The sequence below is a fragment of the Phacochoerus africanus genome, chromosome 1, assembly GCF_016906955.1.
Source record: "Phacochoerus africanus isolate WHEZ1 chromosome 1, ROS_Pafr_v1, whole genome shotgun sequence".
In the NCBI taxonomy this organism is placed as follows: domain Eukaryota; kingdom Metazoa; phylum Chordata; class Mammalia; order Artiodactyla; family Suidae; genus Phacochoerus; species Phacochoerus africanus.
Window position 1 is genome coordinate 189,920,906 of NC_062544.1, and position 67,248 is coordinate 189,988,153.

At 37.8% G+C, this 67,248-nt stretch overlaps 1 protein-coding gene and 1 non-coding gene across 3 annotated transcripts; both read right to left on the reverse strand.

Annotated features, from left to right (window-relative positions):
• Positions 1–29,985: 29,985 nt before the first annotated feature.
• SLC2A2 (solute carrier family 2 member 2) lies at positions 29,986–60,522 on the reverse strand. Of its 2 annotated transcripts, XM_047755239.1 has the most exons (11): positions 60,462–60,522; positions 52,525–52,617; positions 48,889–49,151; positions 43,175–43,299; positions 40,643–40,758; positions 39,587–39,749; positions 38,890–39,077; positions 35,639–35,743; positions 31,537–31,638; positions 30,653–30,856; positions 29,986–30,565 (listed from the first exon to the last, which is right to left on the reverse strand). In XM_047755239.1, the coding sequence occupies exons 1-11, from the start codon at positions 60,474–60,476 to the stop codon at positions 30,365–30,367; spliced, it is 1,575 nt and encodes a 524-aa protein (XP_047611195.1). In that variant the 5' UTR covers positions 60,477–60,522; the 3' UTR covers positions 29,986–30,364. The 2 variants fall into 2 exon arrangements, with proteins under 2 accessions (XP_047611195.1, XP_047611204.1); XM_047755248.1 differs by lacking the exons at positions 48,889–49,151; positions 60,462–60,522 and having other exon boundaries at positions 30,313–30,565; positions 52,525–52,607.
• LOC125114670 (U6 spliceosomal RNA) lies at positions 45,256–45,362 on the reverse strand. The gene has a single exon (XR_007131872.1). It is a non-coding gene; the product is annotated as a U6 spliceosomal RNA (small nuclear RNA).
• Positions 60,523–67,248: the final 6,726 nt, after the last annotated feature.

Below are 67,248 nucleotides of genomic sequence, written 5' to 3' on the forward strand. Positions count from 1 at the left end.
AGTTAAATAATTATTTCTTATAAAAATCCTTGAATATTCTTTCTATGTTTTAAAAACCATCAGCAGAGACATTAAAAAAAATTCAAGATTAGGTAATTTTTCCCAGAGATTTTTGCCAAGAAAGGGGGGAGAGAAATATAATAATAGAGTCAGATGTGAAATCAAGGAAAAGTTATTTTACTTATTTATTTTTAAACTTTCTATTTTGATTGAATTTAAGATTTATTGAAGTGTTTCAAATATAGAATAAAAAGTTCCCATATACCCTAGTTTCCCCTAATGTTTATATCTTACATAACCATTTTACATTTGTCGTAACTAAGAAATTAACATTAGTAAATATTACTAAAGTTGAAATTTTTTTTTTGGTCTTTTTGTCTTCTTAGGGCTGCACGCATGGCATATGGAGTTTCTCAGGCTAGGGGTCTAATCCAAGCCCTAGCTGCTACTTACACCACAGGAAGGTGGTATCTGAGACTCATCTGCTGACCTACACCACAGCTCACAGCAATGCTGGATCCTTAACCCACTGAGCAAGGCCAGGGATCGAGCGTGCAACCTGATGATTCCTAGTTGGATTTGTTTCCACTGCACCATGACGGGAACTCCTACAGTTGAAATTTTATTGAAATTTCATAAATTTTTCCATTGATTTTCTGTTCCAAGATCCAATTCTGGATATTACACCATTCTATTTCATTAATTTCCTCTAATATGTAAGAGTTCCTCAGTGTTTCCTTGTTTTTCATGACTTAACTGAAGATATTTGTAAAATGTCCCTTAACGTGAGTTTATGTGTTGTTTATGTTTTGTGTTTCCTTTGATTCTGTACCCATCTTTTTGGCATCCATTAATCACAAAGCCAAATTAATGGTCAAAGTTCTTTACACTTACCCTGTGATTCAGTATTCACAGGCACATAAAAATCATTTACTGGAATTCCCATCATGGCTTAGTGGATAATGAATCTGCCTAGGAATGATGAGGTTGAGGGTTTGATCCCTGGCCTTGCTCAGTGGGTTAAGAATCCGGCGTTGCTGTGAGCTGTGGTGTAGGTTGCAGATGCAGCTTGGGTCCCACATTGCTGTGGCTCTGGTTTAGGCCAGCGGCAACAGCTCCGATTAGACCCCTAGCCTGGGAAACTCCATGTGCCTCAGGTGTGGCCCTAGAAAAGACCAAAAAAAAAAAAGAAAAAGAAAGTCATTTACAAACCTTCCAACCAATCTTGGTCCAAATCCCCAACCAACTCCTTTTTCTAGCTCTCACATAGCAAGCCAGTATTTCCCCTGCCTAATATCATCCTATAGCTCAGAGTCTATTGGTAGTATTCAAACTAGCCAGTCCTAAACTGTTTCTCCTCTTCTGGCTTGCCTTTTCCATGAAAAACACAATGAAGATTTTAGGCTATGCTTTCCCCTTGCTCCTGTTTCTGCCTTTCGACCAAACTTGGTACTTTCCCATATGGCCTTGCAAGGCCCCTTCTCTTGGGAAATGTAAGTAATAAATTCTGCTTTCATGTCATTAGTCTTTCCATGTAATCTCACCTCCATAAATTAAAATCCCATGAATACATTGTAATACATTTTTTCATTTTTAGGCTGGAGTTAGGAGTTTGAAAGAGTACTATAGTAGTAAAATGCTCTGCTTATCATATTTCAGGGGCAAATGATAGCAACATGACTTACTGGTGATGTTAACCTTGAGTATTTGGTTAAGGTAATGTCTGTCAGGTTTCTCTGCTATAAAGTTTAATGTTTTTCCCTTTCTATATTCTATTCACTGGAAGCAAATCACTACATCCAGCACACCCTCAAGAAGAGAAATTAATGTCCACCTCTCAGTGGGAAAAATATCAGAGCATTCAGGGACATGTTAAAAAAGCAACATTATTATTATAAATATGTTTGGATAGATATTTCAAGGCTATGTGCATATCCTGTCTCTCCTTCAAGTTTTGCCTACCAATTACAGCATTCATCAGTGGATATTGCTTGCAGCAATTATTACTGTGGTATTCTAATGGTGATTTTTCTATTTCTCTCATCCTTTCTTCACTTATCACTTGAAATTCTTCTGTAAAGATTTGCCCTTTCTATGTGCGTATTTATTTTCATCGATATGAACTCATGGATATTTATTTTACTTTTTGGTGTATAATCAACAGTATCATGATTTTGTAGCCATTTTTTCTAGGTTGGCTATTGGGAGCCGATGTCCTTTTGATATGCCCCCATCTACTTAAAAAAAAATACTTCCTTACTTTCTGGGATTATGATTGATATGATACACCAGGCTCATTTTATATTTTTCCCTCCTGGCCCTAGAATCAAATGGTATTCATTTACCAATCAAGATCTTGTGGCTACTAGATATGCTTGTTGTTTTTAGCCTTTCTGGAGAAAGAACTAGAAAATAAATGTATGCATACTAACTCATGTATACACACTGTGTGTGTACATATGTGTGTGTGTGTGTGTGTGTGTGTATTCCTGTGTGTTTCATTTTAGTTTCTATTGCTATTCCTTCAAATTCACTAATTTTTCTTTTGTAATGTCAAATCTGCCACTAATCCTGTTCACTGAAATTTCATTACAGTTATCCTAAGTTTGATTTGGATTTTTTTTATATTTCTAAGTGTCTACTCAACTTTTTGAACATATGGAATTCAGTTGTAAAAACTGTTTGAATGTCTTTCTCTGTTAACATCTTTGTCAGTTTTGAGTCTGTTTCTAGTGATTGATTATTTTCCTTTTTTTTTTTTGGCTGTGCCCATAAGCATATGGAAGTTCCCAGGGTTTGAACTCGTGCCACAGCAGCGACTAGAGCCATTGCAATGACAATACCAGGTCCCTAACCCACTACACCACAAAGGAACTCCTATTTTCATTTTTTATGTATTATGTTATCCTGCTCCTATGATGACTGGTAATCTCTGATTTGATGCCAGAATTACCGTCATCACTTAACCAGGTGATCAAGCTTAGCAACACCAGAAGTAGGACAACCTGATAGTATGTTTCCTGAAGTGATGCAGTAAAAAAATACACAAAGTCACCTATGAAGCATTCTTGACAAAATATTTAATGTGAATCAAATCATGGGAGTAATAATAAGAAAAATCTAGAATATGTGACATTCTGCAAGATAATTGGCCTGAATGCTTGAAAAAAGATGATGTCATGGGAAGTAAAAAAAAAACAAACCCAAAACGGTATAAGAAAATTGTTCTAGATTAAGAGAGGCCTTAGAAACATAATCAAGTACAAAGGGAAAGCATAAATCTTGATTATAGCTTTCCTTCTTTTTTTGAGTTTTTATTTTTATTTTTTTTTTGTCTTTTGTCTTTTCAGGGCTGCACCTTCCACATAGGAGTTTCCCAGGCTAGGGGTCTAATCAGAGCTATTGCTGCCAGCCCATGCCACAGCCACAGCAACTCAGGATCTGAGCTTTGTCTTCGACCTACACCACAGCTCATGGTAACGCCACATCCTTAACCCACTGAGTGAGGGCAGGGATCGAAACTGCAACCCCATGGTTCCTAGTTGGTTTCTTTTCCACTGCTCCATGACAGGAACTCCTTTTTTTTGAGTTTTAAAAAGGTATTTATTGGAGTTCCCATCGTGACGCAGTGGTTAACGAATCTGACTAGGAACCATGAGGTTGCAGGTTCTATCCCTGGCCTTGCTCAGTGGGTTAAGGATCAGGCGTTGCCATGAGCTTGGTGTAGGTCGCAGTCTCGGCTCGGATCCTGAATTGCTGTGGCTGTGGCTGTGGCTGGCAGCTACAGCTCTGATTAGACCCCTTGCCTGGGAACCTCCATATGCCATGGGAGCAGCCCTAGAAAAGGCAAAAAGACAAAATAAATAAATAAATAAAATAAAATAAAAGGTATTTATTAAACATCTAGTATATGAAAATTATTATCTATATACTAAAAGAAAGAGATACCATACCTAACTTCAAAGAGCCTACATTAAGTTGGTTTGAATGTACACACATATGTACTCAGAATGATTTACAGGGCAATTTAACAACAGTTGCATATTGTAGCACCAGCTAACTCAAAGCACTAAGGTGAAGTGAATAGAAGCTTAAGAGGAGTGAAGAAGCATTTGAAGAAGTCTTTCAGAGATGAGTTGGATCAGAAAAGTTTTGAAATACATAGATTAGCAAAAGAAAAGAAAAAAGATTTTCTAGATAGGGAACATAAATGGTGAGGGACTGTGTTAGAGTAGAAGTTTAAAAAGTAGATAAGAGCCATAGCCAAAAGAAAGGAAAGAATAAGTCAGTGTCTTGGAGATGACTTTGTGTAAATAGTGAAATGGAGGGAGTGGAATAGAATAAGGAATTATCTCTGTCCTTGAGAAGCACTCATTGTGATGGGATGAATAACTAAGAAATGAGGTAGATTTTTAAATAGTTTTAAAAAGGCAGAAAGAAAGATTTAAAAATACAACTTCAAGAGGAAGTTTATTTTCAAATGGTTTAGCATATACACACATATAGAAAGAGCTAAAGTCAGTGTAGCAAGACATCAACAACTGGTAAATAAAAACAATGGTTAGGGATGTTTATTTTAGTATTTTTTCAACATTTATGTATGTCGAAAATATGTATGAAATTTTTTATAAGAAAAATTGAAAGAAAAGACAGAATTCAGGATGGTTTAGAGGCTAATCTGAATTATTGTCACCAGGTGGTGCTGGTGCTTTTCAAACAAAGCTAAATAAACGAACTGTCCGTTGACAATTAATTGGATATTTATTTAGGAAAATTTTGTATGAGAGGGGTCTCAGACTATAAATCCAGCTTTTAAAGTTTGTCAATATTCACTCTTGCTTGCATTATTATGCTCTATATAAATCAAAGAGTCTCAGATATAAATTTTCTTTGTCTGCCTATCTTCTGTCCATTTCCTTTTCCAGGCCCTTATTTACTTCTCACAAGACCTTCTGCAGTGATTCAATACACCCAGAGGCCGCTTTGATCAACACTGCTGACACAGTGACCTTCCTGCAGCATTTCTGTCCCTTTCATCAGCTCCCTATTTTCTTCCGCATAATTTTCCTTACTCAGCAAAGTGTTAAAGTTTGATACCAGCCTGCTTTCCCAGTGTATCTCTCATTATTGCCCTGCATTAACTCTACTCATGAGATATCTTGATTACTGTCCTTTTTTAAAAAAGTGGATTTTAGGAGTTCCCATCGGGCTCAGTGGTTAACAAATCCGACTAGGAACCATGAGGTTTCAGGTTTGATTCCTGACCTTGCTCAGTTGGTTAAGGATCTGGCTTTGACGTGAGCTGTGGTGTAGGTCGAAGACGGGGCTCAGATCCTGAGTTGCTGTGGCTGTGGTGTAGGCCTGTGTGTACAGTTCCGATTAGACCCCTAGCCTGGGAACCTCCATATACCGTGGAAGCGGCCCTAGAAATGGCAAAAAGACCAAAAAAAAAAAAAGTGGATTTTATACGCTTTGTTGCCCTTGAGTGTTTGTCTTTATTTCTGTCTCCATATCTAAATGCCCTTCTGTCCAGCACTAGACAGTCTGACCTTACTTTCATCAAAGCACAGGTTAAATGTCATTTTCTTTATGTAGTCTCCCTAAGCACCTCATTCAGAAATCTTTGCACAGTACTTTGTAATTTTCTTATTGACTTGACATTTTGTATTATGTAATAATTATGTGTGAACACTAAATTATAAAAACTTTCAAGAGTTTTTATCTTTATAGTTTACACACTGTGTTTACTACTATGTGGCATTCACTAAAGGTCAGTGGAATTCAATTTCAGGATTAATTCAAAGCTAGTTGTGGTTGTGATGAAAGTGCTGACTAGTCACTACCAATTGCCAATCTTACTCTGGCTTTTCATTTCACAAATACGCAATGAGGGACCACTATAGTAAGAAACCAACCTGGATGAAAGGTGTTCATGGCTTATCAACCCGCACTAACAAAAAAATTAACCAGTTTGAAGTAAAATTCAATTTAATACTATATGTGAAAACTCAAACCTTTGCATGCCATTTGATCCCTCTATTCCACTCCTAGGTAAGAATATGATAAGAATTCTCGAAGATTTGTTGGGAAAATATTTGAAAGACATGCTTTTAAGTAATAAAAACTGGAAGTAGCCTAACTACCCAAAAATATGGGCTTGGTTAAACAAATTCATACAATGAATTACTATGGAGCCATTAATAATATTTAGTGAGCTGAGAATTATCTAAATATTTAGGGAATAACATTTAGTGACATAGAGGTCCCTGAAGTATTAAGTGGAAAAAAAAATGACAGAATAGTGTTGACATCATAATACCTTCTAATGGAAAGAAAAAACATAAACACATAGAAAAAAAGGAAAAAGACTGAACATGATGGCAGAGATATTTCTGGGTTTGGAGATTATTTTCAATTTTCTCTTGCCTTTTTTTTTTTTAAACAATGAGCAGCTACACTGAGAAAACAACAGAATTTATTTTTAGAAAGTAATTGTACCTGAAAAGTTCTATTGTATACATAAGATTCAGTAAAACAGGAAGGAATTTCAGTCTCTAATGCAGGTCCTTGGGCTTCACATAAAACCAGGGGACTGGAGTTCCCATCAGTGCAGCTGAAACGAATCCAACTAGGAACCATGAAGTTGCGAGTTCAATCCCTGGTCTTGCTCAGTGGGTTGAGGATCTGGCATTGCCAATCTGGCATTGCTGTGGCTGTGGTGTAGGCCAGCAACTGTAGCTCTGATTGGACCCCTGTGCTGGGAACCTCCATATGCAGCGGGTGCAACCCTAAAAAGCAAAAAAAAAAAAAAAAAAAAAAAAAAAAAAAAAAAAACGGGGAATGGAAGGGCCAAGTGAGTGCAGTGAGTGGAGGACAGTACTAGAGGCTGAGAAGGTGAGGAAACCAGGCAGAAAAAAAAAGAGAGTTAAGGAGTGCAGTTACCATGTTTAAGACTAGAGAGAGGAGTACAAGTAGGAGAACCAGAGAAACCAAGCAGATACCAAGATTGTAACGTAGTGGGAAGATAACTACACTTGGAAACCTGGGAACAATATTTAGTGTTATTGTTTACTGAGTAGGTGATCTTGAGTAAATCATTTATATTTTCAAGGAAAATACTCTTGAAGGTAGTTTTATTCCCATTTCACAAGTAAGTAAATTAGCATTCAGAAAGTATAAATAAAGGGTCTTTCGTGGCTCAGCAGGTTAAGGATCTGGTGGTGTCACTGCAGCAGCTTGGGCCACTGCTGTGCCTCAGGTTTGATCCCTGGCCAGGGAACTTCCACACATGCTGTGGGAGCAGCCAAAAAAAAAAAAAAAAAAAAAAAAGGATAAACAAGGTCATATATAAGCTAAGGTTTCTCAACATTAGCACTATTGGCATTTTGGACCAATACTTCTTTGATGTGGAGAATTGCCTCATATGAATAGGTACATTGGTGTGGGGTAAGTGATGATGTCAATTTTAATAAAGAAAGGAGAGTTTCCCAGTGAAAGGAAAACAGATGGGAGGCATTTTGTTGTTCAAGAAACTAAGACTGGTACACCTTTTTACATAAAATTTCCCTAAATTCTCAGTATATATCTCACCATAGAGTGCTCTCCTCTGGTATGGAACTCTGGAAAACTTCATATCTATAGTTAGTAGGCATATGCTCCAAATTTATGCAAGTCAATCCAAGCCTCCACTAAACAGAGCATCTTGTGTAATTGACTTTTAAGCCCAACTTCATCAGGAAGGAGTCTCTTATATCCTTCCTGTCTATGCAGAGCTGGGTCCTTAAGATGAGTGGACCTGAGGGGATCCAAATATGCATAAGTGAGTTTCCCTGACTTAGATAAGGACTGAAATAAGAAATAAGAAAAGGGGGTTCTGACCCTCTGGAACTATTTGTGGGTAGAGAGGACTCTATAATAACTCTTCAAATTGTGATGCCATTTTAAATCCCCCCAAATTTGGAGTATGTTTTGTTTAAATTAATCCCATTTGTTTTATTTTTTAAAGGTCAGTATCATTGATTATTATTTCCACAGTTTGCTTCAAATTTATTCCAAAGGTGGGCTATGACTTTAATAAAAATGGGGATAAAAATTTAACTTCAGGAGTTCCTGTCATGGCTCAGTGGAAACGAATCTGACTAGGAACCATGAGGTTGCGGGTTTGATCCCTGGCCTCGCTCAGTGGGTTAAGGATCCAATGTTGCTGTGAGCTGTAGTTTAGGTCACAGTCACGGCTCGGATCTGATGTGGCTGTGGCTGTGGTGTAGGCTGTCAGCTGTAGCTCAGATTAGACCCCTAGCCTGGGAACCTCCATACACCATGAGTGCAGCCCTAAAGAGAAAAAAAAAAAAATTGACTTCATGTTTAAATTTCAGATTTTATTTTTGTAAAAATGTAATATGCAATTTAAACATTCTCATTTTTTAAATTTTTCTTTGATTTTTTGAAATATATTTTATTGAAGTGTAGTTCACTTACAAGGTTTTGTTAATTTCAGGTGTATAGTAAAGTAAATCAGTTATACATACACCTGTTCCTTTTCAGATCCTTTCCCTGTATGGTTTATTACACAGTATTGAGTTGATTTCCCTGTGCTATAAGTAGGTCCTTGATACTTATCTATTTAATATACAGTGGCATGTAAATGTACCCCAATCCCCTAATTTATCCCTCCCCACTCTGTTTCAACATTCTCATATTTTAAAGATTGGACAACAATAAACAAAAACAACAGAAAAGAGAATAGAATTTGTATTTAACTTTATCACCCTGATAGACCCAGTATTCATATTTTGGTTTACAGCCTTTAGACTTAAGTCAGCAGTTCTGAACCCAGCCTATACATTAGATTCACCTAAGGGACTTTTAAAAATGTAACTATAGCCAGTCTCATCCTAGAACAACTGAGCTAGAATCCTAGGGGGGTATGGGGAGGAGGGGAAACCAGCAAAGGTAATTTTTTTTTTAAGCTTCAACAGGTGATTCTAATGTACTGACAGGGTTGAAAACCACTGTCTTAAATGAGTGACATAGCAGTGCTATTGTCTCAGCTGAAACAGCTAGGCCAAAAGTTGCTGATGGTTACAGTGAAGTGGCACTTTGATTGTAGTTGACACTGGCAGTAGAGTGGTAGAGAGGCCGCCTTGTGTACAGCAGTCCTTAGAGGAGCATTACAGCACCATCCAAGCCACACCACCCTGTCTGTGGTAACAGTTATCTAATTTGGGCAGCAGTAGCTGTAGATGTTTTGCAAACAGCAGGCTGCTAACCACATAAACAGGTATTTACTGTATTCTTATTTTAAATTACAAAAAATGCTAGAATGCTAGACATTCTTATTTTAAATTACAAAAAATGCTAGAATGCTAGACATTCACCAGAATGTCATCTTTGAAAATACAAACTCAGATGGTCTTCTGAGATTTGTGAAAGACTCCCAGGTAAAACTAAGCGGTGAGAAAGTATAGAGGGTATAGACTCATTTGGCTTGACCCCAGTGTGGCAGTTCATCATGGGTTCTGGGGAAGTATTTGTGTAAAGGGACAAGAAGGTCATGAGACCAGGTTGAAAGAAGCATCAGTCACTCGAGAAAATTTGTCCATCAACCATTCCTTGTAGAAAGAGAGGTGGATGGAGGGGAGGCAGGTAGGTTTCTCTGTTGAGGCCTCATGAGCTGCTTTTTCCACAGTGGGCCTGGCCTCAACTTTGTACAGTCCAGAGATGGGAGCTTTCTACTCTCCCCGATAGAAGATCAGCTCTCAGGATAGCTGCACACAATAAAGCTGAAGTATTATTCCAAGGAGAAGAGTACGTACCAGTGACCAGAATAATTTGTATTTATTACTCAAAATACTCTCTCCTACCTAGGAAGGGAAATTGTATTTTTAAAAATTAGTGAACATTTATTAAAATGTGGATGCCTCAGATGTTTTACACTTTTAGCATTCTATTTACAGATGAAGAAACCAAGGCATGGAGAACATGCCCAAACTCCCCAAACTGGTCATTTTGATGAGAGTACAACTTAAACTCTGGTCTTTCTGGCACAAGAGTTGTGCTAGCCTTTTCCCAGGAGACTGAACAAGCATTTAGAAGGCTGCTCGGGAGACTGAGAAAAGGGAGAGGGATGATCCTTACAGAAATGTCACGAAGGCTGTAATACTTGCAGTACACCTGTCTCATAATGGGGTGGGGCTCTCTGGTAACCAGAATGGTTTAGGTTGCCAAATAGCGTGTCTCTTTTGTGCAGAGTGATATTTATAATGCTCATAATATCTTTCTTTTTTTCCTTAACTAGCCAGAGCCTCGCAAAGAAGTAAGAGGATTTTAAGCTTATAATTAAGAACTCAATGAACTTTTTTGTTGTTATGTCAGGCAGAGAAAGTAAGAAGTTGGTATCTTGGCATAACATTTTTTCATAAATTGCCAAGTCTGATGTTGTTGTAGGGAAAAAATAGGAAGACCTAAAGAAAATATTTAGAAAAACTGTTTTTGCCTGGATTTTTTGTAATAATTTCCCCCATAAATTATGTAGTTCTAGGCTAAGACCATAGCTATCTTACTCCTTTCAACTTTTTTCATTTCTACGACTAGTACTTTTTCTTTTTGGTGGCACGTTTTTTTAAAAATTTTTTAATTTTTTTAAGAACTGCACCCAATGGCATATGGAGGTTCCCAGGCTAGGGGTCTAATTGGAGTTATAGCTGCCTGCCTACACCACATCCACAGCAACACCAGATCCCAGCTGCATCTGTGACACCTCACAGCAAAGCCGGATCCTTAACCCACTGAGTGAGGCCAGGGATTGAACCTGCAACCTTATGGTTCCTAGTTGGATTCGTTTCCGCTGTGCCATGACAGGTACTCCTGGTGGCACTTGTTATTACAAAGAATTTGTTGTTGCTTGCTTGTTTGTTTGGTTGGTTTTAATCACTTCCTGGGAATTAGAGCATTTGTTACAATCAGTGGAGAAAGGTAAAACCATGAGAGGATTTATGCAGCATAGTAGTCTCTGAACAGCTTGGTCAAGTTTGGGTGATGATAATCTATTGTGCTTTTGTTTCTACTTGAAAAAATATTTCTCAAGCATCACCCCTTCCTCTTACACATGCCTATATTCAATATTTCAACTAAAGTACTGGGGACAAAAGATAATTGAGTACATGGGTAGAAGTTGAAACCATTCCTTTCTAATTATTTTATACAAGTTATTTGTACTTAGCAACCCCTCCCCCAAAAAAGCCTTTTTATTTTTCCTTTTCCTAAGGTAATATATATTTATTGTGTAAATTTAGAAAATAGAGATAAATGAAACAGGAAAAAAAACCTTCACCTGTAAAAAATATTAGTTTCTGGTTCTACAGTAAAGAAAAAAAATTCTTGCTCTATAGGGCTATAACATGTCCTTTTAGTAAATATACACATGTATATGTGCATATACCATTTTATTTGTTTCTCTTTTCCTTTTCCACATGCACAAAAAATAAGTTTAATTTTTTTGAAACATTTAATGTATTGATAACGTATTTCCATTGCTATTAACTATTATTTTTCAGCATCATTTAAAAATAGATGTCCAATATTCCCCTGGGTGGACAGATCATAATTTATTTAACTCATCTCCTATTGTTAAATATTTATATTCTTTCATTAGTAAGCAACATACAATAAACATAAAAGGATGTATTTTTTAAAGATATTTAATTTCTAGTGTGTGTATCTGTTTTTTTCTAGGTTTCATTCCAGCACCTCATTCTGTATTAAGACCACAATTTAAATTGTAGAATAGTAGAATGTTACTATTGGTTCATTATGCCCTTCATTCGTTAAGCTAATGAGTACTCATTGACTGCCTACTTTGTGCTAGGTCCTGTGCAAGGTACTCAGAATACAAAGATGAAGAAGGTAGAGGTGGTCCTTAATCTGAGGAAATAGTTTTATGTGGGAGAAACACAATAAATAATTATAAATCATTGGGTGGGTGTCATTGTAGAAGAGGTACATGCATCCAAGCAGGCACATAAGAGTCAACTATTCCAGACTCTGAGGAAGGATGGTAAAGGGGAAATGTTCATATTGCATGAGAATTCCTTGTGCTGTATATTCTCATGGTGGGAAAAGACTTCAGATATTATTTAGTTTAAACCTCTTTCATTGCTAGAATTTTCTGTGTCAAGTGGTAATGTAATACACTGGGCTTTGCAGTGTGGTCAGTGGATTTAGGCTCCCTGGATTTGAGTCCTGGCTATACTCATTTACTATTCTGCATGTATGATTTCAGGCAAGTTGCTTAAAATTCGTGTTTTATCTCTAAAATGGGATTATAATAGTATCCACTTAAAGATGCTGTTATGATAGAAGATTTAATAATCCCATCCAAAGCACTTAAAAGAGGGTCTGCCACATAGTACACAGTACCCGACTTATGATGGTTTGACTTAACGATTTTTCAACTTTCTGCTAGTGCAAAAGTGATAGATGTTTACCTGGACTTTGAATTTTGATCTTTTTGCAGGCCAGCATATATGAAATGATATTCTTTCATAATGCTGGGAAGAGGCAGTGAGTCGCAGCTTCCAGTCAATGAAATCATGAGGGTAAATAACCAATATCTTACTGTGTCCTGTGTTAGACCATGTTTAAGGTAGGCTGGGCTAAGCTATGATGTTCAGTCGGTTAGATGTAAAAAATGCATTTTCAACTTAAGACATTTTCAGCATATTGTGGTTTTATTGGGACATAATCCCATCATAAGTCAAGGAGCATCTATACATGCAATTAATGTATACTCAATTCACACAGTGGTCGTGTTAATAGGGAACTCACTGCCCACCAAAACATTTGATTATTAGAAAGTTGTTCTTCATGATAGGTTGAAATTGGGCCCCTGTAGCTTTTGCCTAGAAGATATTCCCACCTGAAAAATGGAAGAAATTTTAGGAAGGCAGCTTTTGGTTCAATTTAATGAAGTAGATTCCAACATTTAGAGTTGTCTAACAGAAATAGACAGGCTAAGGAGGGGTGATTTTCACAAGTTTAAATAAGTATACAGCCTCTTGGTTGTAGAGCATTCCCTGGATAAAATCCAAAATGGCAGGTTTCAGAGCTTATCTGTACTACAAGTGGACTATGAAACGCATTTGGAAAGCACGTGAACACACAGACATTAAACTTTGATTTTGTACTATAGCGACACTGTGATTGGCAAACCCAATTTGAAATGACAGATTTGCTTAAGACCATGAGCATATTACCTTTTGTGTGTGTGTGTGTCTTTTTTTGTCTTTTCTAGGGCTGCATCCATGGCGTATGGAAGTTCCCAGGCTAAGGGTCTAATTGGAGCTACAGCTGCCTACCTACACCACAGCCACAGCAGTACCAGATCCCAGCTGTGTCCGTGACAGCTCACAGCAGCACCAGATCCTTAACCCACTGAGCAAGGCTAGGGATCAAGCCCACAACCTCATGGTTCCTAGTCAGATTCGTTAACCACTGAGCCATGATGGGAACTCCTTTGAGCATATTATCTTGCATTGAATTCCACAGAGGAATTAATATCTCACAACACTCAGACTAAACTTGGTTCTACAACAGAGAATTGGGGACCAATCTCCTTTGCTACTCTTAAATCAATCAATACTTGTGATGAAATTTATATTATGACATTGGCAGTCAAAGCCAATCTTCTACCAGAGACCCCTGCAAAGAAGAGACATTAGAAACAAGACAAAAGGAACCATGCTATATTTTATTAAGCTGATTTCCAAGGCTTAAGTGAAATAAATACTCTTTCTATTGAGAGAGAGTCTCACCATGGGTTTCCTAGTGTGAAAATTTTATGACAGATTTTTGACTAATGGAAACAACTATGCTTTGGAACAGAGTTTAAATGCGAGTTGATGTGTGTTTATCAGTTTTGAATTGATTTACAATTCATGAAGCCCTTAGATGTTAGAAAAGAATGATTATTTCATGAAGCACCTTGGTGAAGATCCACAGGCATAGTCAGTAGAGGCCAACAGTAAATCAAGGCTGTGAATTGAGACTTGTGGGAGCCCACTGCTATTGCTGCACTGGCTATTCTATAACAGGGAGGGGCTAACCCTCCCTTCCTGTGCGGCATTTCCATATCCTTCAATGTATAACCTGAGTTATATAACTGAGTAGTTTATTCTTTGAGGATATGACTCAAGTTGGATTATTTCTAGGGGTCAAACTACTATAATTCTTGGCAACTATGTGGAGATTTAGATTTGAAGATTAGAAATAGTGTTACATAGAATAGTATTATAATATACTGTGGATTTTTTTCCTTTTAAAAAAGTGGGTCCACCACCTTTATTTTTTAAAATTTTAAAAATTTTTAAATTTTTTTAATTTATAATGATTTTTATTTTTTCCATTATGGCTGGTTTACAGTGTTCTGTCAATTTTCTACTGTATAGCAAGGTGACCCAATTACACATATATGTATACATTCTTTTTTCTCACATTATCATGCTCCATCATAAGTGACTACACATAGTTCCCATGGCTATACAGCAGGATCTCATTGCTTATCCATTCCAAAGGCAATAGTTTGCATCTATTAACTCCAAATTCCCAATTCATCCCACTCCCTCCCCCTCCCCAGGGTCCTCCACTTTTAGGTGAGTTTTCCAACTTAGACAGATAAATTTTTCTCATTTGAACTCAGAACTGACTTCCTTGTCTTTCTCTTGAAATCATTTCTTTCACAGTGAAGTTTGGCATCATCTCTTCAAGCTAGCCAGGCTAAAATCTGAGTCTCAAAACTGTATTGTTTCACAGTTTGACCTTAGAAGATCCTTAGTCCAATCGCTCATTTGATGCTCAAAGTCTTTACTATTATCTAATTTGTGATTCCCCAAGTATTTGAGTACCCACTCGGTACCAGACACTGAATAATCATTTCTGCCAGATATGAACATCTCTGAAAAGAATGAAGATGTAGTCATAACAAGGCACATCCTGCCCTAGTGGAAGAGACAACTAAGAACATCTTAACATGATGCAGTGAGTGCTTTGCAGAGGATGCTGGGGAAGAGAGGAAGGGTGCCTAGCCCAGAGGAGGCTCCAGAAAGGGGAGTTGGTCTTGCTTTCTAGACTAGGAAACACTAGAACTTTATATTGAAAGATGAGTAGGAGTGGTCCAGATGACTGGCAAATAAATGTGTGTTCCAGGCAAGGAAACTACAAGGGCAAAAGCACAGAGAGACCATGTGCATCTCTCTAAACCTTGGTTTCCTCACCTGTAGTAATATTTACTTTGTAGGAGTGTTGTGAGGAATAAGTGAGAAATGTTTATCTTTATAATAGACGTAGTAAGTGCTCACCAAATTGTTTTTATGCTTATCATCATCATTACTATTACAACTGCTATGATTATCAGTATAGAGATATGCAAAATAACCATATAGCAACCAGATGACCTCCCCATTCAATTCCCCTCTCGGGACAATAATTCTTGTCTGATAAATATACCCACATATCTACAGTGGGAATGTTCCAATCTGAAACAATCTCAGAGCCCAAAGCCACTAGATACTTCAGTCATAACAACTCCTCTTGCTTGCTAACATTCCGTGTTCACTAAGATCCATGTTGCTTTGATCTTTGGGCCAACATGAGTCTCTCCATTGCTCCACAGCTCTGTTTTCTCATTGTAAAATAACTCGCCACTATGGTATTATGACCAGTCTCTTACTAGTTTTGTAATAACACTCAAAAAGCACTGACTATGTGCCAGGCACTAATCTTACTACTCAAATATTAACTGAATTCTCATAACAACCCTAGGAGGTAGCTACTATTATCATAATTTTTAAAATATGGCAATTGAGGCATAGGGAGGTTAAGTAATTTGCAGCTAGTAAAGGGTAAAGCCTAGATTCAAACACTGGCTTCAGAGTCCTTGTTCTTTAACTCTACATGCACTGTGTCCCTGAACCCACAAGGCTGAGGTCAGACCCTGACTGTGGTAAATGCAGCAAGATAAACCACTTCACTAGGTTTGTCAGGGTGCCTTTGAAAGCTGGTCTTCCAAAGTGTCTGGATATCAGACTTGGATTTGGTGTTCAGGCCTCATAGTCCTTCTTCAACTGATTAGGGTGATTGGTTATCTCTTGCTTTCAGGATTTCAAATGCACTGGGCTTCACTGAGATTTCAGCTTTCCTTGCATTGGATCCAAAGTTTGCCCTAATCTGAATCAAAAAGGCCCTCATTTCTAAAAACATAAGACAAAACCCAAAAAACCTATAAGGCCTATAGCAGAACAGTTCTTCAGCCATATTCTGAACAGTAAATTATATTTCTTAGGTTTAGAGGGGGTTATTCCATTCTCATGGAGAAACTTATAGTTTGAGTTTTTCTCTGATGGAAACAGAGGTGGCCAGCAGCTCATCATTACAGTGTCCCCAGGAACTTTATACACAGAAACTCTATTCCAAGGGATACACATTACCTACTCCTATGTAACTTTGACCCCTCTCCTTTGAGATAGCCTGGCCTTACTAAATCTGTGAACTGTGAGTAAACCAGGAGGACTCCCTTTTGCACATCTAACCTAACAAGTCCTTTCTCAAAGCCCACACTCCATATTTGACCTTTGGGGTCTTAACTACACTGATGACAAAAAGAAGCAAGTTGAGATGAATTGCTACCTGCCAGAGCAGTACTGGCTCTATCTCCCCACCTCCAGGCTTTTTTAGGGTGGAGGCCCCTCTCAAGGGAGGGCTCGGATCTGTCCTCACCAGCTTCCTGAAGAGAACAAAGTGGAGGAAGCTAAGAACTGAGAGAAACTCTAAAGAAAGAGATAACTCCAAAGAAGCAAGGGTTTTTACATTCTTCTGACCCACTGAAAGCTGTAACTCCTAACAACATCCTTAAGAGCATCTCCTCCAATGCTCCATGAGGGGAAGATGGGATTGTATTGAGTAGGGGTGAAGCCAGGAGAAGGCAGAGGCAGGTGGTACCTGAGCTTTCCTAGAAGTTGGTTTGTTCTGCAAATGCCTTGTAAAGAGTGAATAAAGTCATGGCCTCATCTGACCTGCTCTTGAAATTCACAGATAAGACAGGATATAGCATATCAAGAGGTTGAAGAGCAGGGACTCTGAAGTCAAACTAGTTTGAACTGTGCCCTAGCATTTACTGTTTGAGTAGCCTTGTACAATTTACTTAACTTCCCCATCACTCAGTTTCCTCATTTTTAAAGTAGTCATCATCATAATTGTAAAGTTTAGAATAGTAAAAATATTGGGGAGATGTATGTATGATGGTGGCACAGGTTACACACCTAGACAAATCTAGTTACAGCTGGAGACTTCAATTCTTCCTTCTCAGTAATCAGAGAACAAGTAAAGGAAGAAATCATCAGTAAGGAAATGGGAAACCTGAACAACGCTATCAACCAAATTAGCCTGATTGACATTCATAGGACACTCTACCCCACAATACAGAGTACACAACTAGACAACTGCCAAAGTTATTAGAGGTTTCCTTTGTATTTAACTTCTAATTTGATGAAAAAAGAAATTTTATATAATTGAAGAACCAAGAGAACAATGATTCTTTTTTCATAGTATGTATAACTCATCTTATGTTTTCTCACTTCTGATAGTTCTACCATATTTACATGATTAGGTGCCTTTTGCTTTTGGAAAATGTGGTATGAGGAACATGTATACTGTTCATTCCTCTTCTGCCACTGCCCCAGGAATGTGGGTAGGCAATGGAGGATGGCAGAGATGGGAAAGGGAGATGAGTACTAAGTTGCCAAACGTATTTCTATGTGTTCTTATTTGGCAGTCATAATGATGTGGTAGATGAGGATGGGTCTCTGGCTATGTTGTCAAGCTATTTGTTGTTATGACCTCTCTTATTCTAGCAAAGTGACATTAGGAAATGTGCTAGTTAATTGTGTAGGACATCCAAGATTGATATAAAATACACTTTTTATCACCAATTAAGAATAATGGAACATAGTAGATCCTATACACAGGGAAACAAACAAACAAACAAAAACAGTGAGAAGAGCATGAGATGGAGCAAGCAAATGGAGAAATCTTTACTTGGATAGATGAATTGGTGTCCTGGGTTTTGCTTGTCCATGCCCTCCTGCTGGGATAGATGTGCTTTTTGCAAGGCAGCATTGGAAATGAGTAAATAAGAAGGTGGTTATTCATTTTTATCATCACAGCACCCCACATATCAGTTCAAGAAAATGCTAATAAAGAAAATTCTGTGAGTTTTTGGAATCAGAAGACAAATTACTTTTAGAATTTAAAGAATTAGTGTAGGGAAAGCACCATCCACTTAATCCGATGAAACAGAAAAGCCCTGATGGAGATCATCTTGGCACATTAGGAAAACAAGCTCAGGGCTCCCGCTGACAGGACACTTTCCCCAAGTACCATTAATTATGATGCATTATTAGCTAACTGCCTGCAGTGGACACCCTTTGCATGTTAACTAAAGTGCAACAGCCATTTAGTTAGTGGGGCTTGCTCAGTCTTTAAAATTGTCTTAATCATTAGTGAATTAGTTAAACTATAACGTTAGGAGATAAAAATAATCACCAGTGTCACTTGGGAACAAGTCTAAACTGGAACTGGTTGTCAGAGGCTCTGGGTACAAGACATTCCTGACTGTGCAGATTGATGGGGGACAATCAGTACAACTCCAGATAGAGATGACCTCATCTATGCCTCCTCGGGGTTACGCAGTATCTTGAGATTGTTGTTGCGGGGTTGATTTCTGCTTCAGAGGGTGGTAGGTTTGTGAGACAGGGAAAGGGGGTACCATGACCTTTCTATTCAGTTCTCAATCATTCAGAAATTGGTGGTGCAGTTAGCAGATTTTTAAAACTCATGTTCCTTTCAGTGTACTCTTTTTGGGCCATTTCACTGATTGTTAATGGCTCCACCTGGGAAAGATTGGAAATGATGCTGAAACTCAGTCAAGTCTCCTTGGCAGTTCTGGAAAGAGGTTTTGAGTGTTAGCTCAGAAACTGTGAAGAGAAGCTCAAACTGTGCTTTAGGATTATCTCTGAATCTTGATGATTGGCATATTCCTCTTCTGCTGCAAGTCACCCAGAGTTAACAGAATAAACAAGGCTTAATTGATTTGCTTTTGATTCATGTTTTGTTGACTAACCATAGGTAGGAAAAAACAGAAGAAATTCTCTTTTTGAGTGATCTGAGAAAATAAGCTCATTGCCTTTTATCCAAATTTTAAAAAATGTTAAATTTACTTTTTATAAATTTTATGTACAGTAAAATTCACTCTTTTTGGTATACAGTTCTATATGTTTAGACAAATATAAATATATTAGTCCAGTAAAACCACCACTATGATCATTATTTATATTACTCCCTTTAGCCCGAAGAAATGCTAAGAAAATATCTTTAGAGTTTCTTCTAGAGTAGGTCTACTGGCAACAAAAATCTCCTGGTTTTTCTTCATCTGAAAATGATTTTTCTTTCCCTTCATCTCTGAAGGATATTTTTCCTAGATATACTAACTTAGGCTTTCACAAGCAGTGTATAATGGCCCTGGTTTCTTAGCACTTTTACCAGCCGCAGTAGTACCATTTTTAATAGCTTTGCCAAATATACAGGGAAAAAAATATCATCTCATTCTTTAGGCATTGAGAATATTTGTGCTTTTTTCTGTATATGTTGCCAATTTTTACTCATTTATTTTTTTTTTTAAAAAAACACAAATATTTAATTCCTAGGTAGGAAAAGTGATCATTTTTTCCTCTACTTTTTTTTAACTTTTATTTAGAAAGATCTTTTTACACCTTAAGTTAGATAAGTATTCATCCACATTTTATTTTGGCTCTTCTAGTTGCTGTTTTCTAAATATAGCACTTTCCTCCATTTGCAACTGTTTTGGTGTGAAGTAGACATCTAACTTTATTTTTTCTAATTGGTAAGTATATGTTCAGTAACAGTTATCAAGTTACATATACTTTCCCCTTGTTTGAAATACCTATTTTAAAAGTATTAATCAGTTTTATATAGTTGTGGCTGTTTCTGAGTTTTTAATTCTATTTTGCCAATCTATCTATTTGTACCATGCTACAATTTTAAAGTGATGTTTTTAGTATTGCTAGATTTAGCTAATGAAAAATACAGGCTACTCAGTTAAAATTGAATTTAAATAAGCAATGAATAGTTTTTAGTGTATGTACATTTCAAATATTGCATGAGATCCCAAAATTTATATTTTTCTTTGAAAAAAAATATTTTTCCTTTCTTTTTTTTTTTTTGGCAGTGCCTGTGGCATGCAAATGTTCCCAGGCCAGGGATAGAACACACAACACAACAGTGACAACACTGGATCCTTAACCTGTTGTACCACCAGGGAACTCCCAAAATTCGCATTTAACTGAGTGTCCTATATTTTATCTGGCAACTCTAAATTTCAATATCTGTCCATACATACTGCCCCCAATCTTCTTCGTTATCCAAAATGTCCTATTCTTTTTTTTTAAAAAAAGAATAGAGTCCTTTAAGAAACTGATGGATAGGGGCTTTGGGAAAGTTTGTGAGTGTGATTAGTGACTACACTAGCAAAAGAAACAAAAGTGGGCTACATTTCATTCTTCAAAATAGGATAATATTAAAACATATTAATTCCTCCAAGGCAGATTGGTTCTATTCCCACTCTCACCCCTCCCTCAGTGTGTCTTTTCTTTTTCTCTCCTGGAGGCAAAAGTTCTTTACCATTTCTTGTGGACTGAATGTTTGTGTCCCCCCAAATTTGTATATTGAAACCCTAACCCCTAAAGTGGCTATACTTGGAGAGGGGGCCTGGAGGAGGCAATAAAGATTAAGCGAGGTTATAAGGGTAAAGCCCCTAATTTGATAGAGCTGCCGCCCTTATAAGAAAAGGGAGAAACACTAGAACCCTCTCTGCATGTGAAGACACAGCCAGGAGGTGACCATCATGCTCTCATTAGGAAATCAGCTGGCACCTTGATCTTGGACTTCTTAGCCTCTAGAACTATGAGAAATAAATTTCTATTGTTTGAGTCACGCAGTCTATGGTATTTTGTCATGCCAGTGTGAGCAGACAAAAACATCATTCGAGGACTAAATTATTTGTGACTTTTGTGGCATATTTCAGCTAAAAATTTTTTAACAATTATTATTTGCGTCTTGCAAAAATCCTATAATTTGGGCAGGATTTTCATTTTACTTGAGAGCAAATGATTGAAACATTAGAAGATTAAGTGACCTGCCCAAGATGACTTGGCTAATGACTCTATAATCAGGGTTCAATATTAGGGTGCAATTGGTTTAGAGGAGTTGGCTCAGGAATCAGTGATAGCTAGGATTCCTGCTCAGGGTAGGAGCTCACCTAGTACTTTCTCTTCTTAAAAGGGCTAGTCTATCTGAAAAAAAAGTCTTCATATCATTTTTCATTTTTTAAATTTTATCTCACCTTTCTGCCTCCTCCTTTCTAACATGACTGTGATTTTTATATCAAAATTTCCCATGCTCATTTATCCTGTCACTAATCTTAAAATTCCTTTTCTATTTCTCCTTTCCCTTGGTCTATAGACACAGTCACACATTCCCCCATTGAAATAAAGCCCTGTATTGTTCCTCAATTTCTCCCTTTCTTCTCACCATCTATTTCTGAAAGAAGGTTAATTCCCCCCACTTTTTAAAAGACTATTATAAACATAATATACATGTACAATGAAGAGAACTTGGACCACACACATTATCTGAAATCCCATCACCTACTGATAATCACTAATCACTAACCACTGTACATTCTTCTCTTTTCTTCTCTCTCCCTCCCCTCTCTTCCTCTTTCCTTTCTACCCCTCTTTACTCTCTCAATCTTTCTCATCTATCCAAAATATATTGTGTATATATTATCTCATCTACTTTGATGATACATAGCATTTTTTAGTTGCTTTGATATTTTAAATTAAAACTTTTATTATTATTTAATAATTTTAAAATTTTTATAAAACAATCCTTGTCTATAATTTAAAGTTCAAATAATAGTATAAAACTTATATTAAATATATTTTAAAAACACAAAAATTTCTTGCCCCATCCCTCTTTAACCATGAGTCTCATTATAGGTGAATACTTGAAAAGGCTTTAACTATTTCTTAAAGCTTTAAATTCCATGTACTAATTCATATGCTGTATTGTTCAGGGTCCCAGCAGAAACAGATGGCCCACTGAAGAGGAGTGGTTAAAGAAGTTTAAAGAAGAAACAACTTACAGAGGAGTGGGTCAAGTTAGGGAAACAGCAGAGGTGATAGAGCACCTGAGATTAGTAGTAGTGAAATCAACAGTAGTAGGATGCCATTACCAACTCCAAGATTAAAAGAGGCAAGATTTGGGGGAGCAATGACCAGAACTCAGTAAGAACTGTAGCTGTAGCTGTACAGGGGCCGTGGCCTTAAGTGGAAGAATGTAGTCATTGTCCAAGGGATGGGAGGGTGGAGGCTAAAGGAAACAAAAGCCCTTGGTCTGCCTTTTCTTAGCCTCCAATTTTCCACCAGGGCATCCCACTAAGAAAACTAGAAGCCAAAGACAAGGAGCCTAGATGATACAGTCTGATTTCTTCATCCTTCCGGGCCACAGAGGTGGAAAGGGTATATAAATAGATCTTCAGGAGCACAGTGAAAATTACCAGCACGTAGGCTTCTATAGGTATTTTTTGCTTTATAGATTTTTGGTTGTTTTGTGTCAACAACGTACTGTGATAAACAATAATTAAGCTCTGTTTCTCATACTTCCTCACCTTTCTTTTCCACATATCTCAGAATATAGTACTATTATAAAATTATCTGAAAATAAGAATTGTAGCAATTTAACAATCCAGTGTTTTGCATAATTACGTAAATAATTATTCACCATTGAGCCAAATAGGGTACCAGGACGTTTCCTTTCTATGCTACTCCCTCCCTACCTCACTCTCTCCCCAGAAATTCTTAATTGCCTCCTACTTGCATTTGTTTACTTTTCTATGTGTTGGCACTATTTTTCTCTAAATGTGCCAAATTATTCTTCATACAGCCATACACATCAGAGAATCTTTCTGTTCTGTTCTCTGGAACCTTCTTTTCCTTGCTTCAACCCAAATTGGTTGCTTCCTAGGCTCCAGTGCTTGCTGTCACCTATGACTTCTGTCTTGAGACTTATCTTTCATTCTCCCCTTTTGCTGAGTTCCATGTCTTCCTCTCTCTTGGTTCTCTCTCTCTTTTGGCAGAGTATGCATTCTACTTGTTTCATGAGAAAAGGTATGGAAAAGGTAAAATTTTGAGTCTTGCATGCCCAGAAATATGCCTAATCCTACTTTTACACTCAATCGATAGTATGTCTGGGGACAGAATTCTAGGCTGAAAAATCATTTTCCTTCAGAATTTTATAGGTATTGTTCCATGGCCTTTTAGCTTCCACAGTTGCTCTTCAGGTATTGCATGCTCTTATGAATCACGTTGCTTGTATGTGTCCTGTCTTTACTTTCTAGATACTTACAGATGTACTTTTATTTGCTGGTGTTCTGAAATTTTTTTTTTTTTTTTGTCTTTTTGCCATTTCTTGGGCTGCTCCCGTGGCATATGGAGTTTCCCAGGCTAGGGGTCTAATCAGAGCTGTAGCTGCCAGCCTAAGCTAGAGCCATAGCAACGCGGGATCCGAGCCGCGTCTGCAACCTACACCACAGCTCAGGGCAACGCTGGATCGTTAACCCACTGAGCAAGGGCAGTGATCAAACCTGCAACCTCATCGTTCCTAGTCGGATTCGTTAACCACTGCACCACAACGGGAACTCCTGGTGTTCTGAAATTTCATCATGAAATTTTGGGCTTTTTTTTTTTTTTTTTGGTTTTGTGTTTGGCACACAATAAACTTTCAACTTAAGTCTTATTCTTCAGTGCAGCAAAATTCCAATATGATTTATCTTTGATAATTTTCTTCCTTTTACTTGGATTTTTTTCCTTTTTTGAATTCCCATTGTTTGGATGCTGGATCTTCTGGGCTCATCCACTAAGTTCATTTCTTCTTCTCCTCTTGTTCCCCCTCTCCCAGCATTTTATTTATAAATAAATTACAACTGTTTTCAGAATTGGACAAATTATCTTATTCATGGAAGAAAATGTCTGCTGTCATTCTCAATATGCCTGCAGTTGGGCTTTAGGTCAGTTCTTTTCCCAACATTTCTTTCATAGTCATCCTTCTCCTACTTAACAAAAGACAGATACAGTCTTCCTTAGATCCTGACTCTCACCATGACGCATTGCCCCAGAGTGTTAAACCTTTAGCAGTGCCAAACAAAGGGATACTTGGAAATAATTTTACCTGTGACTCCTACCTTAATTAAGGTGGCATAAAAAATAGTATATTTAGCCTGAATTAGGATTTTTTGAATTCCGACATTATAGAACAGGATAATGACCACTTGTGTTTAGAAGATCTTACCCAGTTATTTTCAAAGTGCCTTTGTTCCTGAGGGAAAGGCCAGTAAAAGTAAAGAAAATAAAGTATCTGTAAGAAATGCAGGAGACAGACTTATGGCAAGTATCCATGCTTCATTTATATTTACCTGTGGAAGCACTGGAGTTCAGACATGCGATAGCTGTATGGGAATGAGTATTAAGGTACTCATTGGAAGTGAAAAATTATGTCAGATAGGAAGTAAGTCTGATTTAGAAAATTACTTTGACAATGAAGACTGAGTTTGCCCATTAGGTTATGACAGACATTTTCCATGAATTGAACAAGCAAACAAGCTATATCTGAGCCCTCATCTGAGGTTTGATGTAAGTAGAGCATGTGATAAAATAGCATAATCTTATTATATGTGAAAACACATAAAATTTAATATTTCAATTCTCCCAACCCCTTCTGAGTATATCAGGTTAAGCAAGTCACCTCCAAGTGAAAGATTCAACAGTATAATTAATAGTCTTTTAAGCCTTGGTAAAGCCTTTTTTTGTACACTGCCCAGAAACTAGGGAGAGAATAGTTTTAACAACTGGGTAACAAATCCTTTCATGATACAGTTTCTTTGATTTCAACAAAATTAAAGGGCCCAATTGAGTTATTAACTGATAGTTTATTAAAAATTATTTTGATGATTAATTTTTATGTGCTTTTTGGCTATAACTGAGAAATAGTTGTGGAATTAAATGACATTGGTCCTTTCAATCCTATCTAATTATTTATGAAAACAAGATTTTCAATACATCTATAGGAACAAAAAGTAATGATAGAATTAATGTGAACATTGTTTCACATTAGCAATAAGAAATATATACCCATTAGTATTTAAATTATTTGAAAAAAAAACAAACCCATACTTCTCATTGAGATAAAATACTCTAAAATAACTCTCTTTAAAATGAATAATTTTGGGATTTCCCTGCTGGTTTTGCAGTTAGGACCTGGCACTTACTGCTGTGGCCTGAGTCATTGATCTGGGAACTGAGCTCTCACATCAAGCTGCTGCATGCTGCAGCCAATAATAATAATAATAATAATTTTATTAAAATTTCTAATATAAATGATTTTCATCAATTATGTTCTAATTATCATAAATGCTAACTCAATCTAGAAAAGAGAAAAAGGGTAAACATTCTGACCTTTGTAGATACAGGACATTTTTAAAAATTAAAATTACATTTTTGTTGCAGAAACTTAGAATTGTAAAAATATTTAAAGCAAATCTATTACTTTATGATAATTTTTGGAGGAAATGGAACAGAAATATGAGAATAGAAAATAATGTAGTAAAATTTCAAACTGGTAAATATATAAATATATTTATATATATTTTTAAAATGGTTATCATGAGTAAAATATTGCTATGGTAATTAAATGACATTGGATAAGTAAAGCAAACAGCTTTTAAATGTTGATATATACTGTATTTTGAAAAATTATATCCTTTGCTGCTATTTAAACATACAATAAAAAATTTCAGATGTCGACTTAAAATTTATAAAACCACTATCTTCATAGTTTTTCTTATTCTCTCCTTTGTACTGTAACTTTATTTTCACATTTTATCCCCTTTATAAGAATGCAGGTGATTGAGGATAAGGACCATGTTTTCTAAGCTTTGTAACTTTCATAAAACTTTAACAAAGTGTCTTGTTCATAATAGGAGTTCAATTAAATTATTTCTATTTTCATCATAAGGGAGTCATTCATTCCTCTTTAACTTCTTACCTAACTTACAGTTTAGTTTTTTTCTACTACTTATAATAAAAACAACTGCTTGATGGAAATAAAATTTGGGTTTAAAATGTAACTCAGGAAATGAATATATACAGTAAACCAATATCAATTTTCTTAAATGTGGAGTTCCCGTCATGGCTCAGTGGTTAATGAATCTGACTGGGAACCATGAGGTTGCAGATGCGATCCCTGGCCTTGCTCAGTGGGTTAAGGATCTGGTGTTGCCGTGAGCTGTGGTGTAAGTCACATACTCGGCTCGGATCTGGCGTTGCTGTGGCTGTGGCATAGGCCAGCAGCTACAGCTCCGATTCGAACCCTATAACCTCTGTATGCCTCGGGTATGGCCCTAGAAAAGACAAAAAAAATTTTTTTTCTTTCTTAAATGTGGTTATTTTCTTTATAAAATAAAACAACACTAATGTTTGTAAATATATTTATTGACATAAAACTGTAGTGAATATATACTCTCAACTAAAACCAGTTTCTTTTCATGATGATTCTTTCCAATGTGCACCAAATTAGAAAGCAGTAAAAACACCAGCAGATGGCTCAGAGTGGTTGGCAATAAACCTTTTCTCCTCAGGTCACTAATATAAAATTATAATGAAAAATTATATATTTTTACACTTTACTCAGCACCTTTGCTTAGAACACTGTAAGCACAAGATATTGCTTAACATTGTTTTATTTGCTGCATATACAGCATGAGCTAGCAAGAAGAAGTAGGTTATGCATGTACACTGGTGTATACACTTTTGCGATTTTTGAGGATTATCAAGAAGGTTTGGTCTTGTCTTGTGTTTATAATCCTGTTAAATTCAATTTAAATACAATATATAGCATTTTATTTTGTACTTAGTATTATCCAAAGAAGTAATATTACATACAGACCTCTTAAAAATAACTTAGGCAAAAACAAATTTAAAAAATACGTTAAAAACTCTTAGAATCCACTTAGAAATACCAAGTATGGGTTTAGTCTCCCCTAATTCTTATCATTCCCTTATTGTTGTGAGAGTGTTACTTAAAATAAGAAAATATTATCTTTGGAGTTCCCGTTGTGGCACAGTGGAAGTGAATCCGACTAGGAACCATGAGGTTGTGGCCTTGCTCAGTGGGTTGTGGATCCGGCATTGCTGTGAGCTGTGGTGTAGGTTGAAGATGTGGCTGGGATCTGGTGTTGCTGTGGCTGTGGTGTAGGTCGGCAGCTGTAGCTCTGATTAGACCCCTAGCCTGGGAACCTCCATATGCTGCAGGTGTGGCTGTAAAAAGCAAAAAAAGAAGATAATATTATCTTGAATTTATAAAACCTTTTTTTTATTCAGAAGAAAAATTTGACACTATCTTGTATATGATAATCCTGTATGCTATCAATATCTTCATGAATACTAATTCTAGGTAAATACTTATTAAGGGGCCCCTTTGTACCAGCACTTTACATTTAATCTTCACAACAACTCTCTGAGGTAGGTAGGTATGTTATTGAGCCCCTTTTATAAGAGAGGCCTCCAAACTGAGGTTCATGGAAGGCAAAAACACTGATGGGGACACTTATACCCTGGTCTTCCTGAGCTCCTCAATAGACTGTGAGTTCCTTGAGAAGGGGCGTTGTCTCATGGGTCTTAGCACACATTACAGAGCTGATCCTGTAGAGAAAAGTGAGGGGGAGGAAGTGAGAGAAGATTCTTGCTTTGGTGTCATGACAGTGAAGAACCCCAGGTATTGCAGGTAAGTGATCAGACCAGGAACTGTAATCATGCTTTGAGAAAGCTAAGAGAAAATCACATTTGTGAGGATGCTGGGGTATGAAAATACTTCCACAAAAACGATATCGTCCTATGAAAGTTAAGTATTCAAACTCACATCTAATTTCCTTGGGATTAAATATAATTAATTAGTGCTGATATTATTATGTGTTATGATGTGTATTGTTGAAAATCTAGGAGTTTTTTTGTTAAGCTAGTTCCTTTGTTTTAGTATAAGGCTTTAACAGCCTCTTATTTTATTTTAATGTTTCTTTTCAATCCCCTTGTAGCTCTGCAAGGAAAAAAATTATAGAAGGCAAACAATGTATGCTACTTACATTTTTCTGAGGGTGAAAAATTCAGGTTCTGAATTTCTGGTATTTGTGAGTCAGGATAATTAATTAGAATTAAAAAGGGGCCTTTGAGGTTCTTTATTTAAACCTTTACTACTTTATTCTAAATTAGATTAGGAATAGTGATTTGAATAAATCTCATCATCGCCTATAAAAACATTAAATTTCTTTATCAGTATAACTTTGGGCTCCTCAAGGCGTCAGTCAGCATCCCGAGACACGGGAACCGCAATATGAGCCATTTTCCTGTTCTTGCCCTGTTCAGAGTCCCTGCATGTTCTTTTAAACAGAAATTACAGTTTATCAAAAAGTTATAGTGAACTAGTTAAGCCCACTTTGACATGTCCTGTAGTTCTAAGTGAAAACAGTATATCCAAAATTGGCACAGAGGAAACAAAAATCAACCAAAATGAAAATAAATAATTTCCTGTTGTTTGGAATATCAAATTACATAAAGGTAAACAACTTTGGTCAAAAAAATGAAAGAAAAAAGGGGGGGGGGGCAGAAAAAGCAAACTAAAAACCTCCAAGTGTTTTTTTTCCCCTCACTCTTAAAAAGTACTTTTTAAAAAGTGCCTTTCTTTTATGTACATTAAACCAAACATAAAAAGGATTGATTCAGTGCTCCATTTTGTGAGGAAAACAGCCTGGAGATACTTTAGCTCCCCCGCTAAGACTTTGGTATCCATCAGAACCGTATTTCCATAGTTGCAAAATTGCCTGTAAGTGAAAGTCTGTTTAATCATCTTTGTATTTCCAATTTGTCCACATAGGTAAAAGCACTTATAACAGTGCCTGGCACATAGGTAGTGTGCAGTAAGTGTTAGCAATCACAATAGAACAGCTTCAATAGCATCCGTCTACTGCTAAAGCAAAAAGGGCACATCAAAGAGGATGACCGTCTTGTGTTACTCAGTCTTTCCAGGAAAATTAAATAGGAATTTTGATCAAGTCTGAAATTGAACATTCATGAATTTTCAGGATCTCCCCCATCCTAAGATCCTCCAACCCTAGTTTTCCAACTTATTTTAAAACATAGTAATTCAGAAAGTATTTTTTAGCAAACAGAGCAATCTTTTACTTCCAATTTCCCAAGTTAGACTGGTCTATCTTATTTGGGGTCTGAGAAGATATACAAAATGTTTGACTTATCCCTGTTGAGTGTATTTTATAACACAACTCAGAAAACCAGGCTGTGCTGAATTAAAAAACAAAGCAAAATATATAGCTCAAAGGATTGACCCAGCAAGGAATTAACATGGGTTTATCATAGATGTTAATATTAATTGATAACCCACACTAAATGACCAAGTAAAACCTTTTCATGTTAGTTAATCTTATAAAACCATTTGGTCATCAAAATAACAAAAATGTTTTTTAACTCCAAGTACTGAAAGATTTGGCAAGCCTACCCAAAATAAAAGTTTTTCTTTATAAACATGCTAATATGCTTAATAAACCATTCCACATGAAAATACAGAAAAAAAATAAGATTTTAAGCATAACATAAATTCTAATCCACGAGAATAACTGAGAGAGAAAAATGGAAAATTATCAATTTTAACATGGTCCTTACTGTCATATCTTCTTTAGGAGTCAGACCTCCACTAGAGGTCTGTGGGGAAGAAAATTTCAGCTTAATCATATTTAAATATGTAAATATCGGTTGTGTTTTTGGGTTTCTAATCATGTGCTTAATAGCAATAGCATGATATACTGAAACTGCTTCAGTTTTAGGAAACCTTTGTTGTAAAGGACAGAGCTAAGAACATTAGAATGTATTTGCCATTTAGTGTAGCAAAATAAGCTAGACTTTTGGTTTACTTAATTACAGAGTCTTAACACCCAACATAGATTCCCTAAGTTAAAAAAAATACTTTGTAATGTTCAATGACATTTCTGGTCAGAGCCCATAAATCTCTTTAAAAAATAAAACAGTACTTCAAAATGTAGATATAAAATTCTCAAAAAATTGTTATTTAAAAAACACTGCTTCCTTCCAGTTTCTGTTCAAAAAGCAGGTTGTCTTTACACAGTCTCTGTAGCTCCAAGGAATTCCATTTCTACAGCAGCCTTTGGTGATTGGGCTGAGCCACTCTTCTTTTGGAATTCTGCTGCGATTTCCTCAAAGGACTTCCCTTTGGTTTCTGGAACTTTGAAAAATGTAAACAGAGTAAAGACCAGGACCACTCCAGCAAAGAGAAAAAACACATAAGGTCCGCAGAAGTCCTGCATAGAGAATAAACAGAGTTCTAGTTAGCAGCTGTTCGACCCTATCTTATGTTCAGTAAATTTGCACAACATTAGGCTTCTTACCGCAATGTACTGGAAGCACAGAGCTATAATGAAATTGCAGGTCCAGTTGCTGAATGCAGCCATTGCTAAAGCAGCAGGGCGTGGTCCTTGACTGAAAAACTCGGCCACCATGAACCAGGGGATTGGGCCTGGCCCAATTTCAAAGAAACTGACGAAGAGGAATATGGCTGTCATACTCACATAACTCATCCAAGGCAATTTATTCTGAGGAAAAAAACATAAAAGTTTCACTGGGATCATTGGTTGCTTCTTCCTTTAGCTAAGTAGATTCTATGACATTCAGAAGGTACATAGTTCTCTTCCTGATGTGTTTATGTTCAATTAAGTGAAAGTTATTCTAGTCATAGACAAGTTTATTCTAGTCTGAGTTATCCTTAAATCTTTTGAGCTTTAGGAAATCCTCTGGATTAGGATTTTCTATGACTCTTAGTCATTATTTTCCAGTGAAAGAGGCAAAGCAAGGATCCAGTGCCCTTTGCTTCTACTCATACCAAGGTTGCTAGATAGGATGCATGACCCCTGTGAAGTAGAGGGTGCTCGTGCTGGGCTGGAAAGGTCCAGGTACTTGCCCAAGGTCACACAGTAAGCCAAGTAGCACAGCCAGCATTAGAAGCTGGTTGGGGCTAATCCTAGAGCCTGTCCTCTACCATTATGCACACTTCCTCACTGGGTGACAAGCATGATTTACTCGATGCTGTTCAGTCTTCGGACCTCCCAAATGAATTCTCTTTTTCTTTACATTTCTCCTCTGTATTTATGTCTTTACTCCAGCTTTATTACGTGAGACAGTCTTCAATGTTTTTGACATACAAAGCACATTAACCTGGAGCACAGAAGTGCTATCATATGGTAAACAAAAATCTCAGTGCAGGCACTGAACTCACCAGTAGCACAAGTCCCACTGACATGAAGATGGCACAAACAAACATCCCACTCATTCCAATTAGAAACAGAGAGCGTCGCCCTGCCTTCTCTACAAGGAAAACCTAGGAAAGTTCAAAAACATATTGGTTTTGGTTTGTTTAGTTTTAGCCAGGGAGATCCTTTTAATTTACACAGCTGGAAAGAGGAAGTTCTGTTGTTTCATTTTACACATGTGGAACTGAGGAGGGGAGTGACTCTTGCCCAAGGTGACAGAGCTGGTCTCAAGAAACAGAGGTGATTAATAAATAGTGGCTTCCTTCTCGTCACAATGACTCGAACAGGCCATTCTAGACAAAGAACCATAGCATTACCACCACCTAATTATGATCACTTTGGGTACAGTATTAAGAGGCCAGACATCTTGGATCTCCCCCAATACATTTCCTGTGCACTTAAAATATGAAGGTTCTACATTAAAAAATGACATTAATTTCTTTTCTGATGACTACCCTAAGTTATAATTACAAGCGTTCGAGCACTGCAGACCCCTGAAGCAGTACAACTGTTAATGTGTCAACAATTCTCATCCAAATTTCCTTCTGCAAATAAAGTCAAATTGTGACCACTCAGGGGACAACACAGAATTCGGTCAAAATAATCAAGTCTGCATTTTTCTAGTGAGCCCAAATACCTAGTAGTGGTAATAAACTATCCACTTGAAAAGACAAGGCTTTAAAGCAAAAGGTTAAAAGTGCTTTCTTATCCTAATTCAGGAGACTTTATTGATTCCTTTGCATCTATGGACTTTTGCAGTAATGGTTAAGATTTACAATTAGCCAGGACCAGAGTTTATTGAATAGACTCTTCCTTGATCCTTGGAATACTGCCAAGCTGGTGACTCACACACACAAAAGCTACATGTCATAATTTCTTACTTCAGTGAGTAAATTGGGTAGGCTCATAAATCTATCAGTAAATCAATAGTAATCCAATACCCTTAGTATAGTGAGCTCTGGCTCTGAAACTATCTGAGAGGGAATTCCTATTGTGGCTCAGCAGGTTAAGAATCCAGTTAGTATCCATGAGGATGTGCAATCCCTGGCCTTGCTCAGTGGGTTAAAGGATCTAGCATTGCCAGGAGCTGTTTGAGCTGTGGCGTAGGTTGCAGATGCAGCTCAGATCCCGCATTGTTGTGGTTGTGGCTGTGACTCTGATTTGACCCCTAGCTTGGGAACTTCATATGCCGTGGTTATAGCTTAAAAAAAAAAAAAAAAGACCCCCCCCAAAAATATGTGAGAAACGTTTCTTCTCACCTATAGTAAAAGCCTGTTTCATCTCAGAGGCATTTCATATCAGAGTTTCAAATCTCTTCAGGATGATAAACAAAGAGTCTACATTTAATTATTGAGAAAGTGGGAAAAACAAATCTTTCTCAAGTTCATAAAATTTCTATGTTGTACCTCTTTAATTACGACTTTTAGGTTTTTTTTGTTTGTTTTTGTTTTTGTTTTTTTGCTTTTTAGGACCACACCTTCGGCATATGACGGTTGCCAGGCTAGAGGGCAAATCAGAGCTGTAGCCGCTGGCCTACACCAGAGCCACAGCAACGCCAGATCCGAGCCTCATCTGTGATCTACACCACAGCTCATGGCAATGCCAGATCCTTAACCCACTGAACAAGGCCAGGGATCGAACCCGTGACCTCGTGGATCCTAGTCGGGTTCGTTAACCACTGAGCCACGAAGGGAACTCCCAATTATGACTTTTAAAGATGACTTGATTACAGCATGTCAAGCTGCCAAGAAAACTGGAGCATTTTTTCAGGAAAAACGGCTTTTACTGTGTCTGTTTCTTCATATCTGAACAATTGCTATGAAAAGGATTATAAATCTAAGACTATAGACCTTGAAAATTGATTCAGACTCCTTTCTTGGGGCAGATGAAGACTCAGGAAGGAGTGTGACACAGGGTAAGACTTGGTCAGAAACTGGAGATGTCTGCCTGAACTTAACTTTGGTCTTTGCCCTGGGCACTGTGCATCACTCAGATCCCGGATGACAACTTAGAGGGACTTTCTCCTCTAGACTCATGCTGCCCTGTAGTGTCCTTCATATTTCTTTCTCTTTTGTTTTCTCTCTCAAGATTACAGGAAAAGAAAATATGGAATGTGGAACATAATACAGAGTTGAGTTAGGAAAGTCTCTCTCTCCAAGTATCATTCGGGAAAACATAAAAAAAGATTGATTATAGTCCTTCTAAGTTGTTGAAACCTTAATATATTATCAGTGCATATTCCTATTTGTACATGTGTACATCTTTATTTGAAAGGATACATGGAATTTGGTAACATTGGGTTTTGTTTTGTTTTTTTTTTGGCAAGAGAAACTGGGAGGCTATCCTTTTTGTATCTATTTGAACTTTAAAACAATTTTTCAAAAATAAATATAATTAAATTTTTATGTTATCTGTAGTCCTGGAGAGTTAATTAGACAGCTGATTAGAGCTGATTTTTTTTTGTCACTCATTTGTACACAAATTTTCACAGAATAAAAGGATGAGTTCTAAAGAGGTATATTCAAAATACTCAAGACACTTTTCAGAACAATTCCTTCCATTCCATGGGGTTGGTAGGAGGAAACACAAAGAAATTCTGCAGTAGTTTCCTCTTTAGGTATTCTTAGAGTTTAGGTTACCCTGACCTTGATAACCTGATCTTGGTAACTTTACATGGCAAATCCTGTTACAAATAAAATGTTTTAATCATAATCTCTATATGAGAAAAATATGTTGCAGTGGGATTTGCAAAAATATTATCACAGGAGACAAGAATGTGATTAGTCCCTTGAACTCCATCCCAGCACCAGGGCTTCGTTGATTTAGAATGCCTTTTGGTTTGAACAGGCATTCTCTCTAAATGCATATCTACAGAAACACTGGTGTTCCCTTGTTATCTGTTCCTCCTCTTTCCAAGGTCCAGTTCTGTTTAATGTGCACTGGACAAACCTGCCTTTTGATCAAGGTAGCCAGGCTGTAATTTATTGACCACTCTCAGTAATAGTTAAAAGTCCATGTGCAGAGAATGAAAAACAAGTGACTAAAGTATATTGAGTATATGGCACTGTGGCCAAAATTTAAAAGCACAGGCTCTTTGAACATCCTGCATTCAAAGATAAAAGTAAACCCAATGATCCTCATTTTAAGTGAGTTACTTTAGTTGGGAAGTTTTGGTGTTTTTTTTGTTTTTTTTTTTTGGTTGGTTGATTTACTTTAATTCTTAGATGGCTAGGTTAAGAATTGCTAATGTCAAGATACCTAATCATTCCTTAGACAAGATATTTGGTCTTAGTACATGTGCTGCCAAAATAAGCACTTAGGTATTTGGTCTTAAGAAGAGTACATGACCTCCTCCCATGTCAGAAAAAAAAAAAATTCAAAAATATATAGTAACATTTGACATTTGAAAAAAGTTACATTTCAAAAATGACAATAACATTTCAAGTTATACCACTTTTACTCAATCCTCTCCTAATATTACACAGTCATATGCATCACCAGAAGCCTTGTCCTGTGAGCTACCTGGAAGCTCTGCCAAATGGCCTAACATCATAGGAATTTACTGAATCAGTTTCATTTTGCTAGAGGTTTAGATATCTAATTGAGAGGACCATGTTTATTTTTAAAATGTTTTTTTTTTTTTTTCTAAGACATCAGGATAAAAAAAGAATCTCAGCCATGGAAGGAGAGGAATCTAGGTGCAAGATCCAATATTGATAGAGACGCCCAGCTGTTTGCTAATCCCAAGGGGCTTAAGTACAGAGCAAAGGAGAAGGAACCTAGGTATTTACAAAAAAATATTGAGTGTCTGTGTCCCTAAGTGAGTTATTAATTCGCAATGAGTAACAAATGGCCTCCTCAGCATTTGTGACCTACCGACTCAGTTATGTCAAATCTCAATATACTGGTTGGTTATTCAACACTCTTCCTGTGACCCACTTTGTTCTATATAAATACCCAGTACTTGTGCACAATAAATCATTGGTTGCTTTTATATCACAAGGTTTTTTAACTCCCATTTCTGGACGGAGGAGCAAGCAGGATATTAATCTAGGGTATTTTACTTACAGAGAGAGCAGTGAAAATCGTGTTGATAGCGCCAACTCCAATGGTTGCGTAAACAGGTTGGCTGATTCCAGCTGTCTGAAAAATGCTGGTTGAGTAGTAAAAGATCTGCAAAATAATAATAGTTTATCCTTAATCAAGAAGCCTAGAACTGATGGCTTTAAGGCAAGAAATATTTTAAGTTGTTTATTGTTAGTTGTTTCAGTGGAACCAGGATCTTTAGAACTCTCAAAAGGTTTTTTCTCCATCATCTTCTTCCAGGGAAGGATAAACCACAATCTTCCTTTAGTGTGTAAAGCTTCCAATCACTTAAAAGTTCTCCTTATATTTATCTGAAAACTCTACATCTGTACTTTTATTTATTTATTTATTTATTTTCCTTTCTTTGGGCTGCACCCACAGCATATGGAAGTTCCCAGGCTAGGGGTCCAGTCAGAGCTACAGCTGCCAGCCTATGGCACAGCCATAGCAATGCCAGATCAGAGTCACATCTGCAACTTACACCATAGCTCATGGCAATGCTGGATCCTTAACCCAATGAGTGCTGGATCCTTAACCCACTGAATGAGGGGATCGAACCTGCATCCTCATGGATACTAGTCAGATTTGTTTCTGCTGAGCCACGACGGGAACTCTCTATTTTTTTTTCAATTTTAAAGCTTTTCGTTAAAGTATAAAATACATGCAAAAAGGTACACATAGCATTTAAATGTATAATTTTCACAAACTAAAAATACTTGTATAACTAGCACTGTGATAAATCATTTCCTACCCTCCAGAAGCCCCCTTAATGTCACCTTTTTTCCAAAGGAAACTCTTTCAACTTTTTTTTTGTTGTTGTTGTTGTTGTTGTTGTTGTTGTTGCTATTTCTTGGGCCGCTCCTGCGGCATATGGCTAGGGGTCGAATCGGAGCTGTAGCCACCGGCCTACGCCAGAGCCACAGCAACTCAGGATCCGAGTCGTGTCTGCAACCTACACCACAGCTCATTGGCAACGCCGGATCGTTTACCCACTGAGCAAGGGCAGGGACCGAACCTGCAACCTCATGGTTCCTAGTCGGATTCGTTAACCACTGCGCCACGATGGGAACTCCACAACTTTTAACATTGTAGATAAATTTTGACTAGTAGTATTGTACTCAATATAAATGGAACCGTATAGTGTGTAATTTTGTGTCTGGCATCAACATTACCTTTGTGAGAATCATCCATATTGCTGTATTTGTAGACTGTTCATTACCATTGCTATATATTATTGTATTAATATAAAACAATTTAGTTACCTATCCTAAGTTGAGATGGGTATTTAGATAGTTATCATTTAGATGATTATGAATAATGCTGCTTTGAACATTCTAGTACAAGCCTTTTGGTAAAATATGTACACATTTGCACCTAGGGATAGAATTGCTGATCAGAGTGTATGCGTGTTCTCAGCTTTGGTAGATACTGCCAAACGTTTTCCAAAGAAATGATATCAGTTTGCACACTTACTAGTGTGTATAAGAGTTCTGGTTGTCATTGCATTTAATCCAAAATTTTCTACTAATCTCAGCGGAGATGGAGGAATCTGATTCACAACCTTCTTGATAGCCTTTATTATTTATTTATGTCCTTATGTTTATAATAGCTTCTTAGGTAATTTTTTTGTTCCAGCATCCTCTGTCATTCCTTTGCTGTGCAATGAGTCCTGTTGCTGGTGCCTTTTCCGACAGACAGGGTCAGTGCAGGAGGACTGTTCAGACCGTGTTTGGTGAGGAGTGGCTTACTCACTGCACACTATCCCATTATTTTTAGGCTGCCCAACAGCCTCTCATTTAACATTTCCTGGATGCCTCTAAGTCAGGCACTGGGATGGAAGCTAAAGCAGAGAGGTTCAGAGGGATTAAGTGCTGTGCTGTTGGATATACAAGCAGAGCTGAGAGAGAGGATATAGATTTGGTCTCTGAGCCCCAAAGATATAAGGAGTTAAGAGATAAAAATGAACATCAAGGACCCCTTAAAGGAGTACAGAGAAAGACCACAGCAGAGCAGCACTGAGCTTGTAGAGTGAGGCTCAGGTCTCCTTTTGCTCAACTCATGAGCATTACTTCCCTTGCTTTCCCTAAGTCTCTGCCCATCTGTCAACTCTCAAAGTGTCCTTGTGAATATGGATTGGCTCACTATAGACACCTAAACTGCATTATTAATAGCAGATATAGGGGGCAAGTGATTTTCTTTATCCAGTTTATTAAGTAGAAACAACTACTGAAAACAAACACAATTTTTTTTCTTCTAGTAGCTTATTGTCAGTAAAACAGTTTCAGCCTGCATAATACTAGGATTTCAATTCAAAACCTAAAAAACTAAAAACAAAACAAAACAAAAACAAACAAAGAACCTAAGAAACTAGCTAGTTTAATACTTGGTATGTTTTTCAATCATGTCTTTTCTATTACCCTCACCCACTATATCATATCAATTCATTCTATTGTTTATTTTGTGTGCTATCTCCACAAATAGAATGAGTTTCTTGGATGGCAGGAAACTTCTTGGCACTTGGCTATCTGGTATACTTTATTTAAACAGGTAGAGGGAACCATGGGCCCTTTTTGCCTAGGCTGTCCAAAATTCCAAATTTGATGTTCAACTCTAGAAACCTCTTGTAATTTAGTCTTTTAGGTATATTTATTCTTTTCTCCCTTTGTATTTATTATGACTTGTCTTTTAACCTTCATCTTAATAGACATATAGTACCATTGATTACGGACATTTTAAAAAATTGTAAGCTAATTTTAGAAAGCAGATAAGGCAAAACAAAGAAAATTAATGCTCAGTATTTTTATTGTAATAGGACACGTAATGTAAACATTTAAAAATGCCTTTTAGCTATTTAAATTTAAACTCCTTTCTTCTCTATCTTAATTCGCTTTGCTCTTAAGAGTTAAGGGGTGGAGTTCCCGTCGTGGCTCAGTGGTTAACGAATCTGACTAGGAACCATGAGGTTATGGGTTTGATCCCTGACCTTGCTCAGTGGGTTAAGGATCCGGCGTTTCCGTGAGCTGTGGTGTAGGTTGCAGACGCGGCTCAGATCCCGCGTTGCTGTGGCTCTGGCGTAGGCTGGTGGCTATAGCTCCGATTCGATCCCTACCCTGGGAACCTCCATATGCTGCAGGAGCAGCCCAAGAAATGGCAAAGACAAAAAAAAAAAAAAAAAGAAGAAGAAGAAGAAGAAAAGAAAAAGAAAAAAGTTACGGCGTGTTCTTAAAACTTACCCCATTGATTCCAGAAAATTGCTGAGCCATATGCAGCATCAGTGCTACTAGAATAGGCTGTCGGTAGCTGGAATTGGTGAAGAGCTGAATTATGGAGACTTTCTTTTCACTTGATGCTTCTTCCCTTTCTTTTCGCATCTCGGTGATGTCTTTGGTGACATCATCACTTCCTCTGAGTTTTTTCAAGCCTGTCCCCCAAAATGATCAGGTTGACACAACTCAGGTCAAAACAAAAATAAATTTATTTTTATTATGTTAATGAAAGAGCTACAGTTCTGCATAGACCTTTCTATCACTTAATAGCATGGGCATTGGAAGTTCTTTCTTGTTAAATTAAATCCTGCTTTTTCATTTTTAAAAAAGCAGAACATTTGACTTCATCTCATGATGAAGAAAACTCTGATCCTCATTATCATGGAAGCATAATGTGGCAAAGACTTCTTTTAGAAGTCTCTGTTTGAGTTTAACAGTTTGCATGTGGATTTTCTATTTGTGCTTATGTGAGTGTTTATGGTTGCAAAATGGCATGCATTGGACATATTAAGTGATCCTCTTACATATTCTTCTTACACGTAATCACTGACTTCATTTGGAAAGCCCTGGTACCAATTTTATGAGTATCCACTCATATACACTGTTTCTCATTATTGATAGTTCCGAAACAAGAGGAAGAAAGTAAAACCACCCATAGACTTACTTTTCCTTGCTTTGGCTTCCTCATCCAGCTTGATGTAAAGGTATCTTGGACTTTCTGGACAGAAGAAGAGCATCAGAGATTGGAGAACAGCTGGCACAGCAGATAGACCAAGCAGGATGTGCCATAGCTCATGATTGCCCAGGAGAAAGTCGAGGCCTATGATCTAAAAAGGCAGGGAGGGAACATATCAACTGCACAAGACTCTGGATCTGCCTTCTGAAACAATTTGTTGAGAAAGCACATTGGCTGTTTAATAGTAAGCCCTGAAAACTTTAATTCAAGGATGCACAAGATGGAAAACTATTAAGAGAATGTCTCACCTTAACTGATCTAGAGATTCTTTGTTTTACAAAGAATTCACTTAGGTTTGTTTTCATTAACTTCTATGGGTCATTTCGGATGGGAATCAAAACTTTTAAGCACACATTTGCTAACTAACACAACAGGAAAAATCATGCATAACTTTGGATGTTTAAAATTTTTCTTCCCAGATTACCCAGAACTTAAGTAGACTAGAGTTACATAAATAGAACAATTACTCTGATGAGAACCAGTTATGTAATCAGTCTTCCAAGTAATTATCCTCTAGATAGTCATGGATTTGAGGTTCTGAGGACCCCCTCTGAGAACACAGGACAGAAGGAAAGCATAGAGTCAGCTGAACGAGAGCTGCTATTATAATCATTTCCATATTAAATTTGAGCAGGTTAAGATGCTCACAACAAAGGAAACCCAGGCAGCCAAATATCTGAAAATTTTTATGCCTTGAAGTCTACATGGAATAATCCAATTCTAGAATAACTTCAGCAGTTCAAGACTTGGCATACCAGGTCACCTCCGGTGCCAACTCCAGCACAACTCTAAAGGGGAAAGTGAGGAGTGGAGTGGCAGTGTTTTAGCTTTGAACTAAAAAAGCCTATGTCTCTATACTACCTCCACGACCGCTTGTGGAACTGTTTTTGCCCTCTGTTTTGTTCTGCAATGAGAGTGGACAGTCAGGGAGGGAGAAGTTGAGCAAAGTAGAGGATGGGTGAAGTAAGAGATGAGAGTTTTTACCTGACTAACAAGAATGCCTGTGACAATGGCCAGCTGATGAAGAGCACCAATAGCACCCCTGAACTTGGTTGGAGCAATCTCACCAATGTACATTGGAACCAAGCCTGAAATTAGCCCTGCACGAAACATGAACATAAATGTTAAAGTGTAGCCAGGACTATCTCAATAACAATAATCTTGTTCAAGTACAGTGACTATTCTGCTGAAAGTCCCTTCCTGAGGTCATTGGAAGAGCCCTTGTCACCAACCATAGACACAGAATGCTTCTTGGTGAGACTCCAAATGAAGTTGTAGTCAGATATGCAAATAAAAAGAAATGATTAGTCATGCATTTGGCAATTATTCATAGCATTGTCTTATTTAATTAAAAAATCCATGTCGATATTGAGTTTATATCTTAATGCCTTAAGTTATCATTGGAAGACTGAAGAATGCTTTAACAATATTCTTAAAAGTGCAAAAATATTCTTCCTCTAAATTCATAGGATTAAAGGAAATTAAAACATATCTATGTCTACCTCTTTCCTTGATAAAGATGAGAAATTACTTACCCAAGAGCACAGTGCAATAGAGTGTTAGCAGAACTATAAGCCCTGTCTGAGTTTCCACAATGTAGAGGTGCTCAAGATCACTACAGGGACACGTAGTGAGATGGTAAAGGGCTGAGGGGCTCTGGGGCTCTTCTTTCAATTACTCCAGCCTGAGTAGCTCAGCTTCTTCTTTACTGTCTCCAAATAGAATGGCTTCAGAAAAGATTTTATTTGAATAAAGATTTCTGGTGCGTAAAGAAATGCAAAAATTTGAAAAGCACTAGACTATTCTGCCTTCTATAGTTTTTCCTAAATTCAGATGTAATTCATCATTATGGAAATGGTGGGGTATCTAGTTATTCATTTGCCGAGTGCATAAAAAGGTCAGAGACTATTAATTAGTCAGGCTGAGTGCAATGTTGGGCATTTTCTTAAGAATTTAAGAATAAGATTTTTTAGAGCCTTCCTTTTGGAAGGACTGACTGCCTATTAAATGGAAATGGATGGCCTTTATGTAAAGGATACTTTGGGGAATTGTTTCAGTATTTTTCTAAATGCTTCCAAGTGTTCTCAGTGTCTCACATAAAAATTTTCATGGTTGATACAGCATCTGGATTTCTGCTGACTTTTACATGTAACTCTAATGTGTGGTCTGTTGATTTTAAAGAAGAAGAAAAAAACATTTGTTTGGCTCTATTCTAGACTGTACTGTTTTTGTGTAATTCCTAACATTATACCTCAAGAACAGAAAATGCAGATAAGCTCCCAGGTTTGAAGTCACACAAACCTGAAGTCAAATTATATTCCTATAATTTTTAGCAGTTTTAATGCTCATAATAGGATTAGATATAATTTTAAAAGGTAGTTGGAGAAGACAAGTTACTTGACTATACTAGTAATAGGTTGTTTTGCATATGTTTATAGCATTTGTATGTTTATAATAATTCTATATTATATTTCTATTTTAATATATTTATATGTTATATATAATTATATACATATATAATTAATATGTTTATAGCATTTATTTTCAACTTTACCAAAAATATTTTGTATTTTTTTTCTTACTGTATTTAAAAAAAATGGAGACACATGGAATTATAGTCTTTTTTCTTTGAAGGTAAAAGTGTTATAAATACTATATAGACCATCTTGTGCCCTCAACCCCTTCTCTTTTACCCCAATGGATATTAGTGGCAGCTGTAATTTGGGACAGTGGGTGTCACTGGCATTGAAAAACAAAAGATTTGGCCATTTCAGAGAATGTATGATTCTCCCTTTCTTTAGGTCTCTGCTGATAAGTTTCTTCAGGAAGTTTGAAAAGCTGTTCCAAGAAATAGTGATTCAGCTATTTAGATGTGACGTTCTTGGGAGGAATATCTTTCCTCTATTCTGAACTCTGCTACCAGCTGCTTTTGCCTTATTCTCTCTCCCTTTGGCCACTGCCTCTTTAGCACTTCAACCAGTCACATGAGGAAGCAGATGGGGCTAGGGAAAGTGGTCTGAGAGATGGGCTGGGATGTCAAGGTCTTCCTAGATAGGAAAGACCGAGACATCAGTGGCCAGGTTGGCCATGAGGATAGAGGTAGGGGTTCTGAGAGTAGCAGTCTTCCACTGTCTACTGAACAACAGGAGTTATAGTAACAGCTAGTATTTCAGCATGTTACTGTAGTAAAATCCTATGCCAAACACATTACCCATGTTCTCACGAGCACTTCAAGAGGTAGATATTGTTATCCTTCTCATACAATTAATAAGGAAATTGAGAGTTAAATAATTTGTCAGAGATCATACAACTAGATATGATGGCATTTCTATGGATAAAAACATAACTTTGAAACTCCCACTTAATGGTCCCAAATCTCCCTGACTTAGTACTGCACCTTTATGCTATTGCCTTTTCCTTTTGTGATGTCATCTAAGACTCAAAAAATTCACTTTAGAATAATTTTCAAATGTGTGCATGTGTGAGTGTATGTACATGTGTGTGTGCACAACTTACCACAGTAGAGTCCTGATATGCCTCTTCCTGAAATTATTAGAATATGAGATGGTCCCAATTTCGAAAACCACATCAAGAGAGCTCCAGCTAATGAGAGAATGTTTGCTACCAACATGGCTTTTATTCTGAAAATTTGAAAAGCAAAGATTATAAGTTCAACATCAAAACGTGAAAAAATTATTTGGTTTAGAGCATGCTGAGATTTTTACCTAAAAGTGATTATTTTAATTTTGCTGATAGAGCTACTTGGGGTCTCTTAAACCATTATTGCTGTTTTGATTTGTCTGTGGGTTAAAGCATTAACAATAAGCAATGTTTATAATGAGAGAATTTGGGTTGCACGTACCTAATCTCCACATTTTGTTAAGAGATGATTCAATTGTGATAGTGATTGGTTTGCTTTAAGATAACACTTCTGACACTTTACAAATAGTTAACAATTAAAGTTTTCTATAAGATGATTGTTTTAAAGCATAATTGCCTGATGATAGCTAAACTTAATTCTGTTATTTATAGCCCATGACACCTTTTTTTTTTTTTAATTTTAATGGTATGGGCTTTTAGTTGATTCAGATCATGAAAGGAAATTTCAAAGTTAAGTTGAATTTACTATGAATTATTTGGAAGTAAATTAAAACATACTTTTACTATAAGTCTTATCACAGAGAACTATAATTATCCTTATTTTATCATTGTATGCCAGGATATTTCCAGAATCTATGAAATAATGTCAACCAATGTAAAATATGTAATCAAGCTGACAAGAGCAACAAAAACATCATTTTCAAAATTAATCATATGGAAACTGACATTTGCAGGTATCTGATACTCTTCCTCCTGTTAAATGGGAAAGTGAGGTACACAAAAGCCTTCTTCAAAGTTCAGTTGATGATAATAAGGACAATAAAAGAATCTGATTGAACAGATGGGAAAATTTTATCCCACAAAGAAATGTAAGTATCTTGTTATGTTCTTTATTTTATTTTATTTTATTTTCCCACTGTACAGCAAGGGGATCAATTTATCCTTACATGTATACATTACACTTACATTTTTTCCCCACCCTTTGTTCTGTTGCAACATGAGTATCTAGACAAAGTTCTCAGTGCTACTCAGCAGGATCTCCTTGTAAATCTATTCTAAGTTGTGTCTGATAAGCCCAAACTCCTGATCCCTCCCATTCCCTCCCTCTCCCATCAGGCAGCCACAGGTCTTTTCTCCAAGTCCATGATTTTCTTTTCTGAGGAGATGTTCATTTGTGCTGGATATTAGATTCCAGTTATAAGTGATATCATATGGTATTTGTCTTTGTCTTTCTGGCTCTTTTCACTCAGTATGAGATTCTCTAGTTCCATCCATGTTACTGCAAATGGCATTATGTCATTCTTTTTTATGCTGAGTAGTATTCCATCGTGTATATATACCACATCTTCCGAATCCAATCATCTGTTGATGAACATTTGGGTTGTTTCCATGTCCTGGCTATTGTGAATAGTGCTGCAATGAACATGCGGGTGCACGTGTCTCTTTTAAGTAGAGTTTTGTCCGGATAGATGCCCAAGAGTGGGATTGCAGGGTCATATGGAAGTTCTATGTATAGATGTCTAAGGTATCTCCAAACTGTTCTCCATAGTGGCTGTACCAGTTTACATTCCCACCAACAGTGCAGGAGGGTTCCCTTTTCTCCACAGCCCCTCCAGCACTTGTTATTTGTGGATTTATTAATGATGGCCATTCTGACTGGTGTGAGGTGGTATCTTACGGTAGTTTTGATTTGCATTTCTCTTATAATCAACGATGCTGAGCATTTTTTCATGTGTTTGCTGGCCATCTGTATATCTTCCTTGTAGAAATGTCTATTCAGGTCTTTTGCCCATTTTTCCATTGGGTGACTGGCTTTTTTGCTGTTGGGTTGTATAAGTTGTTTATATATTCTAGAGATTAAGCCCTTGTCGGTTGCATCATCTGAAACTATTTTCTCCCATTCTGAAAGTTGTCTTTTTGTTTTCTTTTTGGTTTCCTTTGCTGTGCAAAAGCTTTTCAGTTTGATTAAGTCCCATGGGTTTATTTTTGCTCTAATTAAAAATATGGAATGCCTCACGAATTTGCGTGTCATCCTTGCGCAGGGGCCGTGCTAATCTTCTCTGTATTGTTCCAATTTTAGTATATGTGCTGCCGAAGCGAGCACTGTTATGTTCTATTTTAATGTTTCAAACTTTAATAGGTGAACTTTTTCTAAGCAAGTATCTTAGACACCAAACAGATTTTTTTTTTCTAGAAAATAAAACCTTATAATCTCATACTGCAGTGTTTGCCCAATAAACCATGTGATAGGCTGGATAATACCCTACACAAATCCATATCTTAATCCACAGACTCTAGGAATATGTTACTTTATATGGCAAAGGAATTTTGCAGATATGGTTAAATTAAGGATTTTGAGAGAAGAGATTATTCAGTTGGGCTCAACAATGTAATTGCAACTATCCTTAGACTAGGAAGGCAGAAGAGGAGGTAATGTGATGAAAGAAGTGAAGCTTGATTGATGTGATCTGAAGATGGAGGAGAGGGCCAAGGAATAGAGATGACAGCAGAGGCTGGGAAGGGCAAGGGGACAGACTCTCCTCTCAGAGCCTCCAGAAGGAAGGAGCCCTGCTGATGCCTTGACTTCAGTCAAATGAAACTGAACCTGTAAGAAAACGAATGTGTCTTGCTACTAAGTGCATGGTAATGCATTAGAGTAGTAGCAAGAAACTAGTATATGGGCGTTATCAACTACTCAAAGGCAGGTAAAATAAAGTGATTTAGGGCTGGCCAGCTTCAGAGCTGCAGAGTAGAAAAAGAGACAGGGGTGTTTCTCTGTGAAGTGCTTTTTCTCTACAGACAGGATGGCAGGCTGTCCTTGGGAAATTTCTACTAGCTAACTAATAGTGTATTCCATTGAGGGAAAAAGATAAAAAAAGTTGTAGAAGAGATAGCCTGGGAGTGTTTTTGATACCAGATTGCTCTAAAGTCCCTCTTCCTTACCACTGGTGGATGCTGGAGCACTTTATACAACTTAAAGGATTTTAACTTCAGCTCAGATGTGAGAAACAGCCAAGAATAAATAATCTAAAAATACATGAAATGGTTGAATCAGGAAGAAAGAAATGTCTTTCTAAGTATATTCCTTTAAATCTTGCTCTAAATACTTTTTAGCCTATGCTTCATCATCATCATCATCATCATCGATATTTGCTGCCTGCTCCCTATGTGCCAGGCAGTGTGCTAAACCTTTTATATTTGTTTTCATTTAATCTTCATAATAATCCATGAGGGAGGTACTTTTCCCCCACAATGCAGATGTCTTAGAGAACCAAGGTAACTTGCTTATTTTCACATAGCTATTAAGTGACAGAGCTGGGATGATCTGTGTGAAACCAAACATAAAATGCCTCATTTTGGTGAGTTCCACTTCTGATACAAAAGAAAGAACACATTCAAAGGCAAGCCATGTACACATTCCTTCACTCACCGTAGTGTGGGCTGCACAGACCATGGTCTCCCCTGCTTTACCCTGGTACTTAAATTTTAGGTAAAAATTGACCTAGAAAACCCAAATGTATAAAATAGTGGTCACAGATTTCTATTCACTATTATGAAATTACAAGGAAAGACTTTTTTAAAAAGCAGCAGTGGAAAAGTACATTTTTATTTATTTACTTTAAACTGGTAAAGCGATGACCCTAACAGTAAGGACGATCATGTCATTTCTCAGTGAATCTCCCTAGAAAAAATAGTTTTATGGGAGAGACTAATCTATTTTTTTTCTTAATTTTGAAGTTAAAGTTATTAATTTTAGGTCTGTTTTTCAAGGATCATTTTTGCACCGCAACCTGGTAGAAGCCTCACTTTTAGTTCACCATAAATTATTTCATAAGTGGTCATTTGATATTATTTTGGGATATGACCACTATTAATGCTAAATCCTAAGACTTGAGAGGACCTGCATCCTGGTTCCATCACTAGGACACTAAGTAAATATTTTAGAATAAGTCAGTGGGTTGTTAGAATCTCATTTCTAAATAAGGGACAAGGGCTTAAATTTTTTCTTCAGGGATGAGAAGAATAAAACATCAATAGCTGTGAAAAGAATTGGTATGAACATATTTTAACATTTAATTTAATTTTGCATATTTTAAAATTATTTCTATTTCTATTAATTATGTCTATTTATTTGACATAATTAATTTAGAAATTTTTCCAGTTACCACTTAAACCAACTTGGTGCAAATTAAAATGATCTTTGAATTTTTTAAATAATTAAAACCAGTTTATGACTACTATAATTTATGGACACTGATTTAAAGTTCAGTTAAACACCAGTGAGTTGATGAAAATTTGAAGAACTAACTGATCTTTTTTTTTTTTTTTTTTTAGGGCCACTCGTGTGGCATATGGAAGTTCCCAGGCTAGGGGTCAAATTGGAGCTACAACTGCTGGTCTATACCATAGCCACAGCAATACCAGATCTGAACGCATCTTTGACCTACACCACAGCTCATGGCATTGCCGGATCCTTAACCCACTGAGCGAGGCCAGGAATTGAACCTGCGTGCTCATGGATTATAGTCAGTTTCATTACCACTGAGCCAAAACAGGAACTCCAAGAACTGATCATTTTCCTTTATAGTAGAGGAATGTCCCCTTCAAATAAGAACAAGAATAAAACCTGGGTTACCATGCTACTCTTACTTAAAGAGAAATTCTTACAATCTTATACAAAAGCTCTGGTACAAGAGAGAGAAGTTACCAGAATTTAACAACCAGAGATATAATATTATAATTTAAAGTAGGAATTTTAAAAACTAAATGAGTTGTAATCCAGAATTACTAAGATAATTGCCTATATCATTTAGATCTTTAAATGTTTTTGCATTTTCTCAATTTCCATAGTTGCATTTTTTAATAATCAGAAAAAAGTGATTAATAAATAAAAGATGAACTCCACAAGCAGAAAATAAATCTAAAGAAATAGACTTGATTTTCTGTTTTACTTCCTCTCTTTTGGGGTTGGGGGAATCCCAGGAGCTTTAGTATGTCACCTGATTAAACTAAATGAACTTTGAAAGTAAAGGGGTTCCACAGATGTTTTTAATCCAAAACACCTAATAGACACCAGGGTGGAGAAATGGAAACACCACTGGCTTCATCTCTGCTTGGGGCTTTGAGAGAGCAGTAGCCACAGCTAGAAACTCCATGCCAAGTATATTGTGTAATTGGAAGTTGGGGATATTGACTCGACTGATCCAAATGCCAAATTTAAATCTGAAAATGAACAACTGGATGTCTGAGAAATGGAGTGATTTGGTGAAGACAACAATAGACTCCCAGGTTGAAAATTCTACTCTTGACTCTTCTGTTGAGGTCTTGAGTTAATGATTTGTGCACTGTTTCTTAATATATTTTATAAGCTACAAAGAGAATCAAAGTCATTATCTAGAAATACACACCAAACTCACTTTTGTTGTAAATGCCTCCACAGCTAAGCATACTGCTCCAACAGCTATCTCCATTATTTGGTCCAACACCAACCAAACTCATGGGTCATGAATTGAAAAAAATAACTCTAAAACTATTTCATAAAAGGAAAGATTAATTCCTTCAAAACAAATTGTTAGAAATTCAAAACACTGACATTTCTGTGTTTGTGCTTATTTATTAAATTTTCATACCTTCCAAGCCGATCTCCAAGCATCCCACCAAAGAATGATGCAATCATTCCACCAATTGCAAAGATGGACACAGACAGAGACCAGAGCATGATGATGAGGCTAGCAGATGCCGTAGTCTCTTCCTCAGCCCAAGAGGTTGGTGTTGGATCCCCTGGGTATGGTCCTGTGGGCAGCTCCTCTGTACTGTTGATAGCATAGCTGTTGATAGCTTTTCGGTCATCCAGCGGAACACCCAAAACGTGTCTATAATGGGTTATTATTACCTAAGGAGATAAAATAAAGAAAAATAGCTCCAATATTTCAAATATTCTGTATATTTTCTGCTTGTTTTTCCTTTAAAATGTTTGTTAGGTATTTAAACAGGATTATCTCAATTATTTGTGTTATGTACACACTAACATATATAGATTATTTACTGCTGACCATATCCTATAAAACAGAGGTCACAAATTCCAGTGCCAAAAAGAACTAGGCAGGACAAACAAGTAAAGGAGGCAAGATGAACCTTGATGCCTAGAGGACTGAAACACTCTCTGTACTTATTGAGCATATCACACCGAGTGGACAGATTTATCTGTCCCATCTGAAGGAGGGAGCTGCAGTGTGAGACTCATGTTATGACCTTTAATTTTTAAAGGGGAAATAGAAATCTGGGTTTTATGTTAAATTCTTCAAGTTTTAAAGGTTGGCGACTATTCAAATTGAAAATGTCCTGCAGGCTGAAAAGATACATGTTCTCTCCACCATTACCCTGCATAACAGGATTTAAATTGACTTGCATAAATGTTTTAATAGAAACACAAACATGAATGTAAGAAAAAAAATTGGGAAAGACAAGGGCAAAAATAAAGTTACTACACAAAATTCAAATACCAAGTGCTGTATCCCTGCTTTAAGTGAGCTATAAATTTATTAATAAGTTTCCTGGCAGCCAGTGAAAAGAGAGGAAAACAATCATGTATATTAGTGAATTCTGAAGATCAAAAACCGCTCTCTAGTCCCTGAAAAGGTATTGAGACCTGAAAGAATTTTCTCATAGGGTCCTCATAGAATTCACTATGTAATAGAATGAATAGTGTTTAAAACTAAATTTCACAGTCATATTTTATAATCTGTTCCAGTAGAGGCAAAGGTCATGCAAAAGTATAATCGAGTAAAGGCACATCCTTCAGGCTCTTTTCCTTCCGTGTCATTCTTCTGGATGATTTGGTCACTATTCAGCCACATTGAGCTGAGAGGACCTCTAACAAGGACCTGAAATGCAGCTGCCCTATGTTGCCAGTCACGGGCAATGTCCTATGTGGGCAAGTCAGCTGAGTGAGGGAGAGAACCGACATCCTCTTACAATAAAAGCGGTCTGATCAAGACATTTGCCTCATTGGAAGGCCATTCTATAAAGACAATGTACAGAGAAGAAAGGCTGAAAGGAACTATCCCAAATGTTCTCAGCAGTTTGCTCTATCTACATGGTGAAATAATTATGGATTTTTTTCTAAAACTCTGCAATAGGCATGCATAGTCATCATAACATTAAAAAGTGTCATTTAAAAATATCCTAAAATAGGGAGTTCCTGTTGTGGCTCAACAGTAATGAACCTGACTAGTATCCATGAGGATGTGGTTTTGATCCCTGGCCTTGCTCAGTGGGTTAAGGATCCAGTGTTGCCATGAGCTGTGATGTAGGTCAAAGAGGTGGCCCAGATCTGGTGTGGCTGTGGCTGTGGTTGTGGCCAGCGGCTACAACTCCGACTTGACCCCTAGCCTGGGAGCTTCCATATGCTGCAGGTATGGCCCTAAACAGCCAAAAATTAAATCAAAAACAAAACAAAAAACTAAAATAATTCCAAATGTCAATCTGCTAATAAAAACTAATAGGCCCAAATGACTCTTCTTAAACAGTGTTTAAGCAGCTCTTTAAATACAGAAGCAAGGGGCTATAGAGAAGGCACTAAGCCAGTGGAGGATCTCTGTTTTCAGGTCTGACTCTAGGATTTGGACTGGAGGAGGGGAAACCTTAGGTTAATTTCCCCTATAAGGCTGAAGAGGATAGTTTAAAGAAGGATTTGAAACTATCTCCCACAAGAAGAAAAGAGGTTCCACCAATTCCAAATTGTGATGCTATTGAGCCAAATTTCAGGAATCTTGCTAAATTGGCACCTATTTTCATCACCCCCAGAAAAAAGATATGACCCCTAGGGTTATTACCTAAATCTCTCAGCCTTGACAAGTCTCACTGTATTCATGATGTTATGCGTTGCCTAAACAGAGCACATCTTTTGGCCCAAGGGCAACCCTTTTCAGCTGAACTGCTGCAAGTACACATTGCACACCTTCACACCCTAAAGTATCTTGCATTTTCCTTGGAGTTTAATGTTGGAAGAGAAGCAGATAAAATATGATGGATTCATAGAAGGCATCCACCAAATGCTTGTACCATCACCTTATGCCACTTTTTCCCCCAGTTTTTCTCTCTGTCTCTCTCTCTTTTTCATTCACTAACCACTTTATTGTTTACATCAATCATTGTGCTTGGAACTGATGATAGGAAGAGGAACAAAACATCAATCCCACCCTAAATGACCTGACAGTCTGAGGTAGAGCAGAAGGAATGAAGTCCTGGTTTCCCCACTTACAGGCTGTGGGATCTGAGAAAAATGACATCCTTTTCCTATCTATTTACTGGAGATCAGAGTAGAGATGCACAAAGTAAATAGGGAAAGTGGTAGAAATTGTTTGATATTTTAAAAATACCCATCCATTTGGAGAAAAGCCAAACTTTGTTGGACTTCTTGACTATTATTTAAGAGTTTTCTATTATTTTACTTTAGATCAACAACAGAATACAGGAGTAGGGGGAAGGACTAGAATTTTTTTTAGGGTTAGCATTCCTAAAGGGTTTTTTTTTGTTTGTTTGTTTGTTTGCCTTTTTTTTTCCTTGTGATGACAACTCTTAAGATTTACTCTCTTAACCTTCATATACAACATATGTTAATTATATTTGTCATGTTGTGTATTATATCCCCGGTACTTATTTCTCTTACGGCTGGAATTTTGTACCTTTTGACTACCTTCATCCAATTCTGTCTCCAGCCCACCCCCACTCCTCCTCCCACTCCCCACCAGGACTCCTAAATGTTTTGATCTGGCCAAGTAATGGACATAAGATGGTTTTTGACCGAGTAAAACTGGGGAGAGCATATATTAAAGTGCCTGACACACAGTGAGTTAGTGCTCAGTTCATGCTTAAACACTGAAAAAACCCTATCCTTATTTGTTTCCTCTTATTCCCTGGCATTTCCATCCATGTATGGCTGGGAGCTCTGAATGTATGCTGCAATAAGCTGTTAAGCTTTAAAAAAATCCTCAGGCACATGGTATTCTGGCTGGAGTTTTCTATGAGCTCAGCGAACAACAGGATTAGAGATCAAGAATTATTTACTACCCCTTCTTTTTCTGTGAGGGTTATTAAGTGAGGAGTCAAGGCCAAGTTATCAACTTTGGAACCATGCACGTGGTACCCGAGAGAAGACCGGGATTACTCACGTGGGCACACTTTATCTCTCTGGATGAGGAGCAGATAGCTTTCTCTCATTGATAGAAATTGCCAAAACGAGAACTTGTACATGTTTCACTTGCCTGTTGAGGTGCATTGATCACACCAATGTCGTATCCAAACTGGAAGGAACCCAGCACAGCAGTGAGGACAGCAAAAACCAAAGTTCCAGTGATCTGTGAGGAATGAAGCACAGGGCTGGGAAAAACGAAGTAATTTCAGCTACCCATTGTCCCATCAGTCTGCGGTATGGACTTCTGACAGCTCCACCTATCAAGAGGCAAGAACCTCCAAGAGACTGGTTCTTGCCCCTTGATACTCATTCACCATGTGCCCTATGCTCCAGGCAGGGCTCAGTCATACAGGAGTGGGGGCTCCTTGCATTTTCCGTACATTGCTAAAGTGGCAAAAAGCCTGGGACAGCTTCATCCAGGGAAGGAACCAGACATTCTTTTATATATGTGTGTGTGTGTGTGTGTGTGTGTGTGCATGCGTGTATGTATAATGTGTGTATATATGTATGTTTTGTATATATAATATACATTTTTCCCCTATAAGCTTAAAAATCAGGAATGTGAACTAGAATTGCTGCTGACTAAAAGGCACTGCTAAAATAAAAATAGTTTTAAAATAGAATTTTGAAAAGTCAAATTAGATACCAGTAATAAAGAGACAGGGAGTTCTCCTGGACATTGTTATGATATGAGAACACCTCAAAACTCATATAAGAGACATAACAAGTCACATCAACATCCAGGTAAGGGTACTTTTCAGGATCTGCATCTTGTTGAACATAGATTTGTGGATTAAGAGATATTATTTTCTTTCCAACTTCATGTAGCTACAAAAAGCAGAGTAGAAAGTGGCAGAACATCCATCCCCTTCAGCTCAAAATTAACATGTCTAACCATCTTAGATAAATCATATCATGCATACAGTCACATATAAGGATATTTGATGCACTATTGTGTGTGTGTGTGCGTAATAGTAAGAATTGTAGAAAGAACCTAAGTGTCATTCAGTGGGAAATAGCCAAATTGATTCAAATACATCATGATGCAAACAACACTCTCCGCAGCATTTAAAAAGAATAAGGTAATCATTACATGCTGGCTTATTAAGTGACAAAGGAAACCGTGTAAATTCATTTTTTTAAAAAAGACATAAACCTAAGTATTCTTTGCTTTGTGCATGTTGTATGTAATTCCTAGAATATTTTCTTGAAGAACAAGTAAAAAAAGGACGACCTTTGAGGAGGAATGTGAGATTGGAGAGGCAAGGTAAAAGAGTATTTTTTTCTTTTATTTACATTATTATACATTTTATAAGGAAAATATTTCATGTATATATCTATGTCATTTAAAATTTTAAATGACATGAGATATAGTAGGAACTTCGTTGAGTAAATGAATGAGACCTAAAAACACAGAGTTTAGTTTCTACTCTGATACTTAGTAGGTAGATGACCCAAGCCACTTCCCCCATAGGATCTTCAGTTTTCTCTAATTTGGTGGATGACCGTAAATCCCCTACTCCAGCATGAAGAATAGGTAATTACCCAGGCCCCTTCATTCCCCAATTAAACTGGAGATCAGAAATTTCAGTGTCATCATCAATAAAGTATTATCCCAGTACCACCCTGAGAGCCTCTGAAGTCACTATCTAGTGGTCCTAAAACCAGACCTTACTCGGAAAGCTTATTACATGTGTAGCTTCCTGGAGCTCACTCCGGATCTGCTACCAGATTGGAATCTCTGGGGTGAAGATTGGGAATTTGTAGGTTTGCTCCCTCTTTCCACTAATTCAGAATTAATTGCAAGCGGCACCTGTATAGACTTCCCTCCCAGCAACTTCCTTCCTTGAAAGAAAGAAGTTCAAGCTGATCCAAAATATGTACTAATATGTGCTAATTCCATATCTATACATATATAGAAAGAGGCATATGTATATCATACAATTATGAATCATATGTATGTCATGTAATTATATAATTCACATTTGTATTTGTCAGGTACAAATCACATATACATATATTGTTATTTATTAATAATCAATAGTAAAATAATTATAAATAAGTACATAAGTATACATAAAAATTGCACGTGTGTGGGTGCTTGCACACGTACATAAACATACACAGTACGGTATATGGTTTATAGGATTACCAGAGATTTTGAATTATCCTCTAAAATGGAACTAGACATCTAAAACCCAGTGGCTGAGGCAGCCAAGACTATGATGGGGTTCCACTCACTTGGTTGGTGATTTCTCCTTAAAATCTTTTCCCCTTCAAGCTGTTTCCAAGGACAAGGAATTTCATCCTATTTATAGGTAGCATCATTAGCAGTGAGGGGAGCAGGAGGTGCCTTAAGAGGGCTTTAATTCACTTCCTGGATAATCTCTATCACTACAATCTGGACCATCTGATGTTAGGTGCAATGCAAACACAGCTTCGGTGCCTAATACTTAATATTGCCTATTGCATGCCATTGGTTGCTGTGTGTGTATTATCTCATTTACCCATAATAGTTTTCTCTTGCTGCTATTACAAAAAAACCAACAAAGCAGTGGCCTAAATAACACAAATTTATTATTTTACAGTTCTTGTAGGTCAGTTCTTGGAGGTCAAGTCTCATCAAACTAAAATTAAGGTGTTGCCAAGCTGTGTTCCTTTCTCGAAGCTGTAGGGGAAATTTCAAGTTGATGTGAAATTCAGTTCCCTACGGTTGTAGGACCAAGATCTGTGCTGGCTGTAAAGCAAGAGTCATCCCAGCTGTGGAAGCCACAACATTCCTTGGTTAGAGGTGCCCTTCCTCCATCTTCAGAGACAGAAATAGGCTGGTCAAGTCCTCATGTTGCAGCTCTGTGACCCTGACTGCAGCCAAGACAGTTCTTCCCTTTTAAGAATTTGTGGGATTAAATTTGGCATATCTGAATAATTTAGGAATCTCCTATCTCAAGTTCCATAATGTTAATGACATTTGTAGAGCCCTTTTTTTTTCCTACCTAGGGTAATAGATTCACAGATTCTGGGGATGAGATTGTGGACATCCTTTGAGGACCATTATTCTGCCAATCATACTCCTCATGACAGTACTATTAGTATCCCTATTTTATAGCTAACTACACTAGGTTAACGTCTTACAGCCAGTAACTTATAGAATAATGATCTGGATCAGAACCTTTGCTTTTAATTACTTGGTAATTTTGCATTTCTCATTGGTGTCAGAAACAGACATTTGAAAGCCAAACACCGAGTTCCTATCATGGCGCAGTGAAACGAAACCAACTGGGAACCATGAGGTTGTGGATTCCATCCCTGGCCTGGCTTAGTGGGTTAAGGATCTGGCATTGCCATGAGCTGTGGTGTAGGTCAAAGACATAGCTCGGATCTGGTGTGGCTGTGGCTGTGGCAGAGACTGGCAGCCATAGCTCCAACTGGCCCCCTAGCCTGGGAACCTCCATATGCCACTGGTGAGGCCCTAAAAAGCAAAAAAAAAAAAAAGGGGAGGGGGGGAGTTCCTGTCATGGCTCAGCGGTTAACGAATCCAACTAGGAACCATGAGGTTGTGGGTTCAATCCCTGGCCTTGCTCAGTGGGTTAAGGATCCAGTGTTGCTATAAGCTGTGGTGTAGGTCACAGATGTGGCTGGGATCCTGCGTTGCTGTGGCTCTGGTGTGGGCCGGCAGCTTCAGCTCCGATTAGACCCCTAGCCTGGGAACCTCCATATACCGCAGGAGCAGCCCCTGAAAAGGCAAAAAGACAAAAAAAAAAAAAAAAGGCCTAACACATTTGCATACTTACGCTCCTAATCTTTCTAAATTGAAAAAAAATCCATAGGTGCACATATCCATAGAATTTGCCAATTGTGATGCTGAAGTCAAATCACCACTCACCAATTCTAAATGCATTTCCCATTTTCCCACCACTCATCACACAAATTTGCTCCTTCCTTACACACCCATAGAAAACTTTTGTGAGGTCTCTGAACAAAAACTTAAAAGGGCAAAAAAAGTCTACTCAGCTGCTCATCTGTAGCTCAGCTGAAGAAGAATCTCAAGTCCTACCCAACGCCAAGCCCAAGGCCAAGGTATACTCACCCAGTTTCATCCCTGCATCTCCTTTTCTTCCTGTGGTACAGTCTCCAAGCACTGGTTGTCTTAGTGACCACCCCTCCCACTCCACCCCAAGGCTTCTGCTCTCTGCTGGCTCTTTCTTCCTGTCCTTACCAGACAAGCATATAGTTCCTTTCTTTTATTTTGAATCCAGTGGTGACCATGGCAATGGTGAGCAGGGGTGCTATAGAAATGGACATTGGGGGTGAAGGTGGTGGCTGCAGCAGATTTGGTTCCCTATAATCTTCCTCAGCTTTCCTCTGCCACTCCAAATGGCAGTCTTAGTCACAAGTATTAGCTGCTCCTACATTTCTTTGACAAAAATCTAAGTTAATTTTCAAAAATAGAAGATCTGTGTCCCTTACCTTTCGATTAAATTATTCTAAGTCATAGCTGTGTAAATACTGGAGCTGCCCCTAAGATCACTTTCTCATGTTATAGGGATAACAAAAAAAAAAGTCACTATGCACTCTGTGGCCTAGAGTTCCCCACTTTAACTCCTTGAGGTAGAAATTACACACAATTGGTTAGATAAGGAACAATTCCATTTATTTTAAGCAGGTCACTTGAATTCCCAACTATCAAAGTCTCTGAAAATTTGGATTGCACTTCTTTTTTTGTTTTTGTTTTGTACCTCATATTTTCAGGTTCGATCTTCCTCTTTGAGCTCCCTTTTAAACTGGATAGTTGCTTCCCATCTTTTCTTTTTCCATTGTGAAACAAAAAGAGCTAACATTTGTAGTCAACCTCCTATATAGTTCTACTTGGTCAGAGAAAGTTTTGTGTATGAGAGGGAAAATTTCTGAAAACTACTAAGTGTGAATTAGTCCATTAACCCTCATACATTCAATCTAATGTTTAAGGAGTTGACCCAAGGGTAGGTACAAAGTAGCTGGTGAAAGCAATGAGAACTTAGAGAGGACCATACTCTGTCCAGGCTCTGGGTTCTAAATTGTTTACCTGTTCTCTCAACAGCCTTGTAGGTAGGAATTATTACGCCATCTTACACAGGGGAAAACTGGTTCAGAAAGGATAAGGAACTTGTCCACAGGCCAAATACCCACCAAGTGGCAGAAGATATTCAAGCCTCTCCATGGGCAACAAGGTATTAAGCTTGCACTTTTAGAAAGAATTTCTTCATTGGGGGCTTAATAATTTTAAGTAAAAAGTACTACACTCTATATCCAATGAAAAATATGCCACTAGATAAATGCAGAGGAGAAGAATGGGGCAAGTGGCTGAACCTTAACCTAAAACAAAATGTGGTGTTTATTTTTTGGCTTAGAAATCAGATGGGGTCTATTAGGAAAAACAAATAGAGTTGGCAGTCAGAAAACCTGGAAGAGTCCCAGGTAGGCCCTTATCCTCAAGTCTCAGTTTCTTTGCTCCAAAATTGGGTATCATAATAATATTTAATGCATAGAATTATTATAAAGACTGAATAAGACACATACTGTGGTCTTTTTATAAATAGTGAAAGGGCTATAAAACAACAGGTCTTTAACCACATCATTATCATCTCATCACTCTTGCCGAACAACCATCTGTCAATTTTTCAGACTTCACCAATAATCTTTACAACAGTACTACAAAGTACGTGAAATCACCCCCATTTTGCAGGTGATAAAACCAGGGCTCAGAGATTAAGTGGTATGCTCAACACACACAGCTGATGAATGACAGATACTCTTGTATTGGAACCCAGAGCTCATCTTAAATTCCAACTGCTAAACTAAAAAGCAGATTTTCAGCAGCTCTTGATTAACTAGGTAAGGAGGAGAACCTTGTACTCTTTCCTCTACAAAATGCTGTGAACACCAACCCAAAGGTGATCTTGCACCCAATGTTGGAAAAGTCCAGGAGCCTCTCAAACCACAGAATTTTCAAGCTGAAAGGGACCTTGAGAGCAGTGGATTCTAGTCTAATCTCTTCCTTTTTCTGTTGAAGAATCTGAGTCCAAGTCCTTTGTCTGAGTTAAACAGTGCATTACTGGGTATACCCAGAGTGAACCCAGGTCTTCTGACCCTCAGTCTCATGCTTTCCTACATCTTTCATAGTCTGGGTAGATTTACATAGCTGAGACATTGTGCCTTACATCAGTTCTTATTCTTTCTGGGTTCCCTTATTAGGCAATTCCTCAATTCTCTCTTTTTTTTTTTTTTTTTTTTTTATGTTTTCAGGTCTGTACCCGAGGCATATGGAAGTTCCCAGGCTAAGGTGTCCAATCTGAGCTGTAGCTGCTGGCCTACGCCACAGCCACAGCTATGTGTAATCCGAGCTGCGTCTTCAACCTACACCACAGCTCACGGCAACGGTGGATCCTTAACCCACTGAGCAAGGCCAAGGATCGAACCCGAGCCCTCATGGATACTAGTCGGGTTCATTAACCACTAAGCCATGATGGGAACTCCGAACTCCTCAATTCTTAAGAAAAGTGCTACAACACAATTTCTAAAGGCCCCTAAGGGAATTTAATGACAGTTCTAAATGAAGCTTGAGCATCTGCTATGTACCAGGCACTGTGGTAAGCATATTACCATCCTTTTTGCAGTACTTACTGAACTTCAGTTGTTTGAACACTACTTTCATGATTTTTTGCCAAATGATTTTAACCATCTGTACAGTTATTAATTCAGTATTTGTCTTTATATTGTTTTAAAAATCTTAACAACTTTAGCTTTGTCCTGGGCTATAATAGGAAATCACAAGTCCTAGTTATTCATTAAATACACATTATATAAATATATAACTATTGACATGAAAATGTTTGTCATCTGAGTTTCTCTAATTTTATCCCATTTAATTACTCCCATACCATAAAGAATTATTATAACCCCTGTATATCCCACACATATCCTTATATCCCAATATGTTCTTATTTTTTTTGCAATAGAGAAAACCCAAGACCTGTTAAGTATCTTAACCCCAGTATCACAGCAGGTAAGTAGCATCACCACACACACTCCAAATCCAAGTCCACTGACTGCAAAGTCTGTGCTCCTAGCCTTGTCACCTATAGACATGACGGAAGGCTCAGCAAAATCACACCAGCTCCAAACTTAGAGGTCCTACCCTAACAGGGCCACCCTCTCACCTATTTGTACAGTTGCTTGCCGAGGTGGATGCATTTGGTTGTGGGACTTATAAGGGAGCAACAGAACTATATGCCCTTTTTATTTTGAAGTTTTTATTTTGAAAAGTATTACATCTACAGAGAAGTCGAAGAGTAGTGCAGTAAACACTCCATAACCTTCCCCTGTGTTCACCAACATTTAACATTTACCTTATTTGTTTAACTCTCACTCTGTATGTGTGAGTAGCAGATATTTATGTCACTCCACCCCTAAATTCTTCAGCAAGCACTAAGAACAAAGACATTCTCCTACATGATTACAATACCATTGTCATGCCCAAGAACATAATAGTTATAAAAAATTATTTAATATACCATTTTCAAAATTTCTCATTGTTCTCATATTATCCCTTAGAACTTTCCTTCTAATATTTAAGATCATTGTTGCATTTGGTTGTCAGTTCTTCTTAGTCTCCCTTAATCTAGAACAGTCCTTTTACCTTGTGTTTTTCATATATTGGTATTTTTGAAGATTTCAGGTAAGTTTCATGATTAGTTAGATATAGGTTAATGTGCCTTTTTTTGTACATTCCTTCAATAATATGGTTATGCAGTACCACTTGAGAAAACATTCACAGACTAGTCAGAAAACAGAGCAAATATCCTTAAAATCCTAATTATTGAATAAGAAATATGACTTTTAGAAGACAAGTTAACTATCAATTGGCCAAGAAAAGTAGCTCCACTCAACGCCCCCCAAATCCTCAATATGCTCACTGAGTTGAACCAATTTCCTTACTTATGTTCTCAAATGGACATGCTACTACTGTACCTTATCTTCTGTCATTTTATGGGTTAGAGTCCTCCTCTTAATTCCAGGTCCTGTACTGACTGTGGCAGACGCAGTAGCCAGCCTCTGTCTGTTCTTCTCTAGCTTTCCGAGACTAGTTATACATTAGAGTAGGAGGGGCAAGGCATGAGGAGAAGGCATGAGGCAGGTCTAATCTTAGGCAGAGGGTGAATATTGATGAGAATCTAATCAATAAATGCTTTGCCTCTGTGACCTGTGGCTTCAATGCCTTTGTTCCACCAGGAAAGACAACAGGAGCAGGTCCCTTAGACATGAGAGACAAACCAGAGCCTGTCAGGTTTTAAGGCATGTGCTAAGTGTGACAGTAACCAGGGCAGGTGAAAAAAAGAAATCTTTGGGGTCTTTTGTAGAAAATGAGATATGCTGGGCTGCCATGCTATGTTGTGGGGACAAGACAGACAGGTGCATGGAAGGCACATGTACTGCTGTGCAGAGAACCAGGACTGTGGTGCTCCTGCCTCAGAGATGGGCTGTGGGGCCAGTGGTCATTAGAGGCCTGAACGGCTATCTGAATGAGTTTGGAGAGTCATGAACATGGGTTTGAATCTCACAGTTTTGCTGGTGGTGTGACCTTAAGGAAGTGGCTCACTGTGACTTTTCTGTGCCTTAGTTTTTTCACCTGATAAAATGAAAATAACAGAATATACAATTTGTTTTTTTGGTTGGGTTGAATGTGGTAATATATGAAAGTGTTTAGCACAGTGAATAATAAGTGCTCAGCACATGTTGATTATTATTGTTTTTGCTGTTATTTTTATTGCTTCAGTATGTGTCAAGAAGCCTGTATTAGAGGCAGTAGAGGTCTCAAATCTGCTCATAGGTCTTAAGCTTGTGCCCTTCTGTGTATCCTCTATGATATCCAGACCCTGTGGGAACCCAGGTGATAGCAAAATTGGTTAAGCTTGAACTCTTCTTGGCAAAGAGTGTCACTGGCTCCACTGAGGCTCAACTGGATCCAGTTTCCAGCAGAGAAAATATAACAAAAAGCCCCATAAATGAGGAGAGAAGAAACAGAGGGTGAGAGGTAAAGAAAACTCAGATTTCATTTGTCTTTTGTTTCATCACCCTCTTTTCGTTTCTATCACTTCCTCAATGTAATGCAAATGAGTAAATAATTCCATTCAAACCACAAATTTTTACTGAATCCAGCACAGTCCCAAGCTCTGAAATGCATGATAGAAAAACAGACACTTAGGAGCTCATAATGCATAAGGAGAAAGAAACGTAACCATAAAGAGCAATAGAGTAATTTCTTAGTGGAAAAGCATGAACGAATATTATTAGCAAAGGTGGTTAATCTTTATTGAGTTCTTGCTTGCTGCCAGGTGCTGCTCTCAGCACTTTACATGGATTAACTCATTTGATCATAACATAAGGCACTCTCCGTTTGTAGAGCCAAAGCTTTGGGGAGCGGTTTTGAAATCAGATTTTAAAGAGCCCAGGTAGCCACATTGCACTACCATTAGAGCATAACTAGCTCTGGGCTTTCTGCCCCAGTTTCAGCTGCTCATGCTCAACAACCAATTGTCAGAGCGTCTTTAAACAGGAGAGGATTCCTTAGCAATCATTTTGCAGTGAGTGACAGGACACTCTGCCAGAAAGTCTTTGTGCAGCTGTCAAAAGTGATAATTCCCTCTGTTTACCAACCTTTGTTTTTTGAATCTTCCTTTTAAGAGATGTCCTTGAGTGCGTAGTGGGGCTGGGAAGCCTTTAACTGCTCCCTCGGGGTTGGAGGCGTGCAGTGCAAGGGAACTGTTCTCTCCATTGAAAACACTCCCTGCCACTTGCTAACCAGGGACGCAGGACCTTGAGCCACACTGACCAGCTTCCTCTGGTTTAACCCAGACCTTTCCTGTTCTGCTCTTACTCAGAAGTGAGTCATCTCTGCACCTTTTAGGGATGGGCTGAAAGTTTATCTCCAGTTGTAGGGTGGAGGGATTGTTACAGTGATTATATTGATGGATTTAGTCCTCGGAGAACTGATAATCAGTTTCGGCCTCACAGGAGAAGTTTCCTTAGTGCCTCCCTGAAGAGCTGCGGTTTGCATGGAGGCGCTTTCGTGTTTCCTTGGCTTTTCTCACTTTGCTGTTGGGATGGGGGCCACTCAGTGAGGTGTGTCAGTGCCCAGAATCACCCAGCTTGCCCCGGTAGGAGATGTGAAACTAGCTCTGTGTGATTGTTTGTTTAGGGTTCACTCTTTAAGCCCTTCAAGTCACATTCTGATTACTTTCTTTTTTTTTTTTTTTTGGCTGCACCCTGGCCAGGGATAGAATACAAGCCATAGCTGTGGCAATGCCAGATCCTCAACCCACTTCATGGAGCCAGGGATTGAACTTGTACCTGAGCAGCAACCTGAGCTACCACAGAAGAGAACACTGGATCGCTAATCCACTGTGCCACAGTGGGAACTGCTCTGATTTCTTGATTAATCTTTGTTTTAGATCCCAGTAGCTCTAGGTGGTAAGAGTTTCCCAAGGACAGAAAATAGTGACCTCGCCTTTTTTTCTTTATAATCTTTCCCTTGAGTAAAATGAGAGTTTAGTTTATTTCTATAAATTGGGAGAAAGCCAGCCAGCTATTTCAGCATGCTGCATTTCTTTCTAGATCAGGTGTGGAGAAGTGCAAAGGCATCTCTGGGGAATCAAATGAGTTCAAACTGGGCCACACCAGGAATGCAAGAGAGTGTTAGAAAGTCCTAGTTTCTGAAGAAGGCCAGTTTATTTTAAGGTTGCTGAGTCAAATTTGTCCCCATCGTAGCCTGCCCCTTCTCCCTCCCTCCACAGATCCTTCTGGTCCAAGCAACCAGCATCTCTCCTGAGTGATGCCTCCTACCTGGCTTCCCTGCCTCCATTCTTGCCCTACAGCCGCCTTTTGACAGAGCAGCTAACAGTGATTTAAAAATTAAACCAGGAGTTCCTGTTGTGGCTCAGTGGTTAACGAATCCGACTAGGAATCATGAGGTTGCGGGTTCCATCCATGGCCTTGCTCAGTGGGTTAATGATCCGGCGTTGCCGTGAGTTGTAGTGTAGGTTGCAGACGCAGCTCGGATTCCTAACCTGGGAACCTCCATATGCCACGGAAGCTGCCCAAGAAATGGCAAAAAAAAAAGACCAAAATAAATAAATAAATAAATATAAAAATTAAAATTAAACAGACAGTGGAGTTCCCATTGTGGCATAGCAGAAACAAATTCAACTAGTATCCACGAGGTTGCGGGTTTGATCCTTGGCCTCACTCAGTGGGTTGGGGATCCATTTTTGCTGTGAGCTGTGGTGTAGGTTGCAGACACAGCTGACTGGGATCCCGAGTTGCTGTGGCTGTGGTGTAGGCTGGCAGCTGCAGCTCCGATTTGACCCCTAGCGTGGGAACTTCCAAAAAGCTAAAAAAAAGCTAAACCAGGGCAGTTACACCACTTAAAAGTCTCCAAAGTCATCCCTATCCCCCTTGAACATTCCTCACCGTGGCCTGAGAGGCCAGCTTGATATAGCTTTCCTTAATGCTGAGCCCTTCTCTCCTACCACTCTCCTCCTTTTTGGACTGAGCCATCCTGGCCTCAAAACTTGATTAATGTGTCCCAGGCCCAGCAGCTTTGTACTTGATGGGGCTCTGCCTAGAGCACTCCACATCAGATTTGTGTGTGGTTGGCTCCTTTACATTCCCATGAAGGCTCAGAGAGGTTCTCCATCCAGGAGACACCACCTGGTACTGCTACCACCACCTGGACACCACCTACCCGTCCCAACTCATTCTCAGGCCTGGTACTTTGCTATATTTTCTTCTTAGCACCTGTGTCTGAAATTTGATTTACTATTATTTTATTATTAAAAAATTAAATGTTTAATTAATGAACTAAAATATCTAGTCAAATTACTTAATTATTAAAATATTAACTGTTGGAATTATTTTTGAAATGTATTATTTGTTATTATTTTATTGTTTACCTGCCTATTTACTATTTGTGGTCTACTTTCCCCACCACATTTAAGTTCCATGAATGTGGAGACCTTGCCCATTTTGTTATTCCCAGTGACTGGGAGAATGCCTGGTACATAGCAGGCACTCAATTAGTATTTGTTTAACAAATGAAGGAAGTCCAAAAATAGTTACCACAGGAGTTCCCTTGTGGTGCAGTGGATTACGGATCTAGTATTGTCACTGCAGCAACTTGGGTCACAGCCGTGGCTCAGGTTCAACCCCTGGCCCAGGAACTTCCACATGCCACAGGTGTGGCCAAAAAAAAATTTACCACATACTTTTTTGCAATAGGGTAGGAAGTGTCTGAGGCTGGCATTGGGCCATTTTTTGATTTAACATTCAATAAACGAAGTATTTACTAAACATTTTTCTAGGTAGCAGTTATAACAATGAATAGAACAGACAGGGTATCTGCTCTTATAGGGCTTCCATTCCATGAAAGAAACTAAATGAGTGCTGAGGAAGAGAAGGCAGGAGCACCCACTTTAGAAAAAAGGCTCAGAAAAATGTTCTTTGAAGAGGTGTCTTTTTAGTTGATACCTGAAGAATAGGCAGGCAGGAGGGGGAATGTATGTGCAAAACTTGAGGGAGTGAGGATCTTACACTGAAGAAGAAGAGAAATGTGGTTAAAGCACGTGAGCAAGAGCCATACAGCAGTCATGGTCACGCATGGCCTTGTAGGCCATGGGAATGAGCTTGGATTCATGCGAAGGGCGATAGGAAGTCATGGGAGGGGATTAAGTATGGGAGTGATACAATCTAATTTATGTTTTAAAATTGCTCATGCTATTGAATGAGGGGTAGATTGGATGGGGGCATGCAGAAAAAGGGAGAAACACAATTGCAAGTTTCCTGGGTCGGTTCATGCTTGCTTGAGCATCAGTAATAATGGTGGTAATAGGGAATGAGAAGCAACAAATTCATGACATATTTTGGTGGCAAAATAAATGGGACTTTTTCATAATTGCTTTTGAGAGAAGAGGGAAAGGAAATTCAGGATGGCAGGTAGATTTATGGCTTGTTAATATGGGATGACTGTGATGCCATGTAATGCTCTAAGTGCTGGATTGTTTATTCATCTGAGTGATAATCCAGGTTCATCTCCCAGACTTCTGGGAGGCCTGTTATATAATAATCAGATATATTTTGTCCCACTTTTTAAAACTTAAACCTTGGAGATATTGTACATTCACATGCAGCTATAAGAAATAGTATAGAAAGATCTCATATATCCAGTTTCCCACAATGGTAACATCTTGTAAGACTATAGTACAGTGTCACAACCAGGGTATTGCTATCAATACAGTAAAGATACAGAACATTCCCAGGAGTTCCTGTTGTGGCTCAGCAGAAATGGATCTGACTAGTATCCATGAGGATGCAGGTTTGATCCCTGGCCTCACTCAGTGGGTTAGGGATCCAGCATTGAGCTGTGGTGTAGGTCGTAGACATGGCTGGGATCCCACTGCTGTGGCTGTGGTGTAGGCAGGCAGCTAAAGCTCTGATTCAACCCCTAGCCTGGGAACCTCCATATGCCTCAGGTGCAGCCCTAAAAAGCAAAAAAAAAAAAAAAAAAAAAAGAAAAGAAACATTCCCATCATGACAAGGATCCTTCCTGTTGCCTTTTTATAGCCATACCTACTGACTTACCCTTACTGACTCCTAACCTGAGGCAACCACTAATCTGTTCCTTGTGTCTGTAATTTTGTCATTTTAAGAATGTTGTATAAATGGAATTAGTATGTGTATTAGTCAAGGTTCTCCAGAGAACTAGAACCAATAAGATGTATATATATATATCTATATCTATCTATTTATTTATATGCACACACACACAGAGATTTTGAGGAACTGTCTCATGCAATTGTGGAGGTTAGGCAAGTCCAAAATATATTGGGGGATGTTGGCAAGTAGGGAAGTTAGAAGAAGTTGCAGTTTGAGTCCAAAGGCAGTCAGCTGAGAATTCCCTCTTGCTTGAGAAACATCAGATTTTTGTTCCATTAGACCTTCAACTAATTGGATGAGACCCACCCAATAAAGGCAATCCACTGTATTCAATGTCCACTGATTTAAACATGAATCTCATCCAAAACTATCGCAGAAATATTCAAAATAATGTTTACCCAAATGTCTTGGCACTGTGGTCCTGCCAAGTTGGGACATCAAATTAGTCATCATAGCATGTAAACTTTGAGGGTGGCTTTATTCACTCAATGTAAATCCCTTGAGCTGCACATAATTTGTGGCTATCAATTGTTCGTTTATTGCTGAGTAGTGTTCCACAATACGGATGTACCACAGCCTGTTTAAACATTAAAGGGTTGAGGGACATCAGGGTTATTTCTAATTTGGGGCTATATGAATAAAGTGGCATTTAAAATAAGAAAAACCTTTTTTTTTTTTTTCTGGAATAATATTCATGAGTGCAATTTCAGGGTCATGTGATATTTTCATGTTTAGTTTTTGAGAAACTGCCATTTTAACATTCTTTTCAGCAATGTATGAATGATTCAACTTTTTTGCATCTCATTGTTTGAGGTCATCACTATTTTTTACTGAAGCCATTCTGAGAGGTGTGTAGTGATATGTTATTGTGGTTTTATTTTGCATTCCTTTATTGGTTAATGATGTTGAACATATTATAATTTATCCTACATCTATATATCTTTCTTGGTGAAATGTTTATATATCTTTTGCTCATCTTCTAACTAAATTATTGTTTGTGTGGGGGGTTTTTTTTCTGTTGAGTTTTGACAGTTCCTTATATATTTTA

Excerpts from the sequence above, each read along its gene's own strand:
- SLC2A2 (XM_047755239.1), bottom strand. Across the intron at positions 39,750-40,642 it reads CAGGCATTCTTGTTAGTCAG|ATCATAGGCCTCGACTTTCT; the intron begins GTAAAAACTCTC and ends CTGCCTTTTTAG. Across the intron at positions 30,566-30,652 it reads TGTGCTTCCAGTACATTGCG|GACTTCTGCGGACCTTATGT; the intron begins GTAAGAAGCCTA and ends TTCTCTATGCAG.